The sequence below is a fragment of the Sceloporus occidentalis genome, unplaced genomic scaffold (assembly GCF_023333645.1).
Source record: "Sceloporus occidentalis isolate IW3139 unplaced genomic scaffold, rSceOcc1.0.p SCAF_5, whole genome shotgun sequence".
Lineage (NCBI taxonomy): Eukaryota > Metazoa > Chordata > Lepidosauria > Squamata > Phrynosomatidae > Sceloporus > Sceloporus occidentalis.
In genome coordinates, this window is record NW_028316985.1 from 37,560,095 (window position 1) to 37,620,845 (window position 60,751).

The 60,751-nt window shown below is 40.4% G+C and overlaps 2 protein-coding genes across 3 annotated transcripts; one reads left to right on the plus strand and one right to left on the minus strand.

Moving 5' to 3' along the window:
* Window positions 1–5,421: 5,421 nt before the first annotated feature.
* PHF5A (PHD finger protein 5A) lies at window positions 5,422–21,755 on the minus strand. 2 transcript variants are annotated; one of them, XM_089523710.1, is made up of 4 exons: window positions 21,657–21,755; window positions 16,475–16,498; window positions 10,980–11,146; window positions 5,422–5,943 (listed from the first exon to the last, which is right to left on the minus strand). In XM_089523710.1, exons 1-4 carry the CDS (start codon window positions 21,706–21,708, stop codon window positions 5,854–5,856), a joined length of 333 nt encoding a protein of 110 aa, XP_089379836.1. In that variant the 5' UTR covers window positions 21,709–21,755; the 3' UTR covers window positions 5,422–5,853. The 2 variants fall into 2 exon arrangements, with proteins under 2 accessions (XP_089379836.1, XP_089379837.1); XM_089523711.1 differs by lacking the exons at window positions 16,475–16,498; window positions 21,657–21,755 and adding an exon at window positions 13,610–14,615.
* A 1,288-nt stretch (window positions 21,756–23,043) lies between these two features.
* Window positions 23,044–50,253, plus strand: ACO2 (aconitase 2). Its single transcript, XM_089523712.1, has 18 exons — window positions 23,044–23,150; window positions 29,418–29,560; window positions 30,516–30,774; window positions 31,489–31,581; window positions 32,609–32,767; window positions 33,127–33,277; window positions 38,228–38,332; window positions 40,320–40,411; window positions 41,120–41,225; window positions 41,758–41,915; window positions 42,033–42,106; window positions 43,477–43,588; window positions 44,189–44,311; window positions 44,709–44,864; window positions 45,923–46,114; window positions 48,144–48,276; window positions 48,715–48,836; window positions 49,783–50,253. The coding sequence occupies exons 1-18, from the start codon at window positions 23,115–23,117 to the stop codon at window positions 49,918–49,920; spliced, it is 2,352 nt and encodes a 783-aa protein (XP_089379838.1). The 5' UTR covers window positions 23,044–23,114; the 3' UTR covers window positions 49,921–50,253.
* Window positions 50,254–60,751: the final 10,498 nt, after the last annotated feature.

Sequence of the window (60,751 nt, forward strand, 5' to 3'; positions counted from 1 at the left end):
GGCACATGACAACGACAAAGAAATTCAACTATTTTTGTCTTAGTCATTCTAAGACATACATAAAAAGAATGCCTGGTGTGAATTAATGTAGGCACTCCTGAACATTTAACTAATACTGCATCAAATGACACCTACTGAATCAACCAGATATAGGAGACACAAGAGAAAAACACCCTTGTACTATATTGATTTTGCTGTGATGTTTTAATACCAGGAAAAACTAGTCAGTCTATAATGGGCATAATTAGCACTTGGTCATCACCCAGGATTCCTTACCTTCACATTACTTGTTGACACTTACACCCTGAGGAAATTAGTTCTTTCCTGACTTGCAAGTGAGGAAACAGTTGACCATGAAGCACTTATTAAAGCACCATGAAGGTACAAAACACAAGCAGTCTCAAAGGGGAAGATTTATTCATCCCAAACAATCATCCAATTTAAGCCTCTAGCATAGATTGCCATAGTGGTATGGATGTTGTAAAGAGAGAGATGCAGTGTTTGTTCTCCCTACTTCCATCCCCAGAGTATGTTTTCTGGGCCAAATCTGGCCAAAAAAACCCCACAACTCCAGCTGGGGCATTAAAAACTTCATAACGATGTCCTTGATTGGATCCTTAAAGGGAAGCCTTATATGTATTTACATATATTTTACAATTGTTATGTCTCTATGTCTTCCCTGAAGCTCCCTCCCAAATTAATTTGGTCAGATTTCAGTTTAGGAGATCCACTTTTTTTCTGGAGTCTAGAAATCTACCAATTAGAGTCTGGCGGAAAAGTAAAGTATAGCTGGTCCTCTGTATCCACAGATTCCTTATCCACAGCTTTAAGCATCTATGGCTTGAAAATGTTTTAAATATATATAAATTCCCAAAATAAAACCTTGATTTTGCCATTTTATATAAGGACACTATTTTATTATCCATTGCATTTAATGGGATTTGAACAACCATGGATTTCCATATCCTTTGGGGGTCCTGGAACCAAAACCCAGCGAATATCAAGGGCCCACTGTATTCTAAGCCTAGGAGTTTGTAATGACTCTCATAATCTTGCCATTCAAAACTCCTCTCCAGGTTACCATAAACTTTCTATATTTCAACAGTATAACTTAAAGTGGGAGTACCTTTGAGACTAACTGAAAGAAAGAAGTTCGCAGCATGACTTTTCGTAAACTTCAGATGCATTTGCTGAGGAAGTAGACTTAAGTCTGCGAAAGCTCATGCTGCCAACTTCTATCTTTCAATTAGTCTCAAAGGTGCTACAAGATCTCTCTACATACTGACTTTATAGATTAACACGGCTGTATCTTTGAATTAAAGTGGGAGTTATTTTGTTGCTGTTAGGCCTACTGGGAGCTAGACATCCTTGTGGATCCACTATCAATCTATACAAGATTTACAAGTAGGTCCAGATCTATCTTCTGCCCATCCCTGGATTAGACAATTTGCCTTCTTGATACATTGAAGCTTCATAGGGCAACACCTGAAAAATCTATAAGAGAAAGGATCTGAGTTATATCTGCCCACATCTATTTTACATGGGCTACATTTAAAGTTCAGAAAGATTATTATGCCAGGCATGTGACTGAATGATTCAAGTAATTACTAATGGGTTATTATGGGCCCTTCCATGTCTCCTCACATGACCTACTCCTAACTAAGTTATTATGACTCCTTTCTTGGCCGAGGTAAATAGTGGGGAAATTTTCTTCTTGTATAATTCAGCCAGATGTTCACCTATTGGAGAACAATGAATTACTGCAGGATGTAATAACGTTTTTTAAAACAAGATTAATTTAAAAGCTATAAACTGACAACGCCTTAGATCACGATCTGTGGTGCAGGTTTTCTACAAAATGTGTCTTGTATAAGCTCCTTTGAGATGAGTGAGAACTGTACAAGAGTATGTCACACCTCTTGAAAACGCCCATCCTCCCTGTAGTGGCTTGTACAGGGAATATCTTCAGAAAATAGGTTCTGGATTCACTGGCAACATTTTTAACCGAACATTTTCCACCCAACAGTTCTCTTTTAATTATGATGAGAAACCATGAGGAAATTATGCTATTATTATCATCATCATCATTAAAAGAGAACACTTTGTATATAAACTATTCTATAATACCAATGTAAAACAGGTAAAAGGTGATCTCATTACAAAAAAACTCTTGTTGTCCAAAATATGTTATAGGATCTTTGTCAAGACAATTAGTCAGACTGTAATGGCAAGAAACAGCAAGTATTTAATTGTTGTTGTTAATTGCTCTCAAACTGACTTAGACTCATGGCAACCCTGTGAATTAGACCTCTCCAAGACCCTCTGTTCTCAGTCTCTCTGCTCAGGTCCTTCAGGCCCTGGCCCATGTCCTCTGTGATCAAGTCTAACCATCTGGCATATGATCTTCCTCTCTTTCTACTGCCTTCCACTTTCCCTAGCATCATTGTCTTTTCTCATTATTTATTTTTCCTCATGATGTGGCGAAGCACAGCAGCTTCAATTTAGTCATCTTGGTTTCCAGAGAGTTCAGTCTTGATCTGTGCTAGAACCCATTTATTTGTCTTCTTCACTGTTCACAGTATTCTCAGTACTTTTCTCCAGCACCACATTACAAATAAATTGATTTTCCTTCTATCAGATCTCGCACCTGTACATTAGGATGGGGAATACAATGACTTGGACTATTCTCACTTTAGTGTTTAGAGTTATGTCTTTACATTATGATCCTGTCCATAGGTACCCTTCCCAGCCCTAGTCTTCTGATTTCTTAACTGCTGTTTCAGTTATGATAACTATTTGAACCAATATTTTAACTCTTTAACTGTTTCAGTTGTCTCGTTGGATAGGGTGAATTCTTGTAGATCTTCCATACATGGGGTTGGACTGGATGGCCCTTGTGACTCTTCCAACTCTTATGATTCTATGGTCATTTTCTTTTTCCTTCGTGTTCAGTATTAATCCAACCTTAGCACTTTCTTCCTTGACCTTCTAGTTCCAATTCTTTAATATAATAGCTTATATTAGCTTATAATAAAAAAAAATCTCTCATTTGTCACATGTCTAATTTCAGTCCAAAAATAGTGGGGCATTATTAAACATAAATTAAGATGATAAAATAGAGCTGGCTGAGGTTTCAAAATGCTCTCCTTCTTCTAAACAAATCCAGGAATTTATTTAGTATTTGCATAATCTTTGACAGGCAGATAATAGAAAAACACTGAAAATGATGGTCAGTCCATCCATGTTCATTATCTAGTGCTGCTACATTTAATTGTGATGAAGAAAGGCATCCTAGAATAGATCCCTGTTCTCTGCCTTCCAACTGAGCAGGAGCACCTTTGTCTCGTCTGGATTAAGTTTCAATTTGTTAACTTTCTGCTTCCAGGTAAGAGTCTACCTATCATGACAGGCATTTTGTTAGAATTACATAATTTGATTTTAAAATTTACCAGTTTGTATTATTATCATAGCGGCATTCAAATTATACTATTTTTGTTACCTTCATCTATATTGTACACAGTCCTACAACATAGGCTTTTTGCAATCCAAGAAAGAAAAAAGGTTGAAATGTAGCGACTAGGTTTTGGACTGAGCTCTTTTACTGCAAAGAGACCATTCTCTCCAGAGGCTGAACTGGCCAATAAATCTTTTAGAATATTTAAATTTTAAAATGGAAGAAAAGGGGGTCTATGCCATTTGTGGCTATATACATCAGTGGTTCTCAATCTACTGAAGTGCTGGGGTCGTTAACTTTAAAGTAGCATGCATCACAGCACAGTAACATTGATTTCCCAGGAGAAATATCAAAAAGGTTGGCACAACTTATATGTTGAAAGAACTCACCAGCCACAGTATTGTGGCCTGCCAAGGACCTTATACCCGGCCCTCATGTGCAGTTCCAGGAAGGCAGACAAAGCAAGTATATTGATCATGTAGACGACTATCACACACAAATGGTGGGATGAATTCTGCTTGGAGCACCAATAATAAAAAAATGGTGTGGTATTTAGAACCAACTCTTTTCTGTATGAACAACTTATTTTTCATTGCCATGTTTTCTAGAATCTTAAGCTTTACACACACTAGCACTACACATAAGATACTGGTGCTAACTAGAAGCCAGATACATAATACTAAGTTAGCATTAATGGAAATGTAATTTATTTTCCCATCAGATAGTCCATTCTGAATCTAATGAACCAAAATTATTATTATTATTTTCTTACGGTCTATCCTGCCTTTCTCCCAATATAGGGACTCAAGGCGGCAAACAGCAGATTTAAATGAGGCAATATTGAATACTGAAATCATATTCTCAAATGCTTTTCATCCTGCCCCTTCACTCTTCTTGTCTTTTCCTGCACATTCTTTTTGTCATTCCATACCATATATATTTCCTTTCTCAGGTTTAAGTAAGATTCAACAGCACTTATCCTCTAAAAAGTGTCAAGACAGAAGAAGAAGAAAAATCCTAAATTGCATTTGAATGTGCAGCATGACTGGATGTAAAGGTCTGTACTATTTGAGTCTTAAGAGCATTTCAAAAATGAAAGCCACAGATCCGATTGGTCTGCAGCACTTTAGTAACAACTTTCTAGTGTTATTAGTATTTTAAAGTCACCTTTTTTTTAAATTCGAGGAAGAGCAGAAATATTGGGCAACTGATACTGCAAATTCAAATTTCAAAATAAACATTTGGAACAAGTACAGGAGTCATGTTAATCACCTCTATGCTGCAATCCTAGATCAATGTTTTGCTTAACAGGCAATCAATATACTTTGGAAGTAAATGAGGTCAACTTCAGAAATCTTTGAAGAAAAGACAGAGGCCCAGGATTAGGAGTACATAAGAAACTTGTTACCTCCCTGGCTGAACCTGTTCCATTAATAAGTGCTTTTTACCATGTGGCCGCTTGGTAGTTAAAAGTCCATGTTATTGCCACACTGCTTTCTTCACCCAAATTGCTTTTCTACAGGGACTACAACTTGTATTCAACATCTGCATGTGATCTGGAACCTAGTAATTACAGGTCACAGCATTGCCATTTATGGAATGGAAAGAATAGTCTAGGCATGGCAACACCCATCTTTTTATAACCTGCTTCCTGTGGGCCTTTGTACTAGCAACAAGATATTATTTTTTTGCTGCTGAACTAGTTCCAGGAGGACAACCACGCTGAAACAAAACTGGGTAAATCTCAAGTGGCAGCTAGATACTTTCAGAAGTAAGCAAACATTTATAGCATAACCATGTGGCACTGTTGCAAGAAACACAAGTCAGGGCAATGCCAAGTACAGTTCTTTAAAGTTTCTCACTTCAAATATGGAAGGCATTAAACTATATCCTTTGTTTGTTTTCCTGAACAGCTCTAGCAACAAAAGGCCAGAAAAAATAGTTTGCAGAGAAACAGAGACAAGATCTTATGCCAAAAAACACTATAAAATTTTATTGATGCATAATCCACAAAGACATAGAACTTTGACAGGTTATTCTTTCAGGGAAAACATAGGACTGGTCATAACTCACAGTTAAAGGCATCAGTCAAAAGAAATTAAGGTTGTTTGTTTAACAAGGTATGAACTGGAAGTAATGGGGGGCTGAAATCTTAACTATTTTCTTCTGTGACAGATATAATGGCAATACTGGCACCCTTCAGTCACATTAGCTACTGCTGAGGAAAGACTTGCAAACCAGTAATTTCCATATTCCATTGTAGATAATAGTTTTTCTACAAACTGTAAAGACTGAAAATAAAACAAGAAAAAGCTAACTGCTTTACAGTAAAACTGTAATGCAAAGATATTGTAGCAATTCTCCTAGTCTTCTGCAGGTGCGCCATGGTGAAGGTGGGATCACCTTTTCTTGAAGCCATATTTCTTTCGCTCATAGAAGAGATCTGTTTTTGAGCTGCCCAGATTGACAATTTTGGGACAGCCATCTCGCTGAAATGGAAAAGAAAGGAGAGTAGATTATAATAAGGGCAACCCTAATGGGTTTCTCATATGAACTGTAGTACAGAGTGAATGGGAAACCGATTAGTATATTTACCTAATTGTAATACAAATGTTGGCTAAGAAGACTTATGGGAAAAAATAGGGGCCATTTGGTGGGGGGGGGGGGTATTGGAAATAAAATAAGCAAAAGCCTAAATCCAACAGTATGTTCCAACTAAAGGAGCCCCACTAAATCAATGGAACTTGCATTATGTGTTGACTTAACAAATTCCTATTGATCCAATGAGTTTTGTTCAGCTGGGACTAGCATTTGGATTTAGGCCAAAGCAAAGAAGAGAAACAAAGTTCTTAAAATACTGTTTTTATTAAAATGCCCAAGAGAGTTTAGAAAAATCTACAAGTATAATTCCTTTGTGGCAATTAGTTGTAAAGATAAAACAACTGGAATAGATGAAGGAAACGCTTAAAAAGAAACATATTAAAGAGCACAAAAATTATCATAAATTCTTCCAACTATGACGACATTTCAAAGATTAAAATGTAATAATTAAAAAGGTTAAAAACCACTTCCTTGTTAATAAAAGAGAAAAAGTCTCCTACACATCACTTTCAGCATATTGCACATTGGAATAAAACATTTATCCCGACATACTCCCATCTTCGCTATAAACAAATATAATTTACCAACTGATAAAGAATTTGTTTACTCTGGAAATGATTAAAGAATGATTTGGTTCTTTATAAAATGGACATGGTATAACAATATATTAAATTTTACGATAATAGCTTTCCTACAGCTATTTATCATGAATGTGTTTATTATAGTCTGCGCCCACGAAAGAACTGCACTTTTCAAAACAAATATGACATTGTTGGAAATATGGCTAAACATTCTCCCATTTGAAGTTAAGCATAGAGTTAGGTACTATCCTGCAACTAAGGCTCCAATCTTAAATATAATCTTGAATGCTTCCAAGTAGATACCATTGAACTTCTGACTGCACAATCTTAGCATGACACTGCAATTCAATTTCTCCTCTCAGAAAGTTATTTACATTTGCATAAAACTGCATTATTTGAACAGTGTGATCTCCCAGTATGGGGCTCTGCAGATTTTGAAGCATTATTTGCAAAGACTGAGGAAGTAAAAGAGAAGACAAGCAGGCACATACTGAAGGATACAGAAAAGGACATGAAACCAACAAGAGACATGACAAAATGTTGAATCCAGACTCTAATATGCATACAGTAAAGCTTCTGCAGTAAATGGCTATTCAGCTATTAAGGTAGAGAACTCTACAGAACAAAGTGACACAGCTTTCATAAGCCCTACTTGTAAGGATTTTATACTCTTATTTTTAATCCAGTTTTATGCACATGCTACCTGCATATTTTCATACTTCTCTTAACTACTGAAATGGTTAGAAAAAAATCATAAATAAAAAACAAAGGACAAAATAATAACAACTGAACTCCTCGAGGAGTCAAATTTTATGTGGATGAACATAATAGCATACAGTAATTGTTTTTCTTTTGGGAGAGCAGTTCATTAAAAAATACTACTTTAAAATAAAAGTAATGCCTTTAAGATGGCATTATTGGTACACTAGTTGATCTTAGTTTTAGATTCTAGTACATGCAACACTCCCTATGAAGAATCAGAAACAACATTTCCATAGATTTCTATATTCTGGCCCCCCAGCAACCCCTTGGTATCATTTGCTCCTCGATTCAGCTGCAATCACAAAAACAGGTTAGACAATTTTTAAAAAGAACTCCTGAGACTGCATTGCTATTCTTCAGGAGCCGAATGTCAGAGAAAGAACAATGCCCAAACAGTATACTGTGTTTCTGTTGCAATTGCTATTAGATGGAGTTAAGGATGCCACATCATGCTCATGGATTTACCAGCACACTCACAGGAGCCTGCAAAGGTTCCCCCCTTTGCCTGGCTCCTTCCCCTAGTGTGCAACAACGGGGGCTGCTGTGTGCAATGCTGTTTCCCCAACCATTGCTCAACTGCAGTTGTGCACCTAGGTTTATTCTAGCTGCATGTGGGGAAGAAAGAAGAGTTCCCTAGCATAATGCTGCTCCCTTGTTCCTGAATGCTCAAAAGCATACAGAATGAGCCTGGGTGAGCCTCCACAGTCAATCAATGGCCAGGGGCACAGCGCTGTGCCTGCCAGCTTGCAGCTATTGTTGCGGAACAGGATGGGGGACTTGTTGAAGAAGGTACCTGATACTGCCTTCTGCAAGGTAAGAAAAAAGTGTATGAAGTTGTATATCCAAATTGTTGCTGTGTGCCTTCGAGTTATTTCTGACTATTGCAGGGTTTTCTTGGCAAGTTTTGTTTAGAGTGGTATACTATTACCATCTTCTGAGACTGAGAGAGTGTGACTTGCCCAAGGTCACCCAGTGGGGTCTCCATGGCTGAGCTGGAACCCTGGTCTCCCATGTCCTAGTCCAGAGCTCAAAGCGTTAAACCACGCTGGCCCCTTAAATCACAGTTACACTTGCTTATATCACCATTAGGGTGCTGGCGAAAGAAAGACATGATAAAGTACAGAAGAAGAAATCATGGATGCAACTGAAAGCTATCAGCAAGCAAGAATGTTTGGTGTATATTACAAAAATAAATGTCGTCAACAATAATTTGGAAATGGTGTGTGAGTGTATGTGTATATACATAGTACAGAACATTAGATACAGGATTTATCACATCAGCTATAAATGGTTTATTTATTTAATTAATTTATATCCCACCTGTCTCCCAGTATAGAATCTAAGACATATTAAAACAAAATTCAGCTAAGAGACAACCATGATAATAAAAATTAAATAACAATTAAATAAGATGTTTTATTAAAATAACAATATTAATTTAAAACAGTTTTAAAACATTTGAAATATAGCACTGAAAATAAAAGTACTGCCAAAGGTTATTGCTTGTTCAGAAACTATAAAGCAATAAAGAACCAAGCAAGCAGAAGAGCAGTTGCAGTTGAACATGCCAGGGCAGATTAGATGCAGGGTTAGTACCACCAGCTTTTCCAGCATCAGCTGTGATGGGGAGATGGAGGTACAAGAACAACTGGAGGAATCTGCTTGTTGAATTCTTTTCTATTCACAATCCTGTGAATCAGCAGATGAAATATTTCCATCCCACAACATTTTAACATAAGGAGACCAATGCATATTTCCACATTGTTTAGTATTTCATTTCTGGTTTTTATTTTTAGTTCTATTGATTTATTGTTTAGTATTTGATTCGTATTTTCTGGAGGACACTGTGGAACCTTTAGTGTGTTTACTTAAACAACCAAACACCCCCCTAAGTTTTAAAGTGGAAAGAATCTGGCCCAAAATGCATATCTGATTATATTCTAAGGCAAGAGTGGGCAGCTGTCATCTTCCTAACAGAAAAAAGACCTCTGGGTGCAGAAAATAGGAAAATTGCCCACATGCCTTTTAAAAATGTTTTAAAAATGTTTTCCCCCACAAATGTTTTTAAGGATCCTGGGGACCCTGTGAAGGCACATATTACCTACAAGCTGCACTTTCTCTACCCTTACTCTAACACGTCCTGGTTGCAGCACCTGTCTGATTTGAAGATTACCAACTCCTCCTCCTTCTCTTTATTATGTTTATTATCAAAGTTGTACTGCATTCTCACTATAAGAACCGACTGGCAACTAGCCCATTTTCCTCGATTGTCCAGAAGGTCTTGTACTTCCTTTTGGCTGAGATGCATTCAGATATGCATTCAGCACACACAACATAACAAAAACCTAGGGGAGACCTTCCAACCTGCTGCTCTCTGGATGCTTTCAGTTACATAATCCCTGCCCACTGACCATGGTAGCTGAGGCTGATAGAGTTATAGTCCAAAGTATATGAAGAGAATTAGCTTGCCTACATTTGATTCATGAACATTATTTCATGGCATTTCAAGGGCAGCACGTTTGAATAGCAGCGTTTCAAGTGCAAATAATGATGTGATGTGATATATGTGAATGCTGAAACAGCCTGGAGGAATTTTACAAATCTTTATTCTTAAAACTATTTCTTCCCCAACCCTGCCTGTTGTTGTGTGCTTTCAAGTCATTTCTGACTTATGGCAACACTAAGGTGACCCTATCATGGGGTTTTCTTGGCAAGATTTGTTCAGAGGCCTTTGTCTGGTGCTGAGAGAGTGTGACTTGTCCAACATCACCCAGTGGGTTTCCATGGTCAAACAAGGATCTGAACCCTGGTCTCCAGAGTCCTAGTCCAACACTGAAACAATTACACCACACTGGTTCTCATTTTCAACCCATATACTTAAATTGTCACTCTTACTGATACAAATTAATTGCCACTTACCCCACTGTCAGGCTTCATGCTCTCTTGATTTCTGTTACTTTCATCTCAAAATGCAAACCAAGTTGTCTCTATATCTCTGTAAACAGACTGTCATGCTCCCATCCAGAACCAAGTTGCTTTTCATATAATTACACTTCTGTGGTGAAATGCTGAATAACCTGAATTTGCTTTGACTTTAAGGGATGTCTAATACAAACACCAACTCTAGCCTTATGCTATTAAATGCTGCCCATTTAATACACTGCTTTAGGTGAAATGTGAAGCAATTCAAACAACATCTGTAGCTTAAAATGTGGCAATATTCCTATATCTATAACTTATTGTATTTAAGAATATAATTGTATTACAAAAGACACTAAGCTACTATACCACTTATTCAACAGGATTTCTTTTTGGAAAAATTCCATGACTCCACCTAATGTGTAAGTAAATCTCATCTATGAGATTGCAACCATACGTTTTTGGAAAATAGAACTGTGATCATTTCAAGGTACTGTGAAAAGAGGGGTATATATATTGACTTTTTTGGAAAGGTGGAAAGTATAGATATAGCAAACGCCAGCATCCAAGTATCTTGAATATTCATTCAGTACGCTAATCAGCAGTAAGCCTTAATGATATGTGATAACTTTTTTAAGAGTCAAAAGGGAATATAATCTTACATCTTTTTCCTGGATGGTGCATTCTTTACAATAATAGGCATCAGACACTCCTGGACCTCCACATATCACACAGCGCCCTTGGTAAGAGCCGTAGTTGCACTCGTCACATATACGCACCAGTGTGCAGGGTCGTACATAAGAGTCACAAATAACACACTTGCCATCACCTGCAAATGAAGTACACAGATTTTAGCAGAGAGAAAAGATACAGACAAGATACTATTTCCAAAAACAGAAGAAATACAATACATTAGATTGCCTAAAGAACGTGATTCAAAAGTCAGTGGGACTTGCTTTGGAGCAGACAATGTTGTGTGCCTTCAAGACATTTCTAACTTATGGCAACCTTGACCACCATTAAAAAATGACCCCATGTTTTCAGTCATATGTAAACCTCAAGTTTACACACACTGCCCTTACATTAATAATGGTTTTATTAAGCACTTTATTAAACATTACATGAATATTGATATTTAACTGCATAATCTTTGTAAAAAAATGGCTTAACTGAAACCAGATTGCAAAACCTAGGTTCAAACTTGTAATAAAAAGAAAAAAAATCAAATTAGAAGCTAGAGTGGGATTAATGATATAAGGCTACAATTTTTATAGTTTTCTCTTTTTGTTTTACAACTTCCTTAATTTTTGATCACTTGTTTCTTCCTTCATATTGGCTTCTTTTCTCATGGTTTATTTTTAAAAACATTTTCAAGGCCCTGCATTTCTCATACTTGTTTCTGATGGCGTCAGGAGGCAAAACCTCCATTGTTCCTTTCACAAGCATGGCCTGAACACATGGAGTTGTGTGTTGTCTATATAGTTGGGGTGGTGGTAACCACGGAGCTTTTTGTTACTTTATATTTTACCTTAAACCTCAAATGTGAAGTAAAACTTGTATGAACAGGTATGTTATGTTCCAATGGACAATTTTTAGGTTACCTGTAAATGTTTGTGCTGCACCCACTGAATGCTCAGACCAGTCCCAAACAAAACCAGACTGATCTGGAGTGCCACTCTGAATCTATTCTTTTGGGTCTGACAGCTTCCAATATGCCTGTTTTTGCATATTCCTTTCATTGAGCACACTTTTTAATCACTGAGTTTGTGTCCCATTTTAAGAGCAGAAGGTAGACTATTGATATTTTACTGCAAAGTCTGGAGTCCATTAAGTATGGACATAAACGACTTTCACCAGCTCCAGGCTAAGGCAAACAACTGGTGCACAAGAAATATGCTTAGAAAGGTCACTGAAGAAACGGAAAGTTATTGCCTTCTTGAACATCTTGGAAAACTGGTTTGATGGTCTTTCCCCCCTGTCTGTTGTTGTTCTCTTTATTAACATAAAGTGAACTTCTAATGTTTGCTCCAAGACATAAATGCTGTGAATTCCTTTTGTGCAAGCAGAGAAGAGAGGCCTCTGTGCCATACTGTATACAATGAATCTAGTTTTCAGTTTTATAAAAAATGAAAAGATTAACATTGTACAACAGTTTTCCTTTTATGAACACAGTTCAGCATATAAAACTTACTTTTTGAACCAATATTTTTTATTGTTGCGCATACAGCAGTATTGTGGCAGGACTGGGCTTCACATCTGGCTAGAAAAAATGATTACTAAATCCAGCCAGCTACAATTTGCTGACTCCTGCTGAAATATTCATATCTTCAGTCAACTCAAACTGATTCGTTTGTTTCAAAACACAGTTTATTCAAAGAGGCCAGTCTGCTTCTCCATAATAAATGCTGTCATTTACAGATTCATTTTATCAGACCTTAACAAAGTCTCCTGACTAATTTCCACTTCCTGATTATCCCCATCTTTTCAGAAAGTGGCAACAGGGCTGCACAAATGTTTTGGGGCCTTGGTGAATTTTTTTCCCCAGGCAGGTCCTACAGTTTTCACTAGCAGCAGATCTATGCAAAAGGCAGGAAATGGCCAGATTAGTAACTTCAGGCCAAAGTGTTGGTTTCGGGCTGAGTGAGAAGAGGGGTTCTGGATGTTCATGAAGGGGATGAATCACACGAAGGGGCTTGTCTTGTGATCCTCTCTCTCCTCAGCTTCCTGTGAAGATACTCCAGATCAGTGATACCCAAATTTTTCATCCTCCGGGTGTTTTAGACTTCAACTCCCTGAAGCCCTAGACAGCTTGCTCGGCAGTCAGAAATTCTGGGAGCTGAAGTCCAAAACATTTGGAGGACCAAAGTTTGGGAACCTTTTCTCCAGATGCTCCTCACAATAAGAATGGGGGGGGGCAAAGTGGGGAGACTGAAACAAACATTTAGTATGGTGGTGGAGAAACAGGGATGTCTAGGATCTGTAGTAGCCTGGAGCCTGGCTTGGCTGGAGGACTTTCCACCTTTATTACCATGGTCAGGCTGGCATCTGCAGGAGCAACACCTGAAGAATTTGCCTTCCTTTCCTGGTCTGCCCAGCTGTAGTTTTGATTCCCTGCTAGACTGGCTAAAAATCTTTACATGTGATTTCAGATTTTATATGTATTGTATTTTCGTCCAAATTCATTAGTTTCATTTTATTTGTTTACAGTATTTATTTCCTACCCTTCAGCCTAAAAGACTTCCAAAGTGAGATATAAATTATTAGTTTGACAGCTTCCTGCCCCCAGGCTTACAATCTAAGAAGAAAAAGGGGTTGGCAATGGAGTATGGCATTAAGGCCAGCAGGTACTGCCTACTCTTCTTTCCTTCTGAGGATGGAGGGAAGGCCTTTCCACAGCTGCTGGGACATAGGCGCAATGGAGCTGTGCCTGTCTGTTCTTCTCGCCTTCTGAGGCCACAGCGGTGGCAATTGGGATGGATGGTGGACCTTTTCTCAGCAATTTTACAATGGATATAAAAAACAATTGACAAACAATGACACTGTTGAGAACGTCAAAAACATATGCAACATAGTCAGGCCTGGTCTCACCTTCCCGACTGCCAGGTACCATTAATTTGTGTTGATTTCCCCATCTTGCCAGCCCTGAGAGGCAATCCTGGATAAGCAACCCAGAATTTAGGAGTGTCTTATCTTTCCACTACAAGCTTCAAAACATTCTTGAAAGGGATTTGACATTTTGTTATCGTTGTTGTATGCATTCAAGTGATTTTCAGTTCATGGTGACGTTAAGGAGAATCTGCCAGAAGGTTTGCTTGGCAAGATTTGCTCAGGACGGGGTTGCCTTTGTCACTCTCTAATCCCCCAGTGGGTTTCCAAGGCTGAGCAAGGATTCAAACCCTGGTTTCCAGAGCTGTAGTACAACACTCAAAACACTACATGCTGGCTATCTGTAACATTTTAAGCTGTGTTAATTTAGTCATCGGGAAATGCAAAAAGGGTAAATTTGCTGTATGCACATTTTGAAAGTAACAAAGGCAGCTTTCAAACGATGTAATAAAAATCAAGGAGGCAGCAAATAGCCAAAAGATTTCAGTAACAAGCACTGCAGTCAGGAATATATCCATGTCAATAATCTATACATGAAGTTTCACAGTCCATGACTAGTTCCTTGGTTCCTCTCATCTTCATCCTCTCTAATGTGTAAACTGCACTTCATACTGTTAAGGGGCTTAAATGGCTTCTTTTACCAACTGAAAAAGCTCCCATATCCACCTTTTACCAACTGGAAAAAAAAAATCCCACTATCCTTTTAAGATATTTTCCTGAGTGAATATTTCCCCTCTCACAGTTCTTACTAGTTCTACTAGGTTTCTAGTTTCAAGGAAGAGGGGAAAAGCATCTTTTTCTAATTTCTGTGGCAAAAGAGTCTGTTGGCCCTGGGGCAAACATGAGCTCAGAGGTTTCTCCTGCCTTTCTCTGCAACTTTCTGCCTTGGGCTGAAAAAAGTATCTTGTTCCAGTGTGAAGTAACTTGCCCTATTTCTTCTGCATCTTTTTCAGGTTGGAAAGGCAGCACACGTTGCTGCAGTAGCAGCATTTAAAACCCCCATACCTTCCCAATACATTCCTACATATGCAGAACACTATCCTTTCTACACACGTGTCTTCTATGTTGTTGTCAAGGTCTATGCTATTCCTCCACTTCTGTCATATTTTTGTTTCAAGATGCAATAGATGAGCAGGAATCAGACCATTTCCATGTCTGTGATTAACAGGGAAACCAGAAGGTCTCCATATGTTGACAAAGTACTACTGCCATCATCTCTCACTATTGGCCAGCTTGGCAGGGGCAGAGGAGATCTGGAACCCAATGTCTATAGACTTATAGGTTCCTCAGTTGTGCTGTATAGCAATGAGAACATTGCTGGCTGGATACAAGGAGGCTTTAACTTTGCAAGCTGCAGGCCTTCTGTGACAGTGTTTTCAATTAGGAGAAAGGTCAGGACAATGCTAGCGTATCACTTTTGACCTTTTTAAGAGTGGGATGGATAGCTCTAATAAAGTTTAATACTATTGATTTGTGAATTGAGCACTGTGATGCTACTGCATGTACATCTGCTCATCCTAGAGGAATAGCTAATAGCTGCCGTTCCTGCTCCAAAAGATGCAGAAAACAGGCAGAAAGACAGAATCCTGTGTACTGATTCAGACAGAACTCCTAAACTCTGATACTACAAAAACAAGACTTCAAGGAGCTCCAGGCGGGTGGATTTGTGGAAATCCTATGGATGTCCATGTTCTTTAATGCAGCTCCTTCCCTCTCTTTTGTCTTTTCCTTTTAGACTGCAAAGTGTTTTGTAATTTGTTGTACATTCAGACTTAGGCTGCATATGCACTGCATTCAGTGTCACATCATTTTAACTGCCACAGCTCAGTGCTATGGAATTCTGGAAATTGTAGTTTGTTTTGGTCCCAGAGCTCTCTGAAAGAGAAAGCTAAACGTCTTACAAAACTATAGATCCCAGAATTCCATAGCACTGAGTCAAGGCAGCTAAAGTGCTGTCAAATTAGATTATTTCTGCAGTGTGGATGCAGCCTGTATGAATTTTAAAAAACTATTATCTAGTTACCAATGTCTGTTGATTTAGACCAAAAGCTGAAGATTCGCAAGCTTATGGGTAGTCTGTCTGCCAGAAGGAAGGAACACACATATACGTAGATAATTAAAAAAAAGATTAATAAAGTAATTTCATTAACAAATCAAATGTATACAAAGAAATATAACCATAAACATAAGAAAAACAGTTGGTTGTGTGAGCACAGGGTGACCAGACGTCCTCCTTTTCCAGGACATGCCCTCTATTTCAACCTTCTGACAAGAGGAATTTCAAAATGTCCTCCATTTTGAGCATGACTCAGAAGTATGGATTATTATTTATATGAACGTTTTTAGCTTTTATTTGGTAATGTCCTACATCTTGTGGTGCCATGTCCACAGTTGCCATGAGTACATCTGGTCACCCTGTGTGAACATGCATTCTACCTCTTTTCAAAGCAATTAATTTAGCAAGGCCTGACTTTGTTTAAATACTTTAAGTTATATGGAAGAATACACATGCAATACATAAGACATAGTTTATACAAGAAGTTATACTCACATTTTTCACACAGTCGTCCAATAGCTGCATAAGGAAAAGAAGGAGAGAATATAAAGGTACTTATCATTCATATGGAACCTGTATGTTCGAAGCATTTCCCACGTATTATTTCAACAATCCCTTTTAACCCTTCAATATTATTTTGATGTATTTATAGAGATGCACTGAGACTTAGCCAACAATGGCTTAAAAGCAAAGCAAAACTTGTAGAAACTATTTTAATAAAACCTTAACTTTTGATATTCTAGGAATAATCTCAGGCATTGCTTACATCTTAACTCTATTCATGTTTAATCAGACATTAATCCAACCAATTTCAACTAGTGAGCAGGAAGTAGGTTGGTAGATTTGGTTGTTTATGGTCCTGCACAAGCCATTCACAAACATTTAAGCTTGCTTTAACTGTTGTCATTAGGTTCAAACAGTGGAACTTGTTTCCAGGTATGCGCACTTAAGACCGCAACCATACCCATACACTGTAAATGTCAACAGGACTATATCCAAAGCAAACAGTTTAAAATAACATTATCTTTTCCCCGCTTGCCAAATTTATATTTGTCCAGATGAAAGAGTGTCATTTTCAAAATAACTTACATTAAAAACCTAATACTTATTTCGAAGCCAAGACAAAGAAAGCACTACCATTATTTTTTAAAAAATCTACCAAACAATAGCAAAGCCTGATGCTTCATGTTCGTCACAGGTCAGCAGTGACGCAGACTCAGGTAAGCTCATAAAACAACCGCTGAACGTAAAGGAGAGGGCAGGAGGCCAAAAGTCAGTCCCTTATGTGATAGGAGCTGTTATGATAAAGAAGACTGTTTTTCAAAATTATTGCTACTACAGCAACTTTGTTGTTATGTGCCTTCAAGCTGTTCCTGACTTATGGCGACCCTATCATGGCAAAATCTGCTCAGAGGGGGTTTGCCTTTGCCTTTCTCTTAGGCTAAGAATGACTTTACCAAGGTCAACCAGTGGGTTTCCATGGCTGGGCAGGAATTTGAACCCTGGTCTCCAGAGACGTAGTCTGATGCTCAAACCACTACCCACTCTAGTTCTCACTACAGCAACTACCTCTATCCCAATATAGCAGCAAATGTTATAGCCAAAACTATTTTCCAAAGCCAGTTAACAGCACTGAATTACAAAATCATACAAAAAGGTCTATTTGCTTGCATTATGTTTGAGCCTCACATATCTGCACACACTAAAATTTGATGTGAACACTGAGACTGGTCAAAGTCCACAATTGTGCAATCATATGACTTAGGTGAGAACATGTGTTTCTTACTGTTAGACCAGATCTTGGAAAGTTAATTTTAAGATTACTAGAGACTTAGCCTGTGCCAGATGGGTTATACTCCCTCTGAAATCTCAGCTTGGGTGTAGCTGTTTGGAAACTGCAGCAAGTCTAAAATGGTACAGTCAAGCTGATGACCAGGGCTGGTTATAGGGAACATGCACCTCCTTTCATGAAATAGTCTCACTGTTTCATTTCTGGGCATAACTCAAAATGCTGGTTATGACCAATTAAGCCTTATATGACTTGGGGCCAGACTGTCTTTTAAGACAGAAAGGCTTTCTCTCAGTCCCACTTATGTCACAGGCCTGTCTGGTGAAGATACATACAAGAAGACTTCTTGGTGGCTGCCCCCAGGCTGTGAAATTCTCTTCTAGAGGTGGATAGGCTGGTCTCCTCTTTGGTCTCCTTTCCCCAGCACGAAAAGGTCATTTTATTTAGACAGACATTGAGTGACTTATACCGTTTTAAATTAGTGGTATTTTAATACCATACCTTATTAAAGGCTTTTTTATCATCAGATTTTTAACTGCGCCTTAACCTTTCAGTAAGGTTTAACCTTTTTGTAAGCCTCCTTGGGACACATATCAGGAGAAAGGTGAGATATAAAATAATTAAATAAGACGTGGAGTTTTCCATAACTGAGTAGTAGTAGGATGGCACTAGGGAACCCATCCTTCTACCATTGCTCAATTCTGGATGGCTCTGGCATGTCAATTTTTTAGAATTTATTTTAACTTTCATTTTATTAATCATATAAATTCACTTATACAGTAATGCTTGATACACAAGAATAAACAAACTAATAAAAGGAAAGTGCAAGTGGCAAATTACAACTTTGATTAAGAGTGAAGATTTGTTTTTTTGTGGAAAGGGCTTTAGTTATTGAACAGATGTAGTCCATGGCCCAAAACACACTGCAGAAATAAACCAGTTTGAGACCACTTTAACTGTCCTAGCTTAATGCTAGGGAATCCTGGTAAAAGTCGTTTTGTGAGACATTTAGCCTTCTCTGTTAGAGATAGCACTGGTACAACAATAAACTACCATCCCCAGAATTCTCTAGCATTGAGCCAGGGCAGTTAAAGGCATCTCAAACTGGATTATTTCTGCAGTGTGTTTTGAATCCCTGATGACAAATCATAAAGAATGGTCAAAATGGATAGATTCAGTACTTTCGCTGATATTCTGTTGATATCTTAAGTGTTCTGACTCATTTTTTCATTCTAAAAATAGCATTCTGAGTTAGACAGGTGATCTTTTTTAAACAAGAGCTTGACTGTAAGAGGCTCTCCATGGTTTCTGGCAGAGATTTTTTCCAACTATCTCAGATCCAAGACTGAACAGATGTTATGTATTGGATATCATGTTCTAACACATTATAGCAATATCTGAATAATCTGAACCAACTCAGCTGACATAGCAGCCTGGCCTCAGTTTTCCACCCAGAGTACTCACAATAGCTGAAAGGCAAACAGTGTATTGTGTTGAGCTGCATTTAATGTTACTTCAGAGATACCAATTGTGTGGAATAATTAATCATCCTTTAAACTAAGAGCCAGCTGTCAGCTTGAGGAAAGAAAGGCCATTAGGGGATAACTAGTTATACAAAGGAGATGCCCACAACAAATCCCCATAGATTGCTGCTTGTTCCGATGCCTCTGGCACAAAGACAGCAACTCTCTTCCTTTCTGTGTCATAATTTAATATTCTTTTCAACCCATACTAAGCCAGTTCTCACTGCCATTTCAGGGAGCAATGAATCCCAAGAGTTAATACTACATTGGTGCTGCTTCCATTGATTATCAGCCAGGCTCCATCACAGTACAACTTCCCTGCTGCCCCTGGGAGCCCTCTTTCTACTGATTGGGACCCTGGATTTTTCAGCCCCACTCAGTAGAAGGAAGGCTCCCAAAGGCAGCAAGGAGGTGAACATTTTGGACAGTAAGACACCGAGAAGTGTAAAAATAATCTAACAGTGCCACTGTTTGCTTGCTCTGAACCAAAACTCGGATATCTTGGTGAATTCCCAAGTTCCAGTGCTACAGGAGAAGAGGAATGAAGCTCTCTCTGGGCGCACCTGTTGTTGTGTGCCTTCAAGACATTTCCAACTTATGCAGACCCTGAGGCACAAGGGGTTTCTCGGCAAGATTTGTTCAGAGGTATCTCACTGCCTTTCCCTGACACTGAGAAAGTGTGACTTGCCCAAGGTCATCCAGTAGGTTTCGTGGCTGAGCTGGGAAGCAAACTCTGGTCTCCTGAGTCTCAGTCTAGGGTTCAAACAACTTCGTTATGCTGGCTCACCTGGGTGCATCTACACTGTAGAAATAATGCAGTTGGATATCACTTTAAGGGCAGTAGCCCTGTCCTATGGAATCTTGGGATTTGTAGTTTTACAATGTCTTTTGCCTTCTCTGTTAGAGCACTCCAGTGTGCCTTCAGTAAGTCATATCTGACTTACGTCATGGGGTTTTCTTGGTAAGTTTCTTCAGAGGATGTTTGCCATTGCCTTCCCCTGAGGCTGAGAGAGTGTGACTTGGGTTACCATGGCTGAGCTGGGATTTGAACCCTGGTACCCTGAGTTGTGGTCCACTATTCAAACCACTACACCATACTGTTTCATGGTAGTCACCTTAAAATCTGACAAGTGTTTTTTTGGTTGCTGTCCAAGAGTGCATCTACACTGCAGAAATAATGCAGTTGGTCCAATGAAATGAAATGCACATCCTACGCAATCCTGGGATTTGTAATTTTGCACAGTCTTTAGAGAACCAACGTGGTGTAGTGGTTTGAGCATAGAATCATAGAAGAGACCACAAGGGCCATCCAGCCCAACCCCATTCTGCCATGCAGGAACTCTCAATCAAAGCATCCCCAACAGATGGCCATCCAGCCTCTGCTTAAAGACCTCCAAGGAAGGGGACTCCACTACACTCCGAGGGAGTGTGTTCCACTGTCGAACAGCCCTTACTGTCAGGAAGTTCCTCCTAATGTTGAGGTGGAATCTCTTTTCCTGTAGCTTGCATCCATTGTTCCAGGTCCCTCCTCAATATGACATCCCTTCAAATATTTAAACAGGGCTATCATATCACCTCTTAACCTTCTTTTCTCCAGGCTAAACATCCCCAGCTCCCTGAGTCGTTCCTCATAGGACACGGTTTCCAGACCCTTCATCATTTTAGTCTCCCTCCTTTGGACATGCTCCAGTTTCTCAATGTCCTTTCTGAATTGTGGCGCCCAGAACTGGACACAATATTCTAGGTGGGGCCTGACCAGAGCAGAATAGAGTGGCACTATTACTTTTCTTGATCTAGACACTATACTCTATTGATGCAGCCTAAAATCGCATTGGCCTTGTTAGCTGCTGCATCGCACTGTTGACTCATGTTCAACTTGTGGTCTACTTGGACTCCCAGATCCCTTTCACACGTATAAGTCTCTCGTTCAGCCAGGTGTCCCCCATCCACTTCATTGGACTATGCATTGGACTATGACTCTGGAGGACCAGGGTTTGAATCCTAGCTCGGCCATGAAACCCGCTGGGGTGACCTTGGGCAATAAGTCACACTCTCTCAGCTTCATGGCAAAAATCTCTCTGAAGAAACCTGCCAAGAAAATCCCATGATATAAATCGGAAACAACCTGAAGGCAAGCAGTAACAACAACGACGACGACGACGACGATGGTCTTTAGCCTTTTCTGCCAAGGAGCGCTGGTGCCTCCAAAAAACTACAAATCCCAGCATTCCTTCCTTGGCAGTTAAAGTGCTGCCAAGTCGCATTATCTGTGCAATGTGGATGCACCCTTTGTCCACTTTCTCCACACGTTTCGGTCCCTGAGCCGACGGAGGAAAGAGAGAGAGGTTAAGGGCCCTGGCCTCACCGACTCCCGCCTGTTTGCGGCAAAAGATCAGATCCGGATGGTGCTTCGCCATGCCTCTCTGCCTGGCCGCCTCGCGCCAGCGACCTTTGACCCCTTGCGTAGGTCCTGGAAGCAGATGGAGGCCCTCCACGCAATAATAATAATAATAATAATAATAATAATAAATATTTTCCCTCCTCGTTTACCAGATCTAATAGCCTGCAAAGAAATAGCCTGTCATTTTTTCCTCTTCTACCCGCATTGTTTTTAAAACTGAAAGAAATAAACCCATTCAGTGGCTGGTATGTGCTCTATGTTTCTTCCAGGACCCGAGAGACTCCGCCCCTCCCACCCAACGGTCGTTTTTGGCACCATAGACTCATTAAAGCGGCCTTTAAGGATTTTGGACTTCATCTCCCAGAAGCCTCAGCCATGTTGGTTAATAGCCTGGGATTCTGGGAGCTGAAGTCCAAAACTAAAAGCACAGCATATAGAGAGCTCTTGTAGCACCTTTGAGATTAAAGAAAGACATTGGCAGCATGAGCTTTCATGGACTTCAGTCCAAATGCATCTGAGGAAGTAGGCTGAAGTGTAGGAAAGCTCATGCTGCCCATTTCTTTCTTCAGTCAGCCTCAAAGGTGCTGCAAGATCTCTCCATGTACTGATTCTACAGACTAAATCTTTGAATTAAAAGAGCACAGTTTGGGGGCCACTGGGTTAGACTCTTATGCCGTGCAGACTGCAGGAATAATCCACTTTGGGACAGCTTTAATTGCCCTGGCTCTGTGCTGGGGAATCCTGGGAATTGTAGTTTATTGTGACACCAGCGCTCTTTCTGTCAGAGAAGGTTTAATTGTCTCACAAAACTACAGTCCCCAGAATTCCCTAGCAGGACAGTTAAAGCAGCCTCAAACGGGAGTTTATTAATTATGTTTATTTAATTAATTTAATATATATATATTTCATAATGTTGTTGTTTAGTTTTATAATGGGGGGGTAAAGGGATTGTGTGATTTTTAATTATGTATGTATATGTTGTTGATGTTTTTATTGTCTTTTGAGAGAGGCGGGCTATAAATAAAATTACTATTATTATTATTCCTGCAGTGTGTTTTGGACTTTTATAACTGTCCCTGGAACAGAAACATTCTTCTTATTATTATCATTATTGCAGTGTGTTTTGGACTTCTATGGCTGCCCCATATGTTTTAACAGAAACATTTCAACAAATAAAGGGAGATGGGTCACTCTACTACTTTTGTACTGCTGTGCTCTATAGTTATGGATACCATAGAGACGAAGGGGAAGAAGAAAAAAACAACTTCCGGTTGAGAAGTCAGGCCTCCGGAAGTGCTGTCAAGGAGAAGCCGTCTCTCCAGGGCGCGACGTAGGCTACGTAGGCCACTCCCCTAAAGCAAGCCCTATAAAAGCAACGCGTGACGTCATCGCCAGGCGACTTCATCTTTGTCAGTGAACAAAATGGCGCCGTACTGTGTCCTAGTCAGTCGGCTACAGGTGAGTATGGTGGCCATAAAAGCGGAGGGGAGTCGGCGCGGGGCCAGGAACCGAGCCCCGGCGTCGGTATCGGCGGTGCGGTTCCGGGCTGGAGCTTGCCCTTCTCCACGGAGGGTTCCTTTGCCCTTTCGCCGCCTAGGTCAGCGTGTCCCTGCTGGCTCTGGCTCCGGCTCCCTGGGAAGAAGGAATGGGGCTGGGCTGATAGTAGAGCGGGAAGGACTGGCGTCTCTTGCCAGCCTCCTTGCTTTGGCTTCGTGCCCCTTTTGCGGCCGAGGCCTTGCCTGCTGGGCCCAGACCCCGGAGCCAAGGTGAGGACAAGGTTACAAGGGTTTGTCCCTGAGCTCCATAGTAATAGGGGTCGGTGCTGGGGAGCCTGTTGCCCAGATATACCAGGCTTAGTTGTGCTTCGTCCAACGCTGTTTCCCCCCAATTAATTCTGTTACTGATTATTGATTGTTGATTATCTTAAACCCAGAATGTTAACCAGAAACCAGCAGGGAGACAAGGAGCTGGATTGGAAAGGAAACACCGTTTATTTTCAGCTGCAGCGTTGTTTCCAGCAGGAAACTCATATTCCAAATTACTGGGACCATGATCCTAAAATGAACCAAGGGTTTTTTTTAATACTATTTGGAACAAAGGAAACTACAAATCACATTTTCAGTGGTTATATTCAATTAAACATTTACGCTCCTCCTGTATATATTCATTGGATGTCCTAGCATTCCGGCTATCTATATCCCTCTATCCCACTTGGGTTAGCCATCCATCAGTCTCCTATCTACATGTTTTGTTTCACTGTCCTCAAACTGTTTATGCAGCACTTCCTTTTATTTGGGTTAGAATTATTATAAGTTAGGAGCCATTTCCAAATTGTTTACATTCCAAAACAGAACATTTGACTTGACCCAGAATAACAGCGTTTGCTCTCGTACGTTTCACATCTCAGCACTATAAACTTCAGCTCCTGAGCATAAGTAAAATTCTGAATTTTAACCACTCTGGTCACAATTTTAAAAGAATAATATTTTATTTTAAAAGATTTCTTTTAATTTCAAATTTTATTTTTGTTTAAAAATCAAATTTTGAAATTTTAATTTAAAAACATCCTGGAGCCTCTCCTTCCTCCTCCCACGGAGCTTTGGCTCATTAAGAAGCCAAGCCCTTCCTCCGGTCCATCTGCCTTGGTCCAGGCCTCGGAGGTGGAGAAGATCTGCTGGACCTGATCCCATTCTCCACCACCACTCCCTTCTCCTTTTGTGTCGTGTCTTTTTAGATTGTAAGCCTGAGGGCAGGGAACCGTCTGACTAAAAGATTGTATGTACAGCGCTGTGTAAATTTACAGCGCTTTATAAATAAAGGCTAATAATAATAATTCCCCGCCATTGAGCAGTGGTTCTCAAGCTTTGGCTCTGCTAATGTTTTGGACTTCCAACTCCCAGAAGTCCCAGCCAGCTTGCCAAAATGATCAGGGATTCTGGGAGCTGAAGTCTAAAATGCCTGGAGGACCCAAGGTTGAGAACCACTGTTTTAAAGCATTTTAAAGGGAATCAGGTGAATGCCGCATTCTGTTTCTGCCCAAAGGTAGGTGCTTGAGGACCAGCGGTGTCACCACCCCTTAGCAATAGCACCTTCATTTATATACCTCTTCATACCACACCAAGCAGTCCCTAAGCAGTTTACAACATTTAAGATAATTGCCTCCAACAAGCTGGGTACTCATTTTAGCAACCTGCGGAAGGATGCCAGGTGGAGTCGACCCTGAACCCCTGGCTGAGATTGCACTCACAACCTTGTGAAAAACATTCAGGGGTAGCCATGTTGGCCATATAGCAACAAAAATGCACCAAACAGTGATACCTTTATTGGGACAACCAAAATGCTCAATATACATGTTGCAAGCTTTCAAGGCTTCACTGGCTTCTTCATCAGGCAAGGTGTTAGAAACCAAACAGGAAAGAAAAAAATTGAAGATGTTATTCCCAACCTTGTTTGAGTGAGTGGCTGCAGTACTGGCATTTAACCACTGTGACATGTTCAGGTGTCTGCTTGTGCAATCCGTATCCCCTAGAGAAGTGGTTCCCAACCTTCCTAATGACACGACCCTTTAATACAGTTCCTCATGTTGTGGTGACCCAAACCCATGAAATTATTTTCGTTGCTACTTCATAACTGTAATTAAATAGGTGTTTTCCAATGGTCTTAGGCAACCCCCATGAAAGGGTAATTCGACCCCCAAAGGGGTCCTGACCCACAGGTTGGGAACCACTGCCCTAGTGACAGCACTGCTCAGTTGGGCTTCATCTAACGCTGGTTTTTTTCTCTTTAAGACAGTGGTTCCCAAACTTTGGTCTTCCAGCTATTTTGTTCTTTAGCTTCCAGTAATCCTGACCGTTGGCAGAGCTGGCTGGGGCTTCTGGGAGCTAAAGTCCGAAATAACACAGAAAGTTAACGTTTGGGAACCACTGCGCTAAGGTGGGTTCAGGGGGTTCTGTTTTGTGGTGTGTCGTTGCAGAGGTGTATTGCTGAAATAAACTTTCTTATTTTCGCACATGACAAAGATTTTTCTTCTTCTATTCAGTATGGAGTCTGTTGTAGAATGTAAACCAAAGGCAGGTTTTTAAAAATCTATTTTAATTGATTGTTGTACATTGCTGTGTAAATTTACAGCGCTATATAAGTAAAGCTTAATAACGATAATAATGAAGTCAGCCCTCCATATCCATGGATTCAAACATCCACACTTGAAAATATTCAAATATATATATATATAAATTCCAAAAAGCAAACCTTGATTTTGGCTTTAAAGGGCACCATTTTACTACACCATTGTATTTAATGGGACTTGAGCAACCATTGATTTTGTTCACAATATATTTGATGGATTTTTACACATAATAGATGCAATTTGAGTCAGCATGGCATAGTGCTTAGACAACGACTTTGGAAGGGCAGGGTTTGATTCCCAGCTCGGCCATGACACCCACTAGGTGACCTTGGGCAAGTCACACACTCTGAGCTTCAGAGGAAGGCAAAGGCAAGCCCCTCTGAACAATTCTTGCCAAGAAAACACTGTCATAGGTTTGCCTTAAAGTTACTCCAAGTCAGAAACGAGAGAGCGGTGTTTCTTTTAAGGGCAGTCTCCCTGCACAAAGGACATGCCAATCAACCCCCGTTCCCCTGAAAGCCACCATTTTTCTGAACCATATTACCGTGGAGACCCATATATAAGTCTATCCAGCATTTTGGAATCCATTTTTTTGGAATAAAATTTTCATCGTATAAACAAGTATATATGGTAGCATTAAATACAGTAAACGATAATGGTGGAGATGGAATTTGTGAGGCATTACACTGGTTCTTGGATCAGAGTAATCATATTTCAAGGTGGCACCCAGAAAACTAGTTTCCCAAATGTGATAAGATAGTTTTCAAAAGATAAGTGTTCCATGGGCATAGGCTTCCATCACTCAACTGTTGCTGAACTGCAAGCAAGAAGTTACTAAATTCTATTAATAATGCAATGTGGGCAACTGCCGCTGGTTAATAAGTGTGTTTGTGTGGTCAACAGTTTTAACCACCAAATGACCAATACAGTTCCTCAAGCTTCTGGGGCCACTCTTAATGATATTGCTGCAGTTTGGGGATGTCTCACCTGTTCTAGGCCATATGTACCTTTTTTTCTGACTAGAAAAGGAGCTGTCACTTCACAAAAAGTTATCTGTTCAAAGTAGGTGAAGGCTCCCAAATGCCCGAAAATACAGCAAAATGACAAATAGTAACCCCATAGAGGCTGTTGGCTATTTTTTGGCAAATAACAATTTTGGGGACTCTCACTTTTGGGATGTGGGAGCTTGGAGGGGTGTTCAAATATGGCTTAAGGTGCTGCATGCTGTCCTCAAGCCATTCTTAACATAAGACCACTTTAAATTGAAGAATGTATTGTTTTTGGTATGTTTGAAGAAGGGAGTAAAAAGGGAATAGGATCAGCTATCTCTGATGCCCATGCTGTTTTCCTATGATATGTATAAGAGAATGGAGCCCTAAGTACCTGCTAACTCAAATAGTGAAAAACAAACTGGCCAGGTCTTTACAGATTAAATTCTTATAGCATATAGGGGATTAGTGCTTGTCCTTAAAATCCCAGTAATCAATCTTATTTTGAATTAAAGCATGGAAATAAAGTAAGTTTGCTAACTAGTTTTACTTTGATATAGAGTATTCTATTACAAAAATATTCACCTTTCTGTCACACTTCTTAAATCCACTTGTCTGTAGCATGAAACTTTAGTACACTATTGATGTACAGGCCACTGCAGTCTCTTAGCCTTCTCAATATGCTAACATTTGGTTAAATTAAAGCTACAGAGTATTTCAGTGCTATCATTTGGTTAAATTAAACCTTCAGAGTATTTCATTGCTATCTGAATTGATCATTCCCTCACCATTCCCTTCTCCTTTTGTGTCATGTCTTTTAGATTGTAAGCCTGAGGGCAGGGAACCGTCTATTATCCCCTCTGTTGTAAACCACTCGGATTCCCAGTGATTGGGCAGTATATAAATAAAACCTATTATTATTATTATTAACTATCCAGGTTGAGGTGATTTGTCATTTCATAGAAGTAAAATCTGCCTCAGTCATTGTGGTCCTGTTTTTCTATAATCTCTTTAGGCCTCAAGCACAGGGTTTACCATAAGTTGACAGACAACTTGAAGGGAAAGAGACAATTTAATACCAGTACTAGAAGAATAGCATGCTGCTTTATATGTGCAGCCAAAAACTAAATATGAATACTGTACCTGGAATTAGATTTCATTGTGTTTAATAGGGTTTGTTAGGGTTAATAGGCCTGACATAAGAGTCTCACTACTCTGGAACTTTAGGCAAAAAAAATCTAGCCACAAACTGAAATTGACATGTTCTTATATGTATCTTGCATCTAGAAATGATTATAAGATGGGCTTAACATCTTTAAAATACCACAGAGTGATACGTCTGGAAGTTCTGCTTCATTATTTGAGTCTTAAGTTACTTCCTCTGTCTCAGATCCCCTCCCAGTTGAGAAATGTTCACAGCAGACTTGAACAGGGTCTTGTGGTAGTTAATCATCAGTTGATCAGAGCTTTTTTCAAGAGCTTCTGACTTCTGTCACATGAGGACAGAAAAATGCTTAGGTTTCAGTTTTGAGCATCTTCACTAGAGAGTATCATTTAACTAATGGGTTTTACTCCTAAGTAAACATGTTAAAGAGTGCACTGTTGGTGTTCTACGCATATATTAAATATAGTTCTGCAATGTGAAAGAAGAAAGCTTTGTCAGAGATAGCACCACCACCAGGCAATGGTGTTAATCTCTGCTTGAAGCATAATCCTTATCTATTAAATGCAGGCGATGATTACCTATATACTAGTCCAGTAATCTCTTTTATGTGTGATGCTGTTGCAAATGAGGGAGAGGAGAATCAGTAGTTGTTAACTGTGAACAGAGTCTACATCTCCACTAAAATATATTAACCTCTCCCAGAAGCCATAACCTAAGATATCTGTACCCTGCTCTTTCTTTGAGAAGCTCATAGTAGCATTTACTTGCTCTTTTAATTCTGTGAGATTATTCTGTATGACAAAGTATGTCCTGACAAGCTCAAAGTTATCCTGGGAACCTAAGCTATGAATTCTAGCTGAAGTTTTGTGGCCTGGGCTACTTATGTAGCAGAATGAGCAGAAGTACAGTTGTAATATTTTTTATGCTTTCCCATTTTGGCCGTTGCAACAATTAGAAATCTAGAACCAGAGTGTTTCTATCTGATATACAAGGGTGTTGGGGTTTTTTTGGGTTTTTTTTACTTGTAAGGAATTATTTTGCTTATTTCCTACATTCATTCTGCTTTGGATAATCTGCAGTCTTTTTTGCCCTATCTGTATTTTGAGGGCCAGGTCTTTGTTGTAATCTTTGAAATGTGGACTTTCCCAAGAATTGACACTGAGTTGGTGAGTATTGCATTGCAAAAAAGAGGAGAGGAATTGTAGAAAATGCAGGAGTTCTGTTTGGTTGCAAACTAGAGATGTTGAAGAAATGACTTAACATTTGAGTGTAGGAAAAAGAACTTGTACTTTAATTGACACGAGCTCCTTTGGAAGCAGTCACGGCCATGTTACCTGATGTTTGGGATTCAGCAGCTATAAGCATTTATCATCTTTTAACTATAGGATCTTTCTTTAAAACAGCAATGGTGAGAGCTAACAACCCTTTTTTTCTGTTTTCTTCAGCAAGCCTTGGGTAAAAGTGTTCGAAGGTACCATGTCAGTTCCGTCCTGTGCCAGCGGGCCAAGGTGGCTATGAGCCAGTTTGAACCCAATGAATATGTAAATTATGAAAAGCTTGAGAAAAACATCAAAATTGTCCAGAAGAGGTAAGAGCTGGGCTGGAAAAAACTGCAGTTGTTGCACAGGAATATTAAATTTTCAAAACGCTATTAAATAAAAAATAACACCATAGAGCTGTGTTAATAAACTACATTTGTATAGTAGACTTTGTAAGATGAACGAATACAGAGTACCATTGCAGGTCTTTCATGTCTATATGATGGTGGAGATTTGTTGGTGGGTGGGAATCTTGTATCCCATTTCCTTTAGAGCAGAGGAAACGTAAGAAACTTTCTTATGGGTGTAAATTGTAAGGAGTGAGGTATGGCATTATTGTGAGTGTGTGTATATAAATGTGTGTAACTGCTGAGGAGGATCAGAAGTCATTTTTGTTTCTTTTTCTGTTTTTCTTCTTGTTGCATCTATTTTTTTTTTTTTTAGTATTTATATCTATTTTATACACTACAATAAAAATAATCTTTAAAAAGAAATCTTGAAGACATTGTAAATAATTTCAGGAGCCAGTACAAGCATAATGATTCTGATTTCTTGACTGTGGTTAAAAAAGCAGGAATGGGCCACAGGATTCTTCTTCTTGCCTCCTATCTGGAGTGCAAATGTTCCCTGCCAGCATTAAACTTGGTGATCTTTTGCATCAACACTAGTATTAACCATAGTAAACTAACTAGATTTTCTACTTAATCAAGATCTAAAACCTGTTAATGCAGTTTAACTATGACATACATGAAATGCAGGTGCAGGCTCAAAAATACATACATAGATGATTGCCTATTAGTTATCATTAACTCCTCTGCTGACTTAATTTCGCCATTTATTGCCATATATAGATCCTGATGGTGAGCCTCACCCTGCATTGGTGCTAAGGTGCAGGCTACAGGAAGCATTTTCATGGGTCACATTGCAACCCTTACATTTGAAATATAGGACATGGCTAAAAGGTATAAGCTAAAGACCTCCACCTCTCTCTTTCTTTCCCAACAGATTGGACCGTCCCCTCACCCTGTCAGAGAAGATTGTATATGGCCACTTAGATGACCCTGTGAAACAGGAAATTGAGAGGGGCAAGTCATATCTGCGTCTGCGGCCAGACCGTGTGGCCATGCAGGATGCCACTGCCCAGATGGCCATGCTGCAGTTCATCAGCAGTGGGTTGCCCAAAGTAGCCGTGCCCTCAACTATCCACTGTGATCACCTTATTGAAGCACAGCTAGGTGGTGAGAAAGATCTCAGAAGAGCAAAGGTCATTGTTTATATTTTACTTACTGGAAGTACACAGACAAACAATTGGCTGGTTCAGATTAATGTGTGAAATTCAGTTCCATACCTGCTTTTGCACCTTAGTACTTTTTGGCATCCTGGCTAAAGTTACAGTAAGTAGTCATAAGTGGCAGAACTCCTCTTCCACAGTCTAGAATTAACAGCTCATTTGAATCATAAAGTTGGAAGGGGCCTAATCATTGTAGGATCTCAGGCTAAAGCATCTCCAGCAGGTAGCTGTCCACCCTCTTTTTGAAGATGACCAAAGAAAGAGATCCCACCACCTCTCTGGGCAATTGGTTCCATTGCTAAACTTTTCTTGCTGTCAAGAAGTTCCTTCTCATATTCAATCAAAATCTGCTCTCCTGTAACTTAAAACCTTTAGATCTGGTCCTACGTTCTGGGGCAGCAAAGGACAGGCCTACTTCTCTTCTCTGTGACAGCCCTCAAGATGTTTGAGGAGTGCAGTCATGTCACCCCCTCTGTCTTCTTTTCACCAAGCTGACCTTGCCCAGTTCCTACAACCTTTTATCATATGTTTTGCTTTCCATACCTCTTATCATCCTTGCTGCCCTTCTCTGTGTTGCTCTCAAAAAAACATATGTACAGCACAGAATTAAAGGTTTACCTCTGGCCTTACCTGTAGAAATTTTAACAAGATTTTTATTGGATATGCTTTATTTTTGTGTTTAAACAGGACATTAATCAAGAGGTGTACAACTTTCTAGCAACAGCAGGTGCCAAGTATGGAGTGGGTTTCTGGAAGCCTGGATCAGGAATCATCCACCAGGTAAATTGATGCCTTCCTAAAAGCAAAAAGAGAACAAATCCATCTGGTTTGGAGTGTAGGTAGTTGCCTTACACACAGTCACACCATCAGTCTATTTCACGCAGTACATTGCATAGTGGCATGGCTGGATTTCAGGCAAGAGCTTCTCAACTCTACTGGAAGAGGCAAGAGATTCAATCTTGTGGACTTTGTACATACGAGATATATATTTTGCTACTAAGCTGTGGCCCTGCTACTTCACTGTGGTTTCCCTTATGGATTTGACGTTTCACCTTTGTTTGTTTTCCTGGATATGCTGTTCTCCTGGATATGATATTCTGGACACATTTTCCAGCCTAATCGAGGTTATACTGATCAAAGTGTAATCAAATACATAGTTTTCTGGCAAGCAGTATTGGGCTTATACATGAAGCATTTAAAAATACACTTGAGTTCTTTCTGTGCCCTGCCCACTCTTAAACCAAAGAATAAGTTGGCAGGTCTGAAGTACATGGATTCTGGACAAAGGTCATTTGCATGTCACCCTGCAGGAATCCATTGCTGATAGGAAGGGCTTAAGAGGACCACCTAAGAATTTTTTTCTCTCCACATACTGGAAGATGAGCTCTTTTGTTCCAGAACTCACTCCATTTATTATACTGTTTGTCCTCTTAAAGAGGCCTTGAATTGATTTTGCTTGATTTGACTTTAGAGTATCTGGTCCTTATTAAGCTACTTAGCTATTAGGCTCATTATAATGAACTAAGTGGATTGTTAGAGAGCAGAAAATCCTGAAATATCAGATAATGGAAGGTTATAAATCCACATGATTTGTTACTGATATCCCTTTTATTTTCCTTACCATTGACATACCTTTCTTTTCCCCTAATTTGTATAGCTTATACCACAGAGAAGGGCCAGTCCAAGCTGTCCACCTTCTTAAATGTCCTTTAATGCTAGACAAATTCACAAACGTTCTTTGGATAAAAATCTATTGATGTAAGAATCCTGCTGATCTTGTCTAAATATATCTTACCCTGTTTCTCAGATCATCTTGGAGAATTATTCATATCCTGGTGTTATGCTGATTGGTACAGATTCCCATACCCCTAATGGTGGTGGCTTGGGTGGAATCTGTATCGGAGTTGGTGGCGCTGATGCTGTTGATGTTATGGCTGGAATACCGTGGGAGCTGAAATGTCCAAAGGTGAGACCATGAAGAATAGAAACATTTTCCTCCATGCACAAGCTGGGGTATATGAATAAGAGGATTTTCCAAGTGTTGGGGTTTCACAGTATTTCAGTAGGTTGGCATTATGTGTATCCATTTAATTTCAAGTAGTGATTCTGATTTTCAGTCTTTCCCATTCTTACAGCTTGAACCACTAACTTTGTTAAACATACCAGAGCCTTGTCAGCAGATAGGCCTTAATCTTCATTCCAAAAACTTCTTCCTTTCCTGTTTCCCATAAGGACATTAAAACAGAAAACCAAGAAAAAAATTAATCCACATGTTTGTTTGGAGGTACTCATCCTGCTAGTTTAATTTTATTGATGGTTTTTCAGGTAATTGGTGTAAAATTGACTGGCTCACTGTCAGGCTGGAGCTCTCCTAAAGATGTGATCCTGAAAGTAGCTGGCATTCTTACTGTGAAAGGTGGCACAGGAGCCATCATAGAGTATCATGGGCCTGGAGTAGACTCTATTTCTTGCACAGGTAAGAAAGGGCCACTTAATTTCTCGAATGTTTGGCTGACTATAACAGCCAGAGCAGTCTATTATTTGCTATTCGTTTGTTTGATGGCTTAGCAGGAGAGTAATTAATTTTCATATAATATAATATAATAATAAAAATTTTATTTGTATACTGCCCTTCCTATGATCAGGGCGGTGAACAACAATCAGAACAATACAGCGTATCAACAACAAATTAAAACAAAAATTAACATAGACAACAATACAAATACAATACAACTATTAAAACCAATATTAAAAACCCCCACCAGCCAGCTACCCCTGCTGTAAAGGGGGGGGGGGGGGAAACTAGCTGGAACTTATATCGGGGAATGCTGATCGAAACAGGAAGGTTTTCAACTCCTTCCTGAACTGGGCCAGGGAGGTGGCCGAGCGGAGCTCTATGGGCAGCGTATTCCAGAGGGTCGGGGCGATGATGGAGTATGACCTCCTTGTTGTGGAGGCTAATCTAGCCCTTGGGACCCTCAGTAGTTGCTGCCCAGATGTTCTGAGGGTGCGGGGCGGAATGTATGGGTATCCTGGGCCCAAGCCATGTAGGGCTTTATAGGTTATAACCAACACCTTGTATTGCGCCCGGAAGCGAATAGGCAGCCAATGTAGATCTTTAAGTACAGGTGTAATATGACTGGCCCTGGAAGTGCCAGTGACCAGTCTGGCTGCCATGTTCTGTACCATCTGTAGCTTCCGGGTGTGGTACAAGGGTTGCCCCATGTAGAGCGCGTTGCAGAAATCCAATTGAGAGGTTACCAGAGCATGTACTACCGTTTCAAGGTCTCCCTGGGCCAGATATGGGCGCAGCTGGCGAATAAGCCGAAGCTGATAACAGGTGCTCTTGACCGTCGCATTCACCTGAGCCGTGAGGTGAAGCGACGAATCGAGAAGCACCCCCAGACTGCGCACGGAGTCCTTCACAGGAAGCGTGATCCCGTTCAGGACAGGTGGAACCACCGCCATTCCTGGACCAGGGGAACCTATCACGAGTACCTCCGTTTTCTCTGGATTCAGACTGAGTCGGTTTTCCCTCATCCAGCCCATTACCGACTCCAGACAGGCCACGAGAGGAGAGACGCCATCCTCAGTCACTGCATCAGTCGGAGACATAGAGAAGACTATTTGGGTGTCATCAGTGTACTGATAACCCCGCGCCCCATGTCTCCGGATGATCTCTCCCAGCGGTTTCATGTAAATGTTGAAAAGCATGGGAGACAGAATGGCTCCTTGAAGGGACCCCAGTTGTGAGGGCCCTCTTATCGGAGCACACGTCTCCCAGCTGCATCATCTGGAACCTCCCAGAGAGGTAGGAACGGAACCACTCGAGCGCAGTGCCCCCGATTCCCACCTCCGCCAGGCGCTCCAGAAGGATACCATGGTCTATGGTATCGAAAGCCGCTGAGATGTCCAAGAGCACCAACAGGGACACGCTTCCCCTGTCGATGCCCAGGCGGAGATCATCGACCAAGGTGACCATGGCCGTCTCAACCCCGTAGCCCGCCTGAAAGCCAGTTTGAAATGGATCCAGATAATCCGTTTCATCCAAGACCGATTTAAGCTGGAGTGCAACCGCCCTTTCAATCACCTTCCCTAAAAATGGCAGCAGCGAGACTGGCCGATAATTACTATGCATCAGGGGGTCGAGGGAGGGCTTTTTTAACAGCGGTTTTATAGTGGCCAATTTCAAGCTGGATGGAAATTGCCCATCCCTCAAAGATGTATTAATAATCCGGTGTAACATCGAGGTTACCACCGGTCCCCCCTGAGCTGCTAGCCATGAGGGACAGGGATCGAGAGAGCAGGTTGTCTTCCGAACGCTTCCAATGATCTTGTCCACATCATCGGTACTGACCAACTCAAACTGATCCAGTTTAATGGAGTCCACGGAGGCTCTGGATGCCTCTACCCTTGGTTCTGCCCTTCATCATCGGAAGTGGATTTAGAACTCAGCAAGCAGCCATAAATGTAATAGGTTAGTAATGTAATGCAAAAGAGTCTTTGTAAACTGTTCCTTAAACTACTGCTAGAATTGATATAAGAGCCAGCATGGTTCTTGGTTTCCATATTGAATTATGACTCTGAAGACCAGGGTTCAAATCCTGCTTGGCCATGGAAACTCACTGGGTGACCTTGAGCAAGTCACACACACACACTCAGCCTCGGAGGATGTCAATCACATCCCCCCTCTGAAAAAACTTGCGAAGAAAAACCCTGTGATAAGTTTGCTTTAGGGTCACCATGTCAGAATCTGAAAGCACACAACAAGAATTGATACAGAGGAGAGCTGTGCCAAACTAGAGCCAAGTGGGCATTCTTTATTGTACTGTCAGGAAGCCCTAGAAAAGGAGCTGGTGAATAATAAATAATAATAATAAAACTTTTATTTATATACCGCCCTTCCATCGATCAGGGCGGTGAACAACATAATAAAACAATACATACATTGTACAAATTAAAAACAACTTAAAAACCCCCGGTCAGCCATCCATCTTGCCGTTAACATAGAGAGGGAGGCTATTTAGGACTTCACTCGGGGAATGCAGTTCGAAATAGAAGGGTTTTAAAATCCCTTCTAAATTGTGCCAGGGAGGTGGCCGAGCGGAGCTCTGTGGGCAGCGTGTTCCAAAGGGTCGGGGCAACGATGGAATACGTCCTCCTCGTTGTAGAGGAGAGTTTGGCCCCAGGAACCCTAAGTAAGTGCTGCCCAGAAGTTCTGAGGGTGCGGGGCGGAATGTATGGGGAGAGGCGGTCCTTCAGGTATCCTGGGCCCAAGCCATGTAGGGCTTTATAGGTAATCACCAACACCTTGTACTGTGCCCGGAAGCGAATAGGCAGCCAGTGCAGATCTTTAAGCACAGGTGTAATATGGCTGGTCCTGGAAGTACCAGTGACCAGCCTGGCCGCCATATTCTGTACCAGCTGTAGCTTCTGGGTATGATACAAGGGTTGCCCCATGTAGAGCGCATTGCAGAAATCCAATCTAGAGGTTACCAGAGCATGTACCACCGTTTCAAGGTCCCTCTGGGCCAGGTATGGGCGCAGCTGGCGAATAAGCTGAAGCTGATAACAGGTGTTCTTGACCGTCGCATTCACCTGAGATGTAAGGTGGAGCGACGAATCAAGAAGCACCCCCAGACTGCGCACGGAGTCCTTCACAGGAAGCGTGATCCCGTTCAGGACAGGTGGAACCACCGCCATTCCTGGACCAGGGGAACCTATCACGAGTACCTCCGTTTTCTCTGGATTCAGGCTGAGTCGGTTTTTCCTCATCCAGCCCATTACTGACTCCAGGCATGCCACGAGAGGAGAGATGCCATCCTCGGTCACTGCATCAGTCGGAGACATAGAGAAGACTATTTGGGTGTCATCAGCGTACTGATAACCCCGCGCCCCATGTCTCCGGATGATCTCTCCCAGCGGTTTCATGTAAATGTTAAATAGCATGGGAGACAGAATGACCAAACAAAACTTAGCATGCCTAGGTGAAATATAGGCCTTATAGTTCAATGAGGACAGTTTGGATGTGACACTTTTGCTGCTCTGAACCATTCCTTTCTGCCCGTCTGGACTGAACCAGAAAGCTGAAGAAAAAATATAGTTGCCTCGAGTAAGCTATAAATAGGCACAGTGTGTGGAACTGAACGCCATTATTTGTCCCAGAGCACATTCCCTAAGGTATTTGCTTTAGCTTCCAATTTTGGGGTTTGTGCAAACTGAGACAATGTGAAGGCCTTAAATGACAGGTTTTTTTAAATGATTAAATAATGAAAGAGGTCCACTGTACCCTTCAGCCCCCCCCCCCCCATATACATTACATATAAGATATCATTGTTATCAGTTTGCGCTGTATATGTTAATGCCTGTGATAAGCTAAAGGCAAATTAGAGAAGAGTAAAAACCTATTGATGGAGTCAGCATACCATGTCAATATTCCAGTACAGTGCGCCCGCATCATATGCTATATGCTGGAAGCCGCGCCAGAAATAGCCTCGCGTGCCCCAGAAGAAGTAATTGGACACGCAACCGTGGTGCGCATGCAGTGCTATGTGGCACCATGCAGTGAGCATGGGCCCCATTACTTCCAATGGGGCTTAAGCTTACGGGTTTCTTTTTATGTGGGGGGGTCCGGAACACCTGTAATTAATTTTTAGTAAACATATAAAAATAAAGAAAAGCTACTCATCATTAGAAAAAAGTCCATTTCAGTGCCTTTGAAGAAGTGTAACAACACATATGCTTTAATAATTTCTGATACAGGCAAAATGATAAGTTACTGTCCCTGTCCTATTTTAAGAACTTGCTTGGGTTAGAATGGACTCTTATTAGCTTATGCTATTTATATCACTTTCCCATTCATTTTAATAGGTTTAAGTCAGATCCCTGGTAGCTTATTTAGTTAAATGTCCATTTTAAATCTTTCAAGTATCTAGGGGAAGATGAAGTGGAAAAAGACAATTCACTCTATAATTTATTTAAAATATATGGAGTTTGAATTAGTTTTTTTACCAAATCTGTATAAATATTTCCAAAACAGAGATCACAATACCCCATTGGCTTAGAAGAGGTGTGTGCATGTGGGTGGGTGGTGGATGCTCGCACACATACTTCCTATCAAGTTGACTGTTGACTTAAGATGAGGGGGCTTTGCCAGTTCCTCCTTCTGAAATGTAGCCTACAGCACCTAGTATTAGTTGGTGGTCTCTTATTCAAGTACTGACCAGGGCTGGCCCTGCTTAGCTTCCAAGATCAGATGGGATCTGGTGCCTTTAAGGTACTTAGGTTGGTCTCTTATCTCTAAGATCTACTAATGTCTGTGTTTTTTTCCTGATGGTGGACTGAGATATCTCCTTGAAGTGGCTTAATGGGTAAAACATCTGACTTTTCTGTCCTCACTTGTGGATTGGATCTCTTTTAACTCCAGGAATGGCAACTATCTGCAACATGGGAGCAGAGATTGGCGCTACCACTTCTATCTTTCCTTACAATCCTCGTATGAAGAAGTATTTGTCCAAGACTGGGCGAGCTGGTAAGAAGTTTATGAAGGATCATACAGTATGGAAGGCACTGACAAATCTTCACTGTTCTGCCTTGTGAGAAGCCAATTTAGGAGAAGATTGATGTGCTATGTTATAATCTTCTCTATGTAAACAGTGGCTCAGCAGGTAAAACACTGACTCTGACAATTGCAAGATCGGCAGGTCAGCAGTTTGAGGCTTAGGTGCCGCCTGATGAAGTGAGCTCCTGTCACTAGTCCCAGCTTCTGCCAACCTAGCAGTTCGAAAGCATGTAAAAGTGCAAGTAGATAAATAGGTACTTCACTGGGAAGGTAACAGCGTTCTGTGCAATTGTCACGGCCAGAAAATCCTGTCAAGAGAAAACCTTTACTTTTTTTATGTAAACAGTTTCCTGAGAAGAATGAAAGCAATACATCAAAGTAGTTTCTTTCAATTCTTTGTTGTTCAGGAGAGATCCAATACTGTGGCTAAATCTTGTTTCTAGTCCTGTGTGTTTTAAGTGTTACTGTATATGCAGAACTTATTAAATGTGTATTACTTTAAACAATCTGCTTGTTTAAACAATCTGAATTGTAAGACAATGATGTAATGAAATACTTTGGGTATATTTATGTTTAAGAATAGAGATAAAGACTGAACAATGATAGTAGTGAGACTGAAAAGCTCTAGGACTGCTCCAGTCTTTCATCTCTTAGCCATTTGTCTTTTATTGTAAGTGATTTGATTTGATTTCAGCCCCAAAAAGCCCAACAGGAGTCTTGGAAAACCTTGAAAGAAACTTAGGAGTGTAGAAGGCATTCATTTCATGGGATGAAACAAACTATAATTTTAAAGGAATGCTCCATTAAGCCACCTGACTGTTAATTTGGAGTAATGAAAGGCAGAGCCCTTGCTACATGGGCTGACTTCTATTATTTGGAGGTGAAGCAGAGTTGTAGCTTTTGGTCTTAGCCTAGTTCAGGCTCAGTTTGAGCAATAAAGAATCATCCAGGGCTCTTGTAAAATGTAATTTCCTGTAACTCTGGATAGACTGAATAGCTTCATGATCAACTAAAGCATAGCACCAAAACACACAGCACTTTTGTGCCATCGTTTGGGTGGCTTCGGAGCACACGGTGAAGCTACCCTGACCATTTACACGTGGATTGACTTCTGGGTGCTCTAGTGGCACAGCGTTTATTTGTTGCATGCTGCTGGAGCACCTTAAAACCAGTTTCTGGCCATGATGGAACAGGAAGAACCGGCTTTTTGCTGGTCAAAAAGGAGTGGCTATTTGCCGCTCCTTTTTCAGATGGCTTCAAGGCAGGTTTTTAGACGACTTCAATCCAGCTTCATAGGGGGTGGCTTGAAGCCGCCCCTTCAGGGTCATCTATTTTGGCCCATAATGGCCCTGCTCAGATGTCTAAACCATGGTATATATTATTTGAAGGTGAGCAATGGCAACCATCTGGTATGTCACTTTCTCATATCTATTGTAATTTTAAATCCAAAAGCAGTTCCATATTATAGACAACTTTGGAAACCATGGCTTACTCTGAATAAAATTTGTTGAAATAAACCAGGTTAATTGCACTTCGGTTAGAACAAACCATAGTTTTCTGGACATGTCTATAATATAGAATTTGGCCTGTTCTAGAGTAATAGCTAAAGTTTTCATACTTCTCCATAGGCACAGAGAGGAGTCAGAGGGGCATGTGTGTCTGAGGAATTTCCCTGATTATTCCTGATCCGCAACTGTGCAGTGTCTTAGTGGCTTTGGATGTAAACTATCCACAACAAAATTGTGGTAAATCCATGTCATTTGTTTTGGTTAAAGCACAGGGTTCCTCTCTCAGACCGATTGGATATACATGTCCCAAATATACTTGGTGCCTGGGATAGTTGTTGGGTCCTCTTTAAGGACTCTGGGAAAGGAGTTGCTCATTATTTACAGCGGATTGTTACTAACATATCTGTTCTTGAACAATTGTTCCATTTTTCTCTCCTTTCTGCTTTCAGAGATTGCTAATTTGGCTGAAGAGTTCCAAGAACACTTGAAACCTGATCCTGGCTGTCCCTATGACCAGCTAATTGAAATTAACCTCAGTGAGGTAAGGATGGTCTTCTACTGTGTCAGAATACTCTCGGAAAACATATGTTTGGGAAGAGATCTAGCAAGGCCACTGAAATGCTGTTATTTCAAGAGGGAAATGTAATGATGTACTTTTCAAAGGCTTTGCCTTTGTTTGATCAGGCAAATTGGACTTTAGAAGAAGATATATGTTGTGAAATATAATAACTTCGGATATGGAACATGCATATCCAGTTTGACTCTTATTTACTTACTTAATGTATAGCCCACCTTTCTTCCAGCACAGTACCTGTGGTGGCTTACAACTATTGAAATAAAATACATCTAAAAACTATTAGTACAAAAGTTTAAAAACAATCTAATAACTGTGCTAAAACACAAAGTTAAAACAGTTTAAAACCTATTTAAAACACATTAAGAGAGATAAAAGGATCAATTGAAAGTCACTTCTGCCAAATGAAATAATTGAACTATAATTCAGTTATGAGTTAAGAGCCAATTAACTCCTATCTCTTGCCTGATCTAAAATGTATATTTTTTCTACTTGTGAGTGCCTATTCTTCCCTGGTTTAGACCTAGTAACCAACATACTTAAGTATAGCATTTTGAAGAAGTACTGAATGCTGCTGAAAAGTACCTTTGCTGGTACTGTGCAGAAAAACTGTGGCAGCGTAATGTAGTTTCAAAATGTTCTCAACCATTGCTTGCATTGTCTCTTTCCCTGTAGCTAAAACCACTTATCAATGGGCCTTTCACCCCAGATCTGGCACACAGTGTGGAAGAAATTGGCTCTGTAGCAGAAAAGAAAGGCTGGCCAATCGATATCAGAGTTGGTGAGTAGTATTTTTTCTTTACTAATGATTCTCTAGTTTGAAAGAGTTGATGGTGTTTCTTTCAAGAGTAACACTATTTCATCTGCCTGTAAGTATTTTCTTCATGGCTTGTTTCATTCAGATCTTGCCAGTTCTTGAGAAGAATATTCTGTACATCAAGTGTGCAAGAAAAGAGGAAAAGCTAGATGAAAATTATTCTCCTCTCTTGCATCACTTGTCTATAGTGGAACGAAAGGTCCTGTGGATGTAGTTACATTTTCTTGTCTAGAACTTAATGCCTTCCTGTGACATCCCTATTATGAAAACAAGAAGTTTCAGCATCTCATTATAAGTCACCATCCTCTTATGGTGGAATGCTGGCTGTTCTTTTTTTCCCCCTCCAGTGTTGAAATATATATATGCTTGAGTAGCTCTTTAGGCTGAAATAATAAGTACTACTGAATTACATTTCTACAAAGGAAGTTGGAAGAGTCTGGTGCTGAATGTTGGAGGAGTGTGGTACTGACTTCTTTTTTTGGTTGGTTGCACCTAGGTCTTATTGGTAGCTGCACCAATTCCAGCTATGAAGACATGGGCCGCTCTGCTGCAGTGGCAAAACAAGCTCTTGACCATGGGGTTAAATGCAAGTCTCAGTTCACCATCACACCAGGCTCAGAACAGATCCGAGCCACCATTGAAAGGGATGGCTATGTGAGTACTCTTACATTTGTGCTGCTTTGTGCTTGGTATATGATTATACAGTAGCTGGAGTGAAGGCCACGACTACCTAGTCCTCCACAGGCTAACTCTCTTCTTTACCTTCTTTAGTCCAAAATCCTCCGTGATGTTGGTGGAGTTGTTCTTGCCAATGCTTGTGGACCATGCATAGGCCAGTGGGACAGGTAAGGTGGAATATATGCAGGACAAATTGTTGTACCTTGCAGATGGCTTGTATTTCCAGTAAAAACCAGTCCTTTTTAAAGTGGGAAACAGTGAATTCATGACAAAGAACAGGGTCAAAATGTGCCCCTTGAGATAGTGTTTGACTTCAGCTCCTATGAGCCTTAGCCAGCATAGTCAATTACAAGGAATGCTGGGAGTTGTTGTCTACAACTTCTGAAGGCTATCCTGATATAAATACAGGAAGCAATTCTTGGAGAGAGAACTGAGCTGGTATGATTGATCATTACTTGTTATATGTACAAATTTTATCTTTTCTTTGCTTTCACATTATGACTATTGCCAATGTAACTGTCTTTGAGGTTCTCTGATAACTTTGATATGTAAGGATGCTTAGTTTGCTATGTGAATATTTTCCTCTTGCTTGCCAGTAGCCCATTCATAAAGACTTAGAACAACTATTGTGGATATCCTTTCACAGAGAATTGGGACTGCTGAGGAAATGACATCATCAGTTATTGGCTGTCTTAACTTACACAAGGTGGAATTGATGGTGGAGAACTCAGTGGATCAGCTAGGTGAAGAAAGTTCGTAAGGGTTCGGGTTCATAGTTTGAAGCAATAGAACCATATTTTTTTCCACAATTGTCAGGTAGTAACTGAGGCCTGTAGAGTCTTATACTAGTTATAGCTGATGCACCTCCTCTGGCAGATGACTATTTAACCACTGTCATTCATGCTCTGATAGTCACCAGGGTGAATACTGTGTTCTGTGTCAGTCAACCCATAAAGACAGTGTGGAAAGTCATACAAAAAGTGATGATGCAAAACATCACTGTCTCTCTGCTGTTCTCATAAATTGGTGTCATCTTACTACACTGATGGGAAACACAGTTGTAACTCTAGTTACTAGTCTGTTTCTGAGGCTAATACAAAATGTTTTTGGGGTAGTTTTTTTGTTAATCTTTCAAGTGCTAAACAATTCAGGTCCTAGAGGTATCAAGAGTACTTCCGCTGAGATCAGCTGATGAAAGCCCCATTTAGTACTTTAGGCACTATGGTGCTTTGATGCTGGTTTTATAGTAGATCTGCAGTGGTAGAATGTACTTCTATTTGTAGGTTGTCTCCCTCATTGTCATTCTTTAGATGATGACGATGCTTTTTTGGTGTTTTGGTTTTTGGATGTTAATTTTTTGTGGTTCTGCTTATGAATTCTAATGGTTATGCTTTTTTCACAGCTTTGGGAACACTAGTTAAACAGTAGTATAAACAATATATCACTTTACAAAGCTAACAGCAAGCAGCTCATAGCTTAAGGCACCATATTAACTATTGACCCTGATAACCTTTTGCTTTTCTGCCTATCTCTGCAGAAAAGATATCAAAAAGGGAGAAAAGAATACAATTGTTACCTCTTACAACAGAAACTTCACTGGCCGGAATGATGCCAACCCAGAAACTCATGCCTTTGTGACTTCCCCAGAGGTATAGTATTTCCAGACTTAAATTAAAAGGAGAATGAGGTTGAGAGAGAGAAATGTGCATGAAGAACTGGCTTTGCTGCAGTTTTTGATGGAAACATGAGAACTCCACTTGGACAAAATCTTTTGCTTCAAGGCACAGACAGATAGCATGGGATAAGTTTCTTTCTCTGGAGACTTTAAAACTTGGTGGTCCTCAACTCTTTTAAAAGTGCAAGTACAAATAGGTGTTCCCCCAAAATCAAGACAAAAAGATTTGCCTTTGCATGACACTTAGTTCTTTCAATGTATTAGAAAAGGTGATATTTAATCCTGTTTTCTCCCCCAGAGACCTCAGCCTAAAAAGTATTCACTGACCAGTGTAATTGGGTTTCAGAGTTCAGCACAAAAAATTAGGTGCTCTTTAGCCCATCCATTCTTGCATTTCATATTGAACATAGTATTTTTCTAACAGGCATTTCTTTTTCAGACTAGTAGCAAGGCTTTAATCAAACTTTTAGTTTATAATACAGGGTAAAAAAAAGTGGTAGAAGTTGAAGGGACTGATGGGAGGTGAAGAAAATGGCCTTCTTCTACTTATTGTGGGTACGTACTTCTTTTCCAGATAGTAACAGCTCTGTCTCTTGCTGGCACCTTGAAATTTAATCCTGAAGTTGATTATCTGACAGGAGCAGATGGAAAGAAGTTCAAACTTGAGGCACCTGATGCTGATGAGCTACCCAAACTGGTAATCTTACTTTTTGTCTGATTCTCTATTTGTTATCCCAGGTTGCTGGGAACATCATTGAAAAGTGACTTACGCAACTGTGTGAAGACAAATGCTGTATTTATTTTACATATCATAGGCTGTAATTCCACCAGAAAACAGTGGTATCACATCCAATGATGAACATGGTTTTATTAGGCAGTAACAAAATAATGGCATGACTAAAATAGGAAAGACTATATGGTCCAAATGACACCAAAAGAGGGCAGAGCAGATAGAATGCAAGGGGGGGGGGGGCTTGTGCTTCTGAATACCTTGCATGAATACTTTGAATGTGGCTTTTCCTTCATTCCTGTTCCTTCCTCTTCAGTATTGTCTTTCTCCCTGCATTTGTTTTCTTCTTAATTTGTTCCTGCAGGAATTTGATCCAGGGCAAGACACCTATCAGAACCCTCCCAAGGATGGCAGCAGCCAGCATGTGGATGTTAGCCCCACCAGCCAGCGCTTGCAACTCCTTGAACCCTTTGATAAATGGGATGGCAAGGACCTAGAGGACATGCTGATCCTCATAAAGGTAAAGACTAAAGAAATACTTCATAGATTTGGAAAGTGCTATACTTCTGTTCCAGTGGGAAATGCATTGGGTTAATACCATACTGTGTCAAGAGGTGCTCTGATAGTCTTACCGAGTAATAGCTAAACTTTCTGTTAGTCAGATCGGTATTTTATCAGTCTAATTATATGCACTTACTCTGCCCACAATGTGATCATATAGGTTCATAAGAGAAAAGTACAGTACAGTCAGCCCGCCATATCCATGGATTCTTTATCCACGGAGTCAAGCATTGATGACTTGAACATATTTTTTTAAAATAAAAATTCTGAAAAGCAAACCTTGATTTTGCTATTTTATATAAGGGACACCGTTTACTATGCTATTGTATTTAATGGGACTTGAGCATTCATGGATTTTGGTATTCATAGGAGGTTCTGGAACCAAACCCTAGCAGATACCAAGGCCCACTATACTATGTAGATATCAGTTGGCAAGCCCTAATCTTGAAAGTGGGTCCTTCAGTTTTTCCACAAGCTCTGTCAACCTAAGTATTATATATATATAGTACTTAGGTTTGAACTTTTTCATAAACACTTGCTTATTGAAAATGTAAATACTATGGCCAGTGAATATTGACAGGGCTGTTGTCAGAGAAGTCACAAGTTTTTGAAGGAGTGAAGATGGAGAGAATAGTTGAGAGCAAATTTTTAAAAATAACATTAATTCCTTCTTGCCGTGCAGATCAAAAATATTTTTACATAGGTATTGACCTAGTCTGTTTACTAAAGGGCCCAGAAGAGTAGGTAGAATGGACTAATAGCATCACATTCCTGGTTAGTTCTAGCTTGTGCTGTAGAACAGCTGGTATCTTTCCATCAAAGGGAAAACATCATGTAAGATACTGTTGATGATGGCATGCAACAGATTTTTGGAGGCATACTCTGTTTTCTTTTTTACATATCATAGGCTACAATTTTACCCTGATGGAGCCCCTGTGATAATGAGGGCTTAAAATTATCAGAATGCTCCTTTTGTGCACAACTGTATTGAGCTCTTTATGTTACCTTCTGTCACAGGTGAAAGGGAAATGCACTACTGACCACATATCAGCAGCAGGCCCATGGCTCAAATTCCGTGGTCATTTGGACAATATTTCGAACAACTTGCTGATTGGAGCCATAAACATTGAGAATGACAAGGCCAACACAGTAAGGAATGCATTAACCCAAGAGTTTGGACCTGTTCCTGATACAGCCCGTTATTACAAGGTAAGACATCTGTAAATAGCTTATAGGGACTACAGTCTGTAGCTTCTGTCCGTGTTATAGAGATTGCTGCCCCTTTCCATTTTCTTTCTAAAATGTAAACAGAAGAAATTGTGATGGTGTAATCAACCTCTTATTTTCCGCTCTGATATTACAATAAGGCTGATAAATAGCTATGTTGCATCCAACATTGCTATTATACAGAATCATGACCAGCTACAAGAGGCTGCTTTTCTACTTTCAGCCACTGGATGCTGTTTTGGTATCTCTTCCTTCAGTTACCGTCAAAACCAACACTGAAAATAGGGAAAGATGTGGGTGGACCACAGATTTTGCTAGCTATTAGAAACTCTTTATTTTTTCTATTTCAGCCCAGCCTTCTCATATCTGATCCTAGTCTCACCTCAGCTAAATCTGAAGACATTCATGTCTCATTGCACACAGGTTCTTTACACTGACATCTATTTGCAGGAGACCCACACCACAGTAGTAGACTACATACTTACGGTCCCATGTTTAATTCCTAGCATCTCTAGGAAAGACCCTTGTTGGAACCCTGAAGGACCACTGGCTGTCAGTCTAAAATAGAGAAAGGCAATTAAGAAATGACCCTCGAGATGTTGGCAGATTGCAGCTCATCCATTCTTATTGATAGCTAAATTGGTTAGGGCTCACAAGAGATTTAGTCCACCAACATCTGGAGAGGTACAGGTTACACTCTCCTGACATATACAGTATTGTGCTAGATGGATCATTGGTATTTCTGTGCAAAAGGCAGTTCTGTGTTTTCCAGAAATTCCCTCCTTTTCACCTTCCTGTAGTCAATATAGGAGCTTATTGGCTTCTTTAGTTATACATTTTGTCTTAATACTATTAATATTAATTTTAATTATGTCATTGCTCTTCTGAAGCAATTATGCCTCTTGCTTTTTCTTTAAAAACATGATTTCTATTTAAATATGTTTCTGTGCCTCACTTCGGTAGAACGGTTGACATGTAAGATAAGAGGTGATCCAAGCTGTTGTTTGTACCAAAGGTTTTTTAAATGCAAACAGTGTTCCTGCTTGGCTTTGATTTTTGAAAGTACCCCCCCCCACACACACACACACACACAAACACACTCACTAATTTCGTGATCTCTAAGCATCCCCTAAGAGGCAGTTATTTCACTCTGCCCAACAGTAAACTATCCTAGAATCATGAAGTAGTTATATTGTGAATAATTGTATCTAAATGGCATTAATAAGCATCTATATCTTAAAGCACTTTGCATAAACTGTGTTGCCAATCCAATATTAATTCCTTCTGCAGTGAAAAACAACATACACATGCTCAAAAGAAATCCCATCCAATTTTCATTGACAAGAGAGAGATTTCCTTATTTCATGTTAGAGTGATCAAGCTTTTCTAGAAAAATGGGTTTTCAGCCCTTACATAGTCTTCAGAATACCATCATAGAGTTGGAAGAGACTTGAAAGGCCATCAAGTTCAACTCCTTGCCATGCAGGAATACAAAATCAAAGCACAGATGGTCATCCAAGGCTATTTCTAACACTGGAACTCTGCATGTGCAAGAACAGCATACATTGTAAGCGGTGATAAAATTTCACTTACCACTGCAGCCCTCAGAAGACACCTTGAAAACTGACTCTGGAAAGCTGAAAACCTACATGAGCAGATTTTTAATCTGAAAAAGGCTGCATAGAGGAGGGACTGAGAAATCCAACATTTGCATGAGCATAATGTTGACTTTGGGTCATTGTTCTTAAGCACTAAAACTTTAAGGTAGTGTGTTCTACTCTTTTATGGAGAGTGGTTTTCCATTTTGAGCTGGCATCCTTAAAGTAGCTCCTCTGCTGCTGTTCATAGCATACAGCTATCTATTTCTTCAAAAGACTATGTGACTGACATATGCCAAAACTGGTGGCTGTCCTCTTTTTTGAAGGAAATACTTGATGGAAGTTTAGTACTTGCAGCTGCTAACAAATTGTTGTGTGTGTCATCCTGCTTTTTTCTTCTTCTTTTTTTACAGAAACAAGGTGTTAAATGGGTGGTAGTTGGGGATGAAAACTATGGTGAGGGCTCAAGTCGGGAACATGCTGCATTGGAGCCACGGCACCTAGGAGGAAGAGCCATCATTGTCAAGAGTTTTGCAAGGATTCATGGTGAGAACCCTACTTTCTGTTAAGCCATCTATAGTAAAAATGTTAGAGAAGCTGCATTTTATGTTTTTTTAGTTTGGGCTTTTTGTACAAATGTTATATCTTTGGGGACACCTGCAGGTGTATATATGCATAAATTCACTACTTCATCCATGGTTGATCCCTGCGAAGAAGTATCATACTTTACTTAGATATGTAATTGATTTTCATGACTCAAAAAGCAGGTTAAATGGCAAAATCGATCCATAATATTGAGACTTTTAGCTGGTTCTTTGGAACAGGCAGTTAGAATGTGTAACTTAAAATAAAGAGTGTACGTCAGGTGTTGCTAAATTCCTCTTCCTCCTCTTGCCCTTTTTTCCTTTTCATGCTGAAATCGATACAACTGTCTTTTTGAAAGCTATCTTAAAACATTTTATTTAAACCCAATTTTCTGCACAGAAACCAATCTGAAAAAGCAAGGTCTTTTGCCACTAACCTTTGCTGATCCAGCTGATTATGACAAGATTCACCCAGTAGACAAGCTAAGTATCGTGGGGCTGAAAGATTTTGCTCCTGGAAAGGTAATGGCTGCAGATTTTCATTAGAAGTCCTTTCCTTATGTGCCGGCTATTGTATGTTTGTAATAGGCTACTTTATTTCAGGGCTCTGATATTTAACTTGGGAATATAGTAGTTGGAAAGTAATTATTTCAGGAGATCATTTTGCTGCAAATCCAGCTTTTCTAATTCATCAGATGTAATCAAGTGAGCAGCATGAAAAACCAAAAATGATGCCCTTTTAATATTTCTTGTTTTGCCTTCTGTACCTTATACCATTCCCAGTGCTTATCAATGCTTTTAGTTCCATTTTTTTCATTCCCTGTTCATATTTAATTATAATGTACAACAAGGTATTTACATAAAATTTTTTGGAAGTCTGAGATGTATTCTCTTTGTAGGGATTCTTTCAGGCTTGGTGTTGTGGACTGATACCATTCAGCTATGAATGGCTGAGACCCTCCAGAGGCTACAGCCATCCAAGCACAGTGCTTTTTCCTGGAACCTTGGTTGCTGTGTCTGACACACACACCCCTCCCCCAACCATGCCCTCTCATAGTCCCTGCAACCCTGATTTATTGGTAGGGTCTGAGGCATTATGGTGGGTGACACTGCTTCCTACCTATACCAGCTTTTTTGCCATTGCTGTGTCTGCTTACCACTGCTCAGCAGCACAAATATTTTCCATAACTACTTGCTCATTGCCAATGGATATGATCTATTATACACGTTGGGGAGTGAATCGTGTTTACATAGACCCTTGAGCTGAAAATCATTTAAATTTAATGGAAGTTACATTGAAACAAAACTGACCCTTTGCCTCTTATCAAAATCCTGCTTGCAAAATGTAACATTCTTTTTTTATAAGATGTATTTTTAGACTGGAATGGCTGTGACTTTATGTATTAGAGCATTGATGGAACAGGTTGAGATGCTAAAACTAAACTTGTCTTTCTCATTTTCTCACTAGCCCTTAAAATGCATCATCAAGCATCCTAATGGGAGCCAAGAGACAATTATGCTGAACCACACTTTCAATGAGACTCAGATTGAGTGGTTCCAAGCTGGCAGTGCACTCAACAGAATGAAAGAGCTGCAGAAGCACTGAACCTACACAAGTACGCACATCCAGAGGACTTGACTGTCTCCATAAAAGTGCAATTCCACAATGATTTTTGGGAATAAATGTCTGTGATCAAATGTAACCTTAGCTTCCTCTTGTTACAGTACTCAATTGCTGACACTAATAGGAGTACTGCTTTTTGCATTACCAGGTTCTGGCTTTTCATAGCTGCCTACGTTTGATACATTTCAGTTGTCCCATATTGCTTTGTATTTATTTACCAATGAATTTTCTGCCCGATCATTTCAGTGATGGTGAAAGGATGAAAAATTAGGATTATTGCTCTTGTGGAAAACAAAATAAAGATTGTGACTGACATACCTAGTCTCAGCATTTCTTTTTGCAGTCTGCTTAGTTTCTTAGTGGATGGTGGCTACAAGGTGTGTAGAACTGGACTGGGTTTATTTAAGAATCTGACAATAATTATACTGTGTTCTGTCTGATGTGAAATTATACACTCTACAGAAGAGCATCTTTTTATTATAGCTTTGTTTATCTTAAGTGTGCCACTGAAGACACTGATCTGGGGGAAGTTTTCTTTTTGAAACGTACAAGAAAATGCAGTTTTAAAATTTACTGTACATTTGGCAGAGGTCTTTGTCCTTGTCTTTGATGTGTGTATCTCCCCCCCTCCCCATGCTTTTTCAGTTTCTACAAAAGATTATCAGTAAAATTCAAATCACAATATACCACACTAAGACCAATGGGCTTTCTAGATTCCCCTTTGGAGAGATTTTGTTTTTTAAGTAGTAGTTTCTACTAGAGATTTTTTTTATTCATAGATCTCTGGTACTTTGGTGTTGTGAAACTATGCATTACACAATATGGTTATTGAAATTTCCTGTGCAGAAAAGTACTAAGCTGATACACCTAAGCCCTAGTATCACTTCCTGTTCTTTGATATAGTGCAAAGACTTTAGAGCATACAGCCGAAATTGTGTCCAAGTTGGGTTGAAAGTCCTTCATGCAGTAAGCTTTTTGCTGTCAACCACTGTTGACCTTGTTAATGTACCATTTGCCTCTATTACAACAAAAATTCTCAATAATCAGAGACCACTTTGGAGTGACCCATCTGTGTGTCACTCAGTTACTTGAAGGTAGCCACTTTCAGGCCTAAGTATCATGAAGGCACCAGGTCCTCTGATCTTGAAACCGAAACAGGGTCATCCCTGGTTAGTACTGGGATGGAAAACTGCCAACAAATACCAGATGCTGTAGGCTATATTTCAGAACAAGGAACAGGCAAAAAATCACCTCCGTTTCTTGCCTAAGAAAACCCTATGGAATTAATGGGGTTGCCATAACTTGACAGATGACTTGAAGGCAGATATACACAGCCACTCTCAGCCTGCTCTCACTTGTAATTATAATTCACAATGAAGCATGGCTTGCATAACTCAACATTTTGAAGTTCCCCAGTAAAACAAAAGGGTTCAGGGAGTACACATGGCTGTTTTAGCTTTTGTAGCACTCATCTTCAGCATGCTGAGCCAAGAGCAGTAAGTGTTTTGTGCCTTCAAGTTGATTTGATCCTAGGGTTTTCTTGGCAAGATTTATTCAGACAAGGTTTGCCATTGCCTTCCTCTGAGGATGACTGTGAGTGACTTCAAGGTGATCCTGTGAGGTTCCATGGCTAAAGAAGGATTTGAAACCTGGTTTCCCACAGTTCTAGTTCAACACTCAGACCACTACTCCATGCTGGTTTGAATGCTAGTTTAGAACATTAAAAGATGTCTAATTCATTTTCTGTGTTTGATCAATCTGGTACTCGCTTGTTAGAAAGGTATTGAAAAATATGAAGCTTAAGTGCTCAAAATGGGTTACTCAATGCACAGGTAACTTCTCAAAACTACTGCATTGCTCTTCTACATTCTTAGAAAAGCTTATAATGAAACAGCTGATAAAATGAGAAACCTTATTTTCCAGCAAAACATAAAGAAGTCCTGGTCCACCCTTACACCGGTCACAAATGAATGGTGTTGAGTTCAGTGTTAGTAAGAAGTCAAACATTTTCCTTTCTCCTTAGTGTAGTACATTTTCTTTTGTCTTTCTTTTTATTTTTAGTATGATCATTCTTGTACTGTAGCACTTGGAAACACACTGTAATGTGTTAATGTAACCATCTTAGAAGCAAACTGTCAGCATAAATGAGTCCAAACACACTCCACAAAGTGTTTTGCAACTTGTGAAAGTGCTGCTCTCACTTTTTTCTAAAAATGTGTGCTCCTTAGTTTCTGCTTGACATGTGCCCATCTCCTGCTTTTTAACAAGCTTGATTTATTGTGGGGTGGGGGGAATCAAGCAGCAACCAGTATTCCCATTAACAAAACTCCATCCATTACTTGTCAATTATACTTTTGCAATAGTGCAGACCTCCTTAGCACATGGCAGGGACAGCATTGGGATATAGATTGTTTGAGTGTGATTTAACTGCACATCCCATGTTAAAATCAATCTCTGAGCAGCATTGCTCAAGTGGCTTCAGAATGTTTTATGACCTGGCACAGTATTTCTGCATTTCCAGCATGAATAACCAAATGCACATTCAATGGCTATACAACGGCATGCAGGTTTGGTTACACTAGCTTTGCTTTTTCTAATTTGAGGTCAGCAGAGCTTGTAATGTTGCAATAGTATTGGAAGAAGAGTTTAGTATGGTGATTTTTCCCATCTTCCATTAATGTAAAATGAAAAGGACAGATAACATGTCCTTTGCCGATCTTTGGAGGTCAAGAAACAATGCAGCTGCATTCAAAGTGAACATGCATGCGGTGCTTGAGGCGCAACAGAGACCTTCTCTGTACAGGAAGATGGTAACAATGGCTTTCTAATGCAGGATGCTCACTGTGGTTATAGAGATCCTTTCATTGTCTAGGTCCTGTGGATAGTGTGGTTTCTGAAGCAAACTATTACTCTTGTGCAAAAATGTGGCTGTCACTCAACCTTCTGGAAGCTGTCCCTGAGACCTGGCCTCTTCTAGTGGAATATAGCCCACCCACCTCACCAAACTAAGAACAATAGCAGCCATTTGCTTTCAGAGGAACACAGTGAAGGATTATGGAAGGCAGCTGAATTGATTTGTTGCCAGTAACCATTCCAGTCTTCTTACAAACTGCAATCTGGAAACCATTCTGCCAGCACATGGCCCATTCACTTCATCCAGGCTTGTCCCAATTAAGATTTTTGATGTGACTGAGCTGTTTGTACAACAGGGTTCCAAGCTGATTCAAGAAGACCAGACTAAAGTGAGATTGACAGTTCATGAAGATGGGCCAGCTTTCCTTTTCCTGTCACAGCCTTCATTTTGGCATTTCCAGGGATGAAGAGCCAACTCCTTGCTATTCCAGGCTACTAATCCTCTCGCAGTAGGTCAGAGCTGCCTCCTTGTGCTTTCCATGCTATGGTGTCTGCAAATGGTGTGTGCAGGGTGGGGTGGGGTGGTCTGGTTACTTACATAGCACTTCCCTCTGTACTTCCTACTTCTCCAGAAACACATTTCAAAATGGTGTCAGGAAAGATTCCAACTACTCTTGATCATTATTGTTTTTGCATTCCCATGATAAACTCTTAAGACCTCCTGTCCCTTTTATGTAGAAGGCAACATCTCAGAAAAGAACCCCCAGCCAGTCTGACAGTGAAATTAGTAATTTGAGCCAACTGCCTCCCGGAAATGTTTTCATTCTACTGTAACAACCCAGCGTAGCAGTAAACACGGTCTGTAGGCATTAAATTAATCATGGCATTATACTTTCTCCCTTGTTTGGTGTTACATTGGGAATCTGGAAGTAGGGACTTATATCCGCCCCTCACTTGCTTACAATATTTATGCATCTGGCACTCTCACAAACATTTGATTTGAGTATGCTGACAAACAAAAGGTGATGTGGGGAATGAAATGTTCATATAATGCAGTTCCCAAGGTTGGCGAACAATGATGTCTTTCAGGTTTTATCCTGTTTGCTTCCTTTGCAACACATGTTTCACTGTTTTCTAAACCCAGTACAGGCAGTCTGGGGACCTATAAAGCTACTGTGCCAGGCCATGATTATATGAAAGCTCTAGTCTTAAGAGATTATGATTAATTTCTTCCAAGATGAAGTTTTAACCTTCCCAAACTGAATCTCAGCATTACCCAGAAAGGATGAAACATGATGAAAAGCAGCAAGAAGAACTATCAACACCATACTTGGAAAGGTCATGCTAATACTCCCACCCACAAGTACATTGAAAAGACACCAACACTTAAAGAAAGACTGCTGCAGTCCCATTACACTGTTGCAATCCAGCTTCAATCGATCTTGGATGAAACGGATTATCTAGACCCATTTCAAACCGGTTTTCGGGCGGGTTACGGGGTTGAGACTGCCATGGTCACCTTGGTCGATGATCTCCGTCTGAGCATAGACAGGGGTAGCGTGTCCCTGTTAGTGCTCTTGGACATCTCAGCAGCTTTTGATACCATAGACCATGGTATCCTTCTGGAGCGCCTGGTAGAGGTGGGAATTGGGGGCACTGCGCTCCAGTGGTTCCGATCCTACCTCTCCGGGAGGTTCCAGATGGTGCAGCTGGGGGACGTGTGCTCCGACAAGAGGGCCCTTACATCTGGGGTTCCTCAAGGAGCCATTCTGTCTCCCATGCTTTTCAACATTTACATGAAACCGCTGGGAGAGATCATCCGGAGTCATGGGGCGCGGGGTTATCAGTACGCTGATGACACCCAAATAATTTTCTCTATGTCTCCGACTGATGCAGTGACCAGGGATGGCATCTCTCCTCTTGTGACTTGTCTGGAATTGGTAATGGGCTGGATGAGGGAAAACAGACTCAGCCTGAATCCAGAGAAAATGGAAGTGCTCGCAATAGGTTCTCCTGGCCTGGGGATGGCGATGGTTCCACCTGTCCTGAACGGGATCACGCTTCCTGTGAAGGACTCAGTACGCAGTCTGGGGGTGCTTATTGACTTGTCGCTCCATCTTACTTCTCAGGTGGATGCGACGGTCAGGAGCACCTGTTATCAGCTTTGGCTGATACGCCAGCTGCGTCCCTACCTGGACCGGAGGGACCTTGAAACTGTAGTACTTTGGACTTCTGCAACGCGCTCTACATGGGGCAACCCTTGTACCATACCCGGAAGCTGCAATTAGTGCAGAATATGGCAGCACGACTGGTCACCGGTACTTCCAGGGCCAGTCACATAACACCTGTGCTTAAAGACCTTCATTGGCTGCCTATTTGCTTCCGGGCGCAATACAAGGTGTTGGTTATTACCTATAAAGCCCTAAATGGCTTGGGCCCAGGGTACTTGGAGGACCGCCTCTCTCCGTACAATCCGCCCCGCACACTCAGATCAACTGGGCAGCAATTATTAAGAGTTCCAGAGGTCAGATTAGTTACTACCACCAGGAGGGCCTTTACCACCTCGGCCCCCAACCTCTGGAACTCGCTGCCCACCGAGCTCTGCTCGGCCACCTCCCTGGCCCAATTTAAGAAGGGGTTGAAGACATATCTTTTTGAGCGGGCCTACCCCTGATTCTACCCCCCCCCCCAGTATACTCTCTCTCCCCTCCTTCGTCAGCTGGTTGAGCTGGCATGAGTTTGCTTGTTTTTATTGTAATGTTTTAAATGTATTTTAATATGTTTGATTATATGGATTGCTTGTTGTACACCGCCCTGATTTCTAGAAGGGCGGTATAGAAATAAAATTTATTATTATTATTATTATTATTATTATTATTATTATTATTTCCTAGAAAACTGCACTTTGCATAACCATCTGCCTTCCTGCCTGCTGATGGGTGGCAAATAAAACCAAAATGAGTTTTTCTGTTTGGAAACCACACAGTGAGGTGCACAATTTTATGCTTGTGCAAAGGTAAGCTAAAAGTCTTCCTGGCTTCATTCATAGAACAGAACCTGGCAGCTGAGCTAACCCCAAATCCAAAGAATTTGAACTTCACCAAAGATTTCTGGCAGCTGCACAGCTGATATTGTACAGAGCAGAAAAGGGATGGGTTCTGACTGCTGAGTCATGTTGAATGATTCTGCAAGTTGGACAGACCTGGAAAAGATTTGTTTAGACCTGTAATTTGAGCAAAAGGACTGAGTTGGGGCTATTATGTGGGTTATATAAAGGACAGGTGAAAACAGCTTCTCTTGCTTAATTTCTCTTGTTAAGAGGTACACCTATACTTGCAAAAAAGCAAGAAAGACAGGTACAATGGGTAGCATAAGGCAAAGCATTATGATTCCCCTTTAAATAACATTGTGCGCAATCCCAGGATTTACTATTTTGGGAGGGGTGTTTGAAATTCTGACAGAGAAATCTAGTATCACAGCAAATTACAAACTCCAGGATCCCATAGGATGTTGCCATGACAGTCGAAATGGTATCATAATATTATAATTGTGTATAATTGTGTCATAGGTCATGGCATCTGTTCAGGTTTTAAGCCCAAATTAGACCTAAAATCCATTTTAAATGGGTTTAGAAAATCAGTTTCATCCAAGAGTCCCTGGAGTTGTACCATTGTAAAAAATGTAAGCTTCTTTTCCCCAAACAGGATAGAGATAGAAAGTTATCCACATGGTCCAGGGAGAGTGTTTTGTTCTGTTCTGGACTGAGGACTGATTCCACCACTGCTTCCTTCAGCCAGGAAAGAAGTCATAATAGTACATTGAGTGTTTGCCCAGTCAGGACTACCCCAGGTATGTGATGACTTGCACTTAAATCTATGGGAGTTTACGCTATTTCCATGCATTTCAGTGTTGTTTTTGATCTTTCAAGCCTTACTGGGCAGGGATGTACAACATGTGGATTTCCAGGGTGTCGGACTTTAATTCCTGTGTTCCCTTATCACTGACTAGGGAAGGAAACATATCTTGTTTTAAAATGTATTTTGTTTTGCTGATAATACTAATGACTGAAATTAAATTGCTAGTCATGGCTAGGGTAGACCCACTAAATAATTTGCTGAATGGTAAATTTACATTTAGTATTTGACTTTTATTTATGGTTGTGAAAGCTGCACAGTGAAGAAAATGGACAGGAAGAAAATGAACTAATTTGAAATGTGATCCTGGAAAAGAATTTTATAGATACCACTGACTGCTAAAAAGACAAATGAATGGGTCTTAGATGAATGATGTACTAGAGCAAATTAAGCCTGAGCTTTCACTAGGAGCAAAGGTGACTAAGCTGAGGCTGTCATACTTTGGACATATAATGAGAAACGTGACTAGCTGGAAAAGGTAAGCACCAGAGGAACAAAAAAGCTCAACAGGGTCAGCTCTAGTTAGTACTTGGATGGAAAACCACCAACAAATACCAGGCACTATAGGCTATATTTCAGAGGAAGGAATTGCCAAACCACCTCTGAGTATCCCTTGCCTAAGAAAGCCCTGTGAAATTCATAGGGTCATCATAAGTTGACAGGCAATTTGAAAATGTGCGTGTGCATACACACATACACACAGAGTGGAAGGCAGGCAGGAGGAAAAACAGGACATTGCAATACAGGTGGATTGATTCAACCAAGGAAGCCATGGCCCTGAGTTTGCAAAACCTGAGCAGGGCAGTTGATAACTGGGGATCATGTAAGTTCTGGGCCAGCATAAGTTGAAGTGGTTTTGACAGCAAATAAGAACAACAACAAAGTCAACATTAATATATATCACAGTGATCAAACAGGGGTTCTCTATTTAACAATAGTTATTGGCTATAGACTGTTGGGCTTTGTTCTATTTTTAATTTTATCTGCTAGTCACTCTAGTGACCTTTTGGGATTTAAAAGCAGCAGTACTCTAAAAAGTTCTCTAAAAAGACAAAATTAATAAGCACTTATAGAAATTTTCTGGGCCTTGTCTACTGGCTCTTGGCCAGTAGATGCAATTTCCCATAACCAGGGGACAAAATATAAATGAGCAGTCATTTACCTGTAATTCAGTGCTATATAGATTCTTCAAGAAAATTGATAATTTGTATATACAATTCTCTAGATAATTTTGCAGATAATATATTTCCAAAGTGTATTCAAATATACTGAAGTGCATTTAAATCTAATTTATAAAGAAGCTGTGACTAATTGTATTTGGTTCCTTGCCTATTTTCTGTTTCCATTTAGGCAGAAATGGAAGATAAACTCCTGTGGTCGCCCATATTTAACCTTCCAAAAAATAGAAATCCTGTTAATGTTTTCTTTATCTGTTTTGAGTGGTGCAAAGATCTGGGTTTTTCATATGATCAACATTTCTCACTGATGATACATAAAATATGGAAGGAAAAAGAGGGAGGTGAGCAGCTGCTCAGCCTCACAAAAGGAAGAATTGCTTGATTACCTTTGGTAGAGGATCTACCAAGTCTCAACCATCTTCCCCCTCACCCACCGGAAGATATTTACATTCATGTCTCTGCTCCAGTCCCTTGTGAGTGTCAGCATCCTGGCACATGGGCCAGCCTTCCTTTGTGTTGTGTGGTGCCTAGCAATTTTCCCTAATTGAAGCGTCTGTGAGAAATTGTAATAACAGATGCAAAAAAAGCACTACAGTGCTGAATGCAAGTGATTGGGAGTGTACTGCCAAAATAAAGCCTGAGTGATCAGATCCACACAGGATATGGCACATCCTTCTGCCAAAATTAAGGACAATTAATGTGGATGGATTGCAAGTTTGCAATCTAGTAACCTATCAAACTAAAGGACACTCATTGAATCAATAGAATTTAGATAAGTGTTGATTGACTTTTTTCCTACTGAGTCAATGAGTCTGTGGAGATTAACAAATGGATTGAGATCTGTAGGTTTATCCTCCCAGTATAGTGGTGCAAAATCAGCTGCAATTTCTTCCTGTTTATTATTTATAAGGGACCACAAAAGCTCAATGAGACAGTTGTTAGGAAGGATCAAATTAGGGGAATTTCTGAATTTAGCTCAACTGCTGAGAGGTAGGGTCCTAACAACACCCTTCCGAGACCGGGTCCCAAGATGTCTACGAGAGGTCCACAAGAATCCCTTGAGAGATGACGCTGAGACAGACTGCTCCAATTAAGTCCAAATATTTATTAAAAAGGGAAAAACAAACACACAGCAAAAGCAGGCACACACACTCACACACACACACAATTCTTAATGAAAGTAAAGGAGGGAAATCGGGAGAGGGTTGAGAGAGGTAAATCTACGGGAGACACTCACTTCCGAAGGCTTCTCCAGGAACCAGATGTGGATTGTTACCTTGGCTGCTCCATATAAATTTTGGTATAAATGATAGCCCTTAATGACCCCTAGATGAACTCTGGCTGCCTGTCCGCCATTAAGAGCAAAGCGAGGAGACATGTACACACCCCACCTAAGGGCACCTTCATTACCATTTCTATAGAGTCTAGGGAGTTGCAAAGAGGATTATCATACTGTCCAAGAAAGAGCAAATGTTTGCCTTCCCAGAGGCTCTTACCCCATCCCCGGGTCTGTTGTCCGAGCAGCTTAAGACCACTAAGACAATCAGACAGGGACATCCAGGTGTAAAGAAAGTAATGGGCCTTTTGCCCCATAAGACCTCTCAGATTTTCCTGTTCACTGGGCCAGTCTGGATTTCAGGGGGAAGCTATGTCCCTTTGAACCCTGACCTGGCTCCTGACTCCTGGCCAGTCATTCCATGGCTGAGCCTCATGCCATCCCCATCCTATTCCATTTGGATTCCTGGAGGGAGTCTACATTCTGGAACGTATCACCCCAGTGATGCCTAAAATCCTATTCCATGCTAACCTCTGATTTTCCTGAGCCTTGTATGAGTGAGAGTGTGTTAGTGAATTGTCTTTTCCCCCTGTATTAATAAAGTGAACTTTACTAAGAAAAGTCTGTCTCAGCTCCATTTATTGGAATTTCCTGGTCTCTTGGTAGACACAACAGGAGGGTGATTCTGCCAGGCCATCGTAGCAGGCCCCCTCTTGTAATATTTGAGCTAGTAATAACAATAATAATAGTAATAGTAATAATAATAATAATAATAATAATATTCCCCGAATCAGACCCTTGGCTACACAGTGTGTACTTTGCATGAAGAGGATTGCAGCTTAAGAACATAAAAGGAGCTGCTCTGGATCAGTCCAAATTCCTACATAATCCATTATTCTGTTCTCATTGGGGGCAATGATCTGCCTATGGGAAGCTCCGAAAATGGGACACAAATGCAATAAGACTTTTCTGAATACACCTCTCAGTTACCAGTATTGTGAGGATTTTTTTTTAAGGCAGTGTGCCTTCAAATTATTTCCAACATGGTGACCCTAGGACAGTGCTTTCATGGGGTTTTCTTGGCAAATTTGTTCAAAGGAAGTTTGCCATTGCTTTCTCCTGAAGTACACAATGTGTGACTTCTCCAAGGTCACCCAGTAAGTTTCCATGACTGTGTGAGAATGTGAACCTTGCTCTCCCTAAATTCTAACCTTACAGTCTGACTGCTTTACCATGCTTGCTCTCATTGCATCTCATATTCAACAAAAGAGATAGGCAGTGTGATAGAAGGGCTAGGAAGGAATTTCCCTGAGGCCCTAGATTGCTGTTGTCAAATAGAGTTAATAATGAGACAGTCAAATTCTCTGACTCAGTATAAAACAGCTGTCTATGTTCCTTATGGCTCCTAATCACGGTGGCTATCTCTTTTGTAGAATATGAGATGCATTGAGCACGGGCATCTTTATTGCTGCTCTACAACTGATTTATAAAGGAATATGGACTTTGATGTATATCCATCCTGACCAGTATTAACAATTTATGGTTCTATCCTTCATGAATTTATTCAATAATCTTTTAAAGCCATCCAGACT

Coding starts and splice junctions, on each gene's coding strand:
- PHF5A (XM_089523710.1), bottom strand. CDS start 21,708: ATGGCGAAGCACCATCCGGATCTGATCTTTTGCCGCAAACAGGCGGGA. Junction 16,499..21,656: donor CCGCAAACAGGCGGGAGTCG/GTGAGGCCAGGG, acceptor TTCCTTATGCAG/CTATTGGACGACTGTGTGAA. Junction 5,944..10,979: donor GCACCATCCAGGAAAAAGAT/GTAAGATTATAT, acceptor TTTCCATTTCAG/CGAGATGGCTGTCCCAAAAT.
- ACO2 (XM_089523712.1), top strand. CDS start 23,115: ATGGCGCCGTACTGTGTCCTAGTCAGTCGGCTACAG. Junction 44,865..45,922: donor ACATGCTGATCCTCATAAAG/GTAAAGACTAAA, acceptor CTTCTGTCACAG/GTGAAAGGGAAATGCACTAC. Junction 48,837..49,782: donor AAGATTTTGCTCCTGGAAAG/GTAATGGCTGCA, acceptor TTTTCTCACTAG/CCCTTAAAATGCATCATCAA.